This window comes from Sphaeramia orbicularis, chromosome 24, assembly GCF_902148855.1.
Source record: "Sphaeramia orbicularis chromosome 24, fSphaOr1.1, whole genome shotgun sequence".
Classification (NCBI taxonomy): domain Eukaryota; kingdom Metazoa; phylum Chordata; class Actinopteri; order Kurtiformes; family Apogonidae; genus Sphaeramia; species Sphaeramia orbicularis.
Window position 1 is genome coordinate 13,283,385 of NC_043979.1, and position 72,089 is coordinate 13,355,473.

At 35.3% G+C, this 72,089-nt stretch overlaps 1 protein-coding gene and 2 long non-coding RNA genes across 4 annotated transcripts; 2 read left to right on the forward strand and 1 right to left on the reverse strand.

Moving 5' to 3' along the window:
• Positions 1-8,768: 8,768 nt before the first annotated feature.
• On the forward strand, positions 8,769-24,947 carry LOC115415672 (uncharacterized). Its single transcript, XR_003934850.1, has 4 exons — positions 8,769-8,781; positions 17,202-17,208; positions 22,551-22,554; positions 24,811-24,947. It is a non-coding gene; the product is annotated as an uncharacterized LOC115415672 (long non-coding RNA).
• Positions 24,948-25,748: 801 nt separating this feature from the next.
• LOC115415626 (uncharacterized) lies at positions 25,749-38,425 on the reverse strand. The gene is made up of 3 exons (XR_003934845.1): positions 38,414-38,425; positions 30,242-30,244; positions 25,749-25,876 (listed from the first exon to the last, which is right to left on the reverse strand). It is a non-coding gene; the product is annotated as an uncharacterized LOC115415626 (long non-coding RNA).
• An 8,053-nt stretch (positions 38,426-46,478) lies between these two features.
• LOC115415625 (protein FAM177A1-like) lies at positions 46,479-54,223 on the forward strand. 2 transcript variants are annotated; one of them, XM_030129268.1, is made up of 5 exons: positions 46,479-46,602; positions 46,910-47,137; positions 50,164-50,230; positions 51,114-51,211; positions 53,893-54,223. In XM_030129268.1, exons 1-5 carry the CDS (start codon positions 46,534-46,536, stop codon positions 54,106-54,108), a joined length of 678 nt encoding a protein of 225 aa, XP_029985128.1. In that variant the 5' UTR covers positions 46,479-46,533; the 3' UTR covers positions 54,109-54,223. The 2 variants fall into 2 exon arrangements, with proteins under 2 accessions (XP_029985128.1, XP_029985130.1); XM_030129270.1 differs by having other exon boundaries at positions 46,910-47,131.
• Positions 54,224-72,089: the final 17,866 nt, after the last annotated feature.

Below are 72,089 nucleotides of genomic sequence, written 5' to 3' on the forward strand. Positions count from 1 at the left end.
TAAACTGGCATTTTTGGTCTGTTTTTCGATTTCTGTCAGGTAGTATCTTTCTTTTTTGTTATTAGAAAGGGAAAATGAAAATCAATCATTTTTAAATTTGGTTTATCTGTTTTGACATTGAAAAAGAAAAACGCCTTGAAATTCAATTTTAATTCTTCTATTTTAAAACAAAAATCAATTAACCACTAGTTTTTCTTTTGTTTCCAAAAAGAAAATCCAATTACCAAAAGATACACTGACCCACAACTGTCTTAGACTTAGACAGATTTTATATTTGTCTTTCCAGATTTTACACCAAAAATAAAATTTCGATGCAGTTGGCTCAGCAGGCAGCAGCAATAATTACAGCAGGCACTATATATACAGGATAATTTATACATGATAGAATAAATATGCATATATAAACTATAGAAGATAGAATAAATATGCATATAAAAAACAAAAGAACAATGTGTGAGTATAAAAGACTATGGTTCTCTGATTAGAGGAAAAAAAAGACTTTGGTACTGAATATTGCACAGTTATATTGCACATTGGATCAGTTCTGTGTGTGTGTGTGTGTGTGTGTGTGTGTGTGTGTGTGTGTGTGTGTGTGTGTGTGTGTGTGTGTGTGTGTGTGGTGTGTGTGTGTGTGTGTGTGTGTGAGGGAGGGAGGAGGGGGGATATTATATTGAGTTCAGCAGTCTTATGGCATGTGGAAGAAAACTGTTTCTGACTACGGAACCTCCTTCCCGAGGCCAACAGTGAGAACAGTCCATGATGGGGGTGGGAGGGGTCTTTGATGGTGTTTTTAGCCCTGGTCAGACAGCGTTTCTCTGCAGTGTTCTGGATGGGAGGAAGCCTCCAGGATCAAGCAGATTGGAAAATGAATTAGTGAATGAATATTCAGTTTTATGTTAGTCTTTGCTGTTTCTGTAGCATAAACAGTATAAATACCCTCTTACGTAGTTAGTAGCAGCTGCATGAGAGACAGAAACAGTTCCATTTAGCTGTAGAAGGTCTTTGGCAGCACATTTCAAACATTCATTTCAGCATAAAACTTAGAGAAATCACAGTTGTTTTTCCACCCAGTAAGCTAAAAGCTAACATTATGAGCCAAACTAACACTAAAAATATTACTTAAACCAAATTATTATTTTAACTACTGAGAAATAAATATTATTTTAACTACTGAAAAATCATCATGTAAGGTTTTTTGAAAAAAGTGTAGCTCAATTTATTTCATATAGTTTGTATCATATATGTGACATTTAGAATTAAAAAAATAGCACTTGTTGATGTTTTACTCATGTTATTTTGTCAATAACATCACTAGATTGTAACATGTTTTGTGTCCTATTCAAACAGTTTAGTAAATTACCAAAAGTTGAGGGTTGTATTTAGAGTTTTTGTAAAAAAAAAAAAAAAAAAAAAAAAAAAAAAAGCTGCTTACAAATAAATGTCAGGAAACCGGATTCATGAAACTCATAGGTTGTCATATCTCTCTGTTTCTCTGCTCTTTTTTTCTCTCTCTGGCCCTTTAACTCTGACACACCTCCTCATCAGCCTCATTGCCCTCACCTGTGACCACAAGCTGCAGCTCATTAGGTGAGGGGTATGTAGTTGCTGCTTTGCTCTGTGTTCTCTGCCAGATTGTCTTCTACCTTGTGTGAAACATTCCAGTGTTGTTCCTGCTTGTCCCTGACCTGCTCTGCTTACCCGTTCCCTGATCCCCTGCCTGACCTGTCTGCCTGATTCCGTCCGTTCGTCTGATCCCCGGTAAACCGACCTGCCTTCATCCATGACCACGTCTCAGTCCGCCTCCTAGTACACTGACTTGCCTTCCGTCTCTGACCACGTCTTCTGCCTCTGTCCCTCTGGCTTCCACGGGCTTCTCTGGTACTCGACCCTCCGCCTGTCCCCAACGTTCCCTTTGCCTTTCCCTTGTCGGCTGCGAGCTCGACCGTGGAGGTCGAGCTCAGTCCCAGGAGGACTCCCCTTGGTGAGCGGTTGCCGCTCGGCTCCACAGAGACTCTGTCAGAGGCTGTTTATTGGACTGTTTTACACCTGTTGCTTGTTTGTAGTTTTAATAAAAACTACTCAAACTTTTACATCTGTGTTTGGTCTGCATTTGGGTCCCGATTGTATTCATTACATTAGTAAAGCTTTAGGGTCAATATATAATTGAGGGACTTTTTGAGTTATAGTGTAACATAGTTGACAGGTATAATTGACCTTTTTGCTCTTTTCAGGCCTAAAATCAACATGACCATAACACCACATGGGATTTTAACAAAGATTCTAAATATCATATATACAATTGAGTAAAATTGAAAGTTATTTATAAAGATATTGTAGTAACACTGTTAACATAAGAGTGTGATAAATACACACTTGAGACACACACACTACTTTATATTAACTAAATAACTAAGAGAGAGGAGAAAGACCATATCATGTAGTCTTGCCAATGTGTGTATTTTTTTTTAAATTTTATTTCATTTTTTTTTTTATATTTTTTAGAAGGAAATGACATCATGTGGAGCAGGTCATGTGATCTGGAATTAACACACTTCCTTGAGGTGTTTTTCTAATGGGTAACTAAGATGAAAGCGATTTCTCTGACAAATACAATGTTATTTTCATATAAAATGTTATATATTGGCAAAATATGTCATGATTATCTCAACTTAATAAAAAGAACACAATCAAAACATTTTTTTCAATAAGTTCATTTTATTATTGTTTAGCTAATTAGAAGGTGGTTTTTATTAAATTCGAACGGGTTTTAGTATTTCCGGTCAATTAATTATTTGTTAATCATTTATTAATTAGTGATTGTTTCCGTAATTAAATAATTATGGAATTTTTCAAGACATGATTATAATGAACGTAAAAAACATCAGTTTTGGATTGTTTTTTTTTTTTTTTTTTTTTTACTTTTAATAAACATGTATGGAAGATATATCCCACGGACTTCAAAAGTCCCTCAATAATATATTGACCCTTAAGGTATTAGTTTGCAGTATTAAATCCATCCATGTTCCTTCATGCCATTCAAATTTGACATGCCTTCTCTACAGCATCAGAGTTTTTAACCCATAAAGACCTAAACATCCACCGTTGACCAAAAGCATAAACTGTTTAATACCTGTTGATTCACTAATCCTATCAATATATGTAAATAACTGGTGTAAAATACAGTTTGTCGTCTTTTCATGGTCATCAGATATGACCTATTTGGACGTTCAGAGGCTCCATAGTGAAGGTGGATACACCGTTATCTTCTACAACATTGATTCACCAGTAAAACTCATGGAGTTGGATCAATGACAGTAGATGGAGACACTTTATTGCGTTTAGTCACTTTTCTTCAGTTTTCTCTGTTTTGATGTAATGACCTTTGAATTTACTCTGACTTTTCATGAGCATCTAGATAAAGTATAAGAAATGAAATACAGGAAAATGCATGATTTATAGCGGAAAATATAAAATACAGATGAAATTATTATAATAAATGATGATACATCACTTAAGTAAATAGAAAACAGAGAAAATAATTTATTTGGGAACTGCCACAAAAGTAGCACTGGGTCTTTGTGGGTTAATGTAAATGGATGTTTCTTGTTAGCAGTAGCAATGTGATGTATTTTTATATTATGTTGGAATGCAATATGCTCTCTAGGTAATGAGGGTGGGAAGCATAATTTAAACATTTTAATAAAGGAATTAATTTGATACATAAATATTAAGGGTTTTCATTTCACTTTACAGTCACTAGTAAATGATATATATGAGAAACACCACTTCGTACATCACTTTGTATTTGTCAATACATGCTTGAAACATTGAACAGCGTTGTTAAAATGACCAAAAAGATGAAATGGGAGGAATGTGAATCATTGATCGAGGCGGGTGCTGACTTACTACTGTAGAAAACACCTGCAAATAGAAGATGAAATCAACAATGAAGATAAATTGTGATTCAGGGCACAGTCTGGGAGCAAATTGATTGTCAGGTTGGTATTTTCATTCCCTACTGTTGTAATAAATTGTCCACTCTGGACTGGTATTGATGCCGCTCAGCAAAGGTACAGTATATGGGAAAATAAGAGAGAGAAATAGAAATAACCCAAAGAAGACAGTGAGTGATAGAAAGACGATACAGTGGCACAAGAGAAAGAATTTCACAAGGAGGAGGAATTACCTGGAGACACAAAGGCATAGAAAGAAGAAAAACGAAAAAGGAGAATGAGACGAAAGAGAAACTGTGCCTGCACCCTATAGAAAATCTGTATTGACTTCAGCAGCGTGAAAACTTAAACCCTTTAAAGGATTTTTTTCATCAATGCAACTAACACAAAATGCCTCGACTTATCAGAGCCCACTGAGCCCTTTGCCCTCACATTACAGATTTCCCACTGAGAGTAAATGGGAAAACTCGATCCTTTGTTTCAGCTCTCTCTGGGCCTACAAATCTTTTTCTGATTACTGGATGCGTGTGGGGACTCCAGCATTATTGGGATATTGTATTTCTCTTACCAGAATTGCTGCATTTGGTCAAATACAGACATGACTGAAAACACAAGAAATTCAGCAGATTAAGGGCTGAATGTAGACAGAAGGAAAAATAAAGAGGATGAAATACAATATTTTGTCACTGCAGAATCTACAGATTATTTGAAAATGAAAATCAGATTGACTGTTACATGGATTGATGAATAATCTGACCTATCAAAATGAAGACAGCAAAATGTTTGTGGTAAATTAGTACCATCTGTATGGAAGCTAAGGCGTTGCTAGCAACACAAAACATTTGGTTAACATGGCTTTAAATGCAGATTATGGTAACATATACAATCCTATAGCGTATTACTGGCCATGAATATGTAAATTATGAGACAGAATTCTGTTTGTACTTGAAATAATCTGAAATGTATGCTGTTGTTACACTGTGATAGCAATATTACAAATGTAAGCAAGGAAATAAACAGCTGTAATACAGGCCTTAAACCAAGCTAGTAGTGTGCTAATGCTAGCAAATGCCTCACCAATTTGGATAGATAGATAGATAGATAGATAGATAGATAGATAGATAGATAGATAGATAGATAGATAGATAGATAGATAGATAGATAGATAGATAGATAGATAGATAGATAGATACCCCTCATAATAGTCTTAAAAGTTTTTATTAGTTTTTATTTCTATTTTGTATTTTTGTTTGGTTTTAGATTGGAGTTCAGTTGAACAGGTGAACTGACTGGTTATGTCTTTTTTTTTTTTTTTTACACTGATTTTACATTTTTAGTGTTACATTTTCAGGTATTAGTTGAACTTTATAAATAGAAGCTGAGAAATGTAGGATGAAAGGGCAGGTGACATGAAATTTTAAAAAACAATAGTTTTGATCCCATTTAATGTAAAGCCAACTAAGATAAGTAAGATATTCCTTTATTGATCCCAAAATGGGGAAATTCACAGTGTTGTCAGCAGCATAAAACATACACATAGACATACACATACACGTAAAACAAACAGTCATATAAATTTGAATTAAAAAGTGTTTAAGAGGAGAGTGCAAATAAGGTTTATGAATGTAGTGCAAATGGTTATAAATATTAAAAAAATATATATATAGAAATACTAATTTGAATATATGCAACATAAATGGAATGGAAGGAGGGTTGTCATTACACCAGTTCCCATTGGCAATACCATGAAACTATATCACTTTGAAAAAATGGAAATGACTGAAATCTGTCTTGCTTATGTCATGTTGTATTTTTCATTGTAGTTATTACTTGGTTTCTGTTCTTCCTTAAGACTTATTGTTAGTTCCATTGACCATTCTATTTATCCACTACTGGTTTAAACTTTCATCCTAGTTTTAGTCAACTATAATAATCATGGTGTTGACTTAGTTCACATTTTTCTTAAAAACCATGTTTTTCAGTGTTGCTTTGCACTTACCTAACCCTCTTCTTTCAGGGTCCTTCTGTGCTTGGAAGGTACATGTTTCCTGTAAGAGGAGTTACCAAACAGAATTAATATTGCATTCTATAGGATACTTTCTCCAACAGCTTTTAAAACTTTGAAAAATCACCTGCTCTCCAAAAGCACCTATATTTAATTATATATCAGTCTATTTAGTTATCTGTAAATATTCAATTAGAGTATAAATGAAAAGTGCTGGGTAATGAGTCATGCTTCTGTGAGGATGAGGAGCGTCCAGACATACATTTCCCTGCTCTGCTCTCTCCACTCCACCTCTGTCCTTCTACCACTTCTACCCTTTCCTCCAACCTCCTCCTCACCTCCCACCTCCCCTGGCCTTATGTCTGCTTACCACCCAAAATGAAGGCTCTTCTCTCCATCTCATCTTCATGCAGCTCACATGGGGCTGTTCCTGAAGTCCACAGACTCACTGCCAGTCTGATTATGTCAGATTAGCAACTCCATCTCATTTGACTCTCTGTCTGTGCCTGTCTGTCTTTGCCTACCGCTCAGCCTTTTCTCTATTTGCTTTGATAAAAGAGTGGAAAGTCTGTAAGAGAGAAGGAATCAAGGGGATAAGGGAAGAAGAGAATCGGCCCTTTGTGAAGGGCTGACATGACGGCCATTATTGTTGCCTGATGGCCAATTATAACCTCCTTTTTCACCATCTGTGTTTGCGCAGTAGACAGGATTTCAAAGTGTAAGTGAAGTGCTGCCTCTTTAATGACAGTTTACAGTGAGTGTTTCTCTTCATCACAAAATCGTCCGCCACACAAAGCCAAAAGTGTCAATTTAGAACAGCAGCTTTCAGCCCCAGGCAGTTGGCCAGTAGATGCTATAAATGAGTTTCGTTGTCATGGTAAAGCCGGCTTCGATGACAGTTTAAAGAGAAAGTTGGGGGGGATAAAAAAAAAAAAAAAAAAAAAAGGAAGCAGAATTTGAGAAGTCGTTTGACATCGCTGTAACAACTGCTCAACAGTAGAGTTTAGGAGTTCCACGAGGATGCTGTCTGATTGATTTCCTTTCTGACATTCTGAGTTTATTTTTAGGATAAAACGCAAAACGAAATTGCTTCTCAGACTGGAAACCAATCTACTGTTAAATTCACAGGGCTTCACAGTGACGAGCACGAATAAAACCCCTGCTCCATCTTTATGGACTCAAGTTACATTAGTGAACCTGCACCATGTCAGGCCCACATATTCTAGGGTATGGTGACCCTGAATCTTTCCACAGGGATATCTTGACATTTAAATACAAAATGTAATCAAGGGACAGAATCCGTGCAACCTCCTACTGGTAACCCACTTTTACCTTGTGCACAGTGTGTTCGTCTCTTCCCAGAGTCGCAGAGGGAGCTGCAGGCTGATAGTCTTAATGGTACATTCACATTTTGTTATAACCAACTACTTATTAGAAGAGAGTAGTGTGCTTGTGTGTATGTGTGGGTTATGCATGTGTATCTGTATGTGTGTATGAAGCGGAATGTAGGACAAGACATGCTGAGACACTCAAATGGAGTCAGTTTCTATTAAACTGTTGAGTGCACTTTAATGAGTTGAGACAGTGAAGATGGAAAATTGGAGTCTATTACACCTTTTCCAGCAACTTGAACCTTGTGCTAGTTTCAGGCCAGTGCTAGAGTTGGTTCAACATGCAGACCTTGTAGGAATTAGTTTTCTTTTCATGGCTTAAGAGCCAACACCAAGCCATGATATGATGTTTCTGCAAACACCCGTATACGCTCATAGTTAGAGTTAGCAATTGTTAACAAGCTTTTTTCATATAAGTTTGACACGGTGGCCGACAAGGGCCAAATGCATTGCAACGGCCCAATGCGTCTCGGGTAAGAGAAAACAACTGCAAGTACAGAAATGATGCAAAAAAACAAACACAAGCGGTACAAAAAGAGGAACGTGGTGCAAATGAAAAAATGCACCACAAAACACAAAAACACATTAATGATCATCAAATGCTCTGCAAATAAAGAATAAAATGATAAAAAATAATATGGAATGAGGAATGATAAAAATGCCACCATTACACAGGTCTGTTTTGCTTTGCTTGCAAATCTGAATTCTGCTCACTCTGACTTTAGACAGTTTGATCCTCAACTGACCATGGTGTAGTTTTGTGGGCTGTCATCATGTGGATAAACCTACCGCTACATTTACTGTAAACTTCTGAATGGGTTTTTTGTAAAATGGGGGGTCACAGAGACGACTGTCTGACCAATCAGTGGTCTGCAGTGTTTACACGTCACATTTTAGTATCTGTACCCCACTCTTGGAACCCCGGCAGAGGTGATACCCAAAAACTAGTACCGGGTACCAGATTCCAGGTCCTTTTCATAATGGGAATGCAAAAAGGCTGAGTCGAGTCGAGTTGAGTCAAGTCGAGCTGGTACCACGTAGAGACATAAGTCAATTTTAAAAGGATGTTACGCAAGTGTATCTCAACTTTTTTTTTTTTTTTTTTTACCAAATTTGTATCAACACTGTTGTAGGCAAAACCAACAGAAAAACACTTACAGAATTTTGTAATACAAACCCTCCTTCTGTAGCTGTCTCCTTTAAGTCCAAATCAAAAGACTACTCATAAATATGACCTTATGCTATGTTATACTGATGTGGAAAAGTGAAGCCACTCTGACTGGTCATAGGTAAATACAACTGTCAATCATGTATGTATGGCCTGAAGTCCACAGAATCGTGTATAATTATTTTCCCTGTGAAACCACTCTAAATACAATATGCTGAAAGGTATTTATGGCATTTTTTCCCCTACAATGCACAAATCAACTCAGTGTAGAATTTCATACAGTAATGTACTGCCCACTGTTACGATTATTGAGATGACAGACTTGAGGGGTATTTTTTCACAGACCTGATGCTGGCTTTAGCTTTTGCCCCCTAAACCAAACCGGTCTCGATCGTAATAATGTTGTCAAAGCTTTTGCCTGACCTTTGGTCCTGCAGCTCTTTATTCATAGATGGTGGTGTTCACAAATAAGAAAAACAACAACAGCTGAATTGAAATACAGTTAGTATGATGTCGGCGCAAACCCCTGCTGCTTCAATTTCACATCTATACTGACGTGCTTTATTCTTTTCTATATGAAGCAACATGTATATGTAAAATGACAGCCATTAAGCTTTGGTGAATCGCGTTGGTCATGACAGTCACACCTCCATCCATGATATGAGCTGTTCTTGCTTGTAGATCAGCAAAGTGTTTCGTACTGCTGTCATGCAAGCTTTCCAGACCATGATCTTGTCCAGGGGTGGGCTATTCATTTTCTTATGGGGCCACATAAGAAACTTTGACATTTGTTAAGGGCTGGGCAAATACACTTGCAGTTCTGCTCAATATATATCTCCATAAAAATATAATACAATGAAAATGTGGAGCACAGCTTTGCTTGTTTACATATCTCAGTTTTTTGTTTTTCTTTTTACATCTGACTTCAGTGAACAAATACTTAGAAGTTCATATCTTGTTAAAAACTCTGTATTCTGAATCAGTCTTTCTTTTTTTGCTGTTAGCTGGCATCCTCATGTATGGTGCCCGACAAGGGCCAAACACATTGCAACGGCCCAATGTGTCTCAGTTAGAGAAAACAGCTGTAAGTACAGGAACGATGCAAATTCACAAACTCAAACACAAGTCTAAACGAGGTACAAAAAGAGGAACGTGGTGCAAATGAAAAAAATGCGCTGCAAGAAACAAAAACAAATGCATAATCATCAGATGCCCTGCAAATAAAGAAACAATGCAAACGAAAAACACTGCATAACCAGCGGAAGTGCTCCAAACCTGCAGGGGGCAGTGTTTGTAGACAACAGACTAGTGTCAAATATAATCAAATAAAAGTCACATGACTGCACTACACCATAACTTCAATTTGTTCCCACTGTAGTTTGAAACACTGTCAGCTGTTCTCCATCTGTCTCTCCATCCTGTGTGTCCCTGCATTGAGCTGTTCTGCTGACAGCGCCCCCTACAGGTTTGGAGCACTTCCATTGTACTGACTGGTTATGCAGCGTTTTTCATTTGCAGATGTTTTCTTTGTTTGAATCATTTTTTTATTTGCAGAGCATTTGATGATTATGGATGTGTTTTTGTGTCTTGCGGCACATTTTTTCATTTGCACCACGTTCTTCTTTTTGTACCTCATTTAGACTGTGTTTGAGTTTGTGAATTTGCATCATTTCTGTACTTACAGCTGTTTTCTCTAACTGAGATACATTGGGCTGTTGCAATGTGTTTGGCCCTTGTCAGCCACCGTACTCATGGTCTGAGAATGACCAACAAAGCAATCAGTGCATAAGCCTTATGGTGAGTATGTGAAGTACACATGAAAAAACCTTAATTTAGGAGATCCTTCAAAATAAAAGCAGTTCCATTGTATTGGCTGTATCTATTACAGTGATATATATTTGCATTGACTTTTAACCCTTTCATGCATAGTGGTCACTACAGTGGACAGTTATTCTCCAGCTGTTCGCTTGTATATTCATGGGTTTTGTTTTAGTTCCATATCAGCCAACACAGTGGACGCTTATGCACCATCCCATACACTGACATTCATACCATTACTGTAACTTTACTGTTCTATATAATCCTGATCTGCAGTAACATGTTTGAGTGCAAAAAAATGCAAATTGTTATTAGATTGTAATTAACAGGAATGTATGTATTTATTTATTTTTTAAATTTTATTTCATTTTATTTATTTATTTTTGCATTTTTAAACTTTTTTTTTTTTGCATATTATTTCAATGAAGTAAGTAATAACTAGTATTAGAGTATGATAAAATGTGAGAAATCATCAAATTAGCAGCATTAAAATGTTTTTATTTAATAGTTTTCACACAGTATATCAGTAAATGCGTGTTTCTTTGCCTTTAAAATTTAACATATGGTGTCCAGCTGAGTGGACATTTGTGTAAGTCCATGAAAAATAGGTTGATGAAAAAAAATTAAATCGCATTGTTTTCTGTTTTTTTTTTGTTTGTTTGTTTGTTTGTTTGTTTGTTTTTTCATGCCTAAAGAGAAATAAAAATGCTCAGGAAAAAAAAATCTTGATTAAGTTTCTCATAAATCATGCATGAAAGGGTTAATTTGCCACTGACCTCATGAGGGCCAGCCAGGGTACATTGCTCAGGTCTGATCTTGTCGAATGTAGAAACACACATTTAACCAGGTCTAGATTTGGCACCAGCTTATAACCAGGTTAAAACTGCTGGTACATGATACTTTTCTACAGCTAACATAAATCCTCTTAATATCATGACTCAAACATTACCTCTAACCATGAGCGCTCTGTCTGTCTAATTGTGATTGCATAAGTGGCATCATATAAAATCACAATTGGCTTTTCTGATTAATTGCCCTCCAGATGTGTACTGCATATAGCCCAGCACTCAACTCAAGGACAGCCACCTGGCGTCTGCAGTGTACTGTGAAGAGAGCTGCCTGCTCATCACTGTTTGATCCTGCAAGCGCCAGCAAACCGGTGTTTTATCAGGACAGCTAATTATAGGCAGAGAGAGATGTGGAAACGGCATCCAGCCTTCAGAGGAACGCAGCGTGCCCACACATTCATTTGTACACACATGTGCTGAAAGGCATCCACGGGCCGACGCGGGCGTTTGTTGATGGGCGTGTGCATGTGCGTACACACCCATAAACACATACAAACACAGTCAGAATTTCCTGTGAGGTTCACCGCTGTATCCATCTATCACCAGAAGGACGGGACAACAAAATGACACGGCTAACTGCCCTGCTGTGGTTGGTCAGTGACACAAACATTTCTCTGGCCTCAATTTGGGGCCCTTGAACCCTGTGGTCTTTGTTCGTATCCTCCCATAACCCCAGGTTTCTTCATTGTAAGGAGATTTGTCAAAGCTGACTCCGGTTCAGGGAAGTAAACATCTCACTGAGCTGTAGTAGGAGTTCAGCTAGAGGTGAGTTTTCTTGCTGTTATTTTTTGACCTGAAAAACAAAAAAAAAAAAGAACAGTCAAAAGAAATGTGCCTGTAGCTAAGACAGTGATTGTTTTGGTCTAATTTATAATAATAAAGTTTTGGGAAGAAAAGCTTTTTACATAAATTACAAACCATACATTGCATAGAGATACAAAAGCAAATATTTCATAATAACCTAATTAACTATTAATTTTAATCCAGGTTTTATCTATAATGGCAGCAAAAAAAAAATTAAAGTAAATATATTTATTCTAGGGTGACACGGCGGTGCAGTGGATAGCACTCGTGCCTCACATCAAGAAGGTCCTGGGTACGATTCCAACACCAGTTCATGGGGGTGGGACCTTTCTGTGTGGAGTTTGCATGTTCTCCCCGTGTCTGCGTGGGTTCTCTCTGGGTACTCTGGCTTCCTCCCACCATCCAAACACATGCACTGATAGGTTAACTGGTTAATCTAAATTGCCCACAGCTGTAAATATGAAGAGTTATTGGTTGTTCGTCTCTATATGTCAGCCCTCCGATGAACTGACGACATGTCCAGGGTGTACCCCGCCTTCGCCCATAAGTAGCTGGGATAGGCTCCAACGACCCCTGTGACCCTAGTGAGGATAAAGCGAGTTCAGAAAATGAATGAATGAACAATTATTCTAATTTTAGGGCAAAACAAACTCAAACAATTTAAACAAATCATCACAACTCAAAGTACACATTTCTGAGTCTCCAGACACAAAGACACTGTTGCTGCCTATCTATCTATCTATCTATCTATCTATCTATCTATCTATCTATCTATCTATCTATCTATCTATCTATCTTTTCACTGAACAGATGCCACTCTACTCTGTGTATCTTTTACTTTTACATCGTGAAGCTAACACCCCATATCATCTGTATTTATATTTAATCTTTTAATTTGTGCTCGGGGGAGGTGATGCTGCAGATGTAAGGTATGTATTCAGGTGTCAAATTCTGGCATTTCTTCCTCTATGTTTCCAGCTCCTGCAGCTTTAAATACCTCTGAATAACATGGGGCTTTCACCTTGTCCATCTTTACTAAATACTATCTAGATAAAGTGTAACTGGGACTCAGTATGTAATCATTGCATATGGAAAGGTGATTACTGATTTGTATAAATAGAAATAAAAAAAGGAATGTGTCAAAAATAATCCAACTTTATGGGAAACAGCGCATTAGGAAAAGTGATGCTATGTTCTCATCACAATCCTCAACATACTTATAGAGCTTTATCAGCTGAGTAAGTAGGCCTGATATCCAGAATTCATCCAAATAGAAAAGACATTACACTTGTCTGCCTTTTAAAGTAATTTTTTATGACAGTCACCTGGTGTTGGTTTATGGGTAATAAGGCCTGTGTGAACTTGGACTGAAAATACTCCTCTTTGTATGTGTGTGTGTGTGTGTGTGTAGGTGTGTGTGCGTGTGTGTGTGTCTGTGAGTCGGGCTCTGTTTTTTGTTCGGAAACACTCTCATCGTCGACAGGATGTCAGTATACAGCGCTCCAGTCTTGGATGTCTACTTTGCGGCACTGCTCATAAAACCGCCGTTTCTTAGGAGAAGCTCCTTTCAGCTGCCTCCAGTTTCCTTTTTCCCATGCCCCCCCCACCCCCCCAACCCTCAATTCACATTTTCCAACATGTTGCAGAACTCCTCCTCTAAGTCAAGTCGTATAAATTATTTTCAGTAATTTTCATGGTCATGACAGAGCAGCACAGGGATAACTGCGCTCCCCTTTGCAGCAGAGGCCCCTCCGTCGGGCCCCGTAGTGTGCAGAAGATGGAAACATTGATGTGTGTCGTTCATCTTTATGTCAAAGTTGTGTGTGTCTGCATACACGTGTCTGTCTGTGTTTGTGTGCATACAGTATATATGTGAGTGTGTACAAGTGTTTTATTGATAGATGTTCTGACAGCAGAGTCATCCTCCAAGAAGAAGAGGAAGACGAAGAAGCAGCCTGTTCTGATTTGTGAAGAGCTCAGAGGCTGCAGATGTCAAAACCAGAACTGTGAGTACCCAGAGTTTATGAATTTCTCTCCCTCTTTCTGTTTTCTGTCTCTTGTCTCTTTCTTTTCCTTTGCCTCTTTGTCTCTCTGACTCCATCTCTTTTCTGTTTTATACATGAGCATACAGATGCAGCTCGCTGTTGCCCATTATACTGACATAGTGGAAAAGAAATACACCTCTACAAATTTTGTATTTACAGACCATAAAAAATATAGTTGCTTATGCTCATGTTGGTGTTGGAGCAGCTGCACAGGGTTGAGGCCACTGCCTGAAGACTAGGAGACTGGAGTTTAATGGGACCTGCATGCTGCTCAGGAAATAGGGATGGTAAAATAAGCTAAGTGAAGCTAGGGAATTGGACACAATGCATGGGGGTTTTTTGTTTCTTGCAACCTTTGCAAAAATATGTTTTCCTTGAGAAGAAAATGCTCTGCAATACAATGGCTGTGCTGCTTTCAATTAAAACATCCATAAAAGCAAAAAGACAGCAGAAGTCCCATCCCAAGGAACATAGTCTTAGGAAAAATATGAAGAGTGATGAAACAATGTGTTGATCCTGTTTGAATTGTGCCACCATTTATACAAATGAAAAGATAATGTCACAAGTCAAGAAATTCGCAATTTGTGGTAAAGACAGTAAAGACACGGCTGAGTGGACTGCATGTCACTAACAAGTAAACGGCCGCTGCCATGACACATTTTACCTCAACCCATAAAGACCCAAACAGCAAAAGCATTTACTGATCTAAACTGTTTAACCCAGTAATAAGTGGGGTCAGGACCTCATGTGGAGTCACCTGGAATTTAAATCGGGTTGCCTGAAAATTCTAGTAATTGATTAAAAAAAACTACAAAAAATGTACTAATAAAAAATATATGGTGAGTTCAGAGAGACAATCCAAATCCATAAAAGACAAACTGTGAAGCTGAAACTGAAGCACCGTGGTACTGTTTATCTTTCAAATGTTCATTGTGGTCAGTTTCAGATGCTGCAGCTCTTTCATAATTCATAGTTTGAGTTCTTGTTTGTTCAGTATTATTTGTCAGCCTTGTAAATCCAAGCTGGACTGACTGTACATATCCTGACCAAGGAAAGTAAAATTCTCACTTTGTGCAGTAATCTACACCTGGCTTTTCTATCTCTGTCCATAATAATTTACATTATATAGTCTAAATGATGTCTATAATTAACATTTATTTGCAACATAGTATAGCAAACATGATCAAAAATAAATTAATTTTAGCCAAAAAATATGTCTCAGTTTTGGATATTAAAATGGGGTCATGAGCCAAAAAAGGTTGGAAACCACCGGTTTAATACCTGTTGATCCACTAATCCTATCAAAACATGTAAATAATTGGTTTGTCATCTTTTCATGGTCATCAGATATGACACGTTTGGACGTTCAAAGGCTCTGTAGTGAATGTGGAAACACCGTCACCTTTTACCACATTGATTCACCAGTAAAACCCATGGAGTTGGATCAATAACAGTGGACGGAAACATTTGTTTTTACATTCAGTTATTGATATCTTTTTCTTCACTTTTTCTTTTTCTGATATAATAACCTTAGAATTTAATCTAAGTTTTTATTAACATGTACATGATCAGTGAATGAAATATAGAAAAATACATGATTTACACTGAAAAATGCTCAATTCTGAGGATAATATTATCATAAACGGTGATAAATCTCTTTAAAAAGGTTAGATGTGAAGAAAAATTCATGTGGGAACTGCCACAAAAGAAGCACTGGGTCTTTATGGGTTAATATTACATGTGATAAAATATTAAAAGGGGAGAAAATCACTACAGTGGGGTCATGGGCTTTTGAATTTACTTTGCTATAGCAGCTTGAAAGATGCTTGAATCACTATCTCATTGTTACTTATGCAATGACAAGTATGAAGTTGCAGACACACCTTCAGCCACTGAACAGATCACGAAGAGAGACGAGCAAGAAGTTACGGCGACATCACAACTTCACAACTCAAGTGCGTAGTAATTCTATTTACGTATCCTCTCAGACTTGTAAAATTATCTTTTGTATCAACATCATATGTGTAAATAATGGCATAAATCACACAAGATAATAAATAAATAAATTACTCCCACCATTGACTGTTATACAATTTTTTTTTTCAAATAAAGCTTTGCTGTATCAGCAGCAGGTGGCGTGGTAGGTTTTGGTAATCCTGCCTCTAATAAACAATTAAGAACAGTTCCGTCTAACCTGACTGTTATGTCATTTTCACTGATGAGACAGACGAATGAGCCCCCTCATCAGTCCACACGACAGTGACAGACATGTTTTCATACTTTGTCAGTACAGTACCAGGAAGATGCAATGAGATGATCAGTCAGCTGATGAATCATGTGAGTTAAATGTTCACTACTTCAGAATTTATTCAAAAGCAGGTCTTTAAAAAAAACAAAACTCAAGTGGGTTGCTGTTTCCAAAAAAAACCGAATAAAAATGTTTATTCATAGAAATACTCCTGTGTATAGCGTTCCAGTTTTGGCCAATTACACACTCAAAGTTAATACTTAGACCAAAGCATCACACCCATAATTATTCTAGCCATACACTTTCTGCTTAATACGATATCTGAAGCATCCCTATTTGCAAAACACTACGCACTGTTTATTACATTTGACACTTTGATCAAAAATTAAATCTTACAATCACTCGGAACACATCTATTAACCCTTTCATGCATGAACCTTAATCAAGATTTTTTCCTGAGTATTTGTATTCCTCTTTAGGCATGAAAAAAAAAAAAAAAAAAAATGCAATTAAAAATTTTTATGACCTTATTTTTCATGGAGTTACAAAAAATGTCCACTCAGCTGGACACTATGCATTTAATTTTTGAAGCAAAGAAACATGTATTTACTGATATACTGTGTGAAAACTATGAAATACATTTTTTTTGATGCTGCTAATCTGATGTTTTGTCACATTTTAACATACTCTAATATCAGTTATTACTCACTTTATGGAGATAAGATGCAAACAAAACCCTTTTTATTTAAGAAAAACTGTTAATTACGGTCTAATATCAATAAAAAGCAATTGATTTACACTCAAACATGTTACTGCAGATCAGGTTTAAAGTGTATGGGATGATGCATAGGCGTCCACTGTGTTGGCTGATATGGAACTAAAAACAATAAAATCCATGAATATACAAGAGAACAGCTGTAGAATAACTGTCCACTGTAGTGACCAGTATGCATGAAAGGGTTAAAAATGCAAAACACGTCCAAATCTTGCAACACACTAACACTTCAAGCCAACCAACCACTCTGACCCCCAGCATTAAAAATAAACCTCATGTAAGTTTGCATCGTTTTGGGGATTTCTGAAACAAGAGGAGGATGAGGACAATGAGGAAGAAGAAGACCAGGCAAAAGATAAACACAAACACACTTCAGACGACATCAGGGAGATGTTTTCGCTGTTGACTGGCAGGGATTACATTGGTCTTAATGTGGATGAGGCAGAATCCAAAACCCAAATATATTTCTGTACAGTCAGATGTGAGTACTGAATATTTTTTTCATTTTCTCGTACAGGCTTTTACACCCATAAAGACCCAAACATCCACCGTCGACCACAAGCATCTACTGATCTGAACGGTTTAATATCTGTTGATCCACTAATCTTATCAATATGTGTAAATAACTGGTGCAAAATACAGCTTGTCATCTTTTCATGGTCATACACTATTTTATATTTTTTAAACAGCCACAGGTGAGTGAAACCATCTACTGATCTATAATGTTTAATACCTACTGATACACTAATCCTATCAATACGTGTAAAATATTGGTTTAAATTGCAGTTTGTCATCTTTTCATGGTCATCAGATATGACCCATTTGGACGTTCAAAGGCTCCATAGTGAACGTGGAAACACCGTCATGTTCTATTACATTGATTCACAGGTAAAACATGGAGTTGGATCAATGACAGTGGACGGACACGCTTAGTTTATATGTATTGAATAAAATGAACAAAAATGAATTTTAAAACAATGTATAGAATTATAAATGACATGAAAAAAAAATTATTTGAAAAGTGTAAAATAAGCAACAAAATGAACAAAAACAGCCAAACTGATCAATAAAATTAACAAAAATGAATAAAAAATCAACAAAATAATAAGTTATGTGGACAAAATAAGTTACAAACAAAACAAAACTGAAGAAAATAATAATAAAAGAGGCATCAGAGTGAACAGAAAGAAATAAAATAATGAATAAGATGAATAAAAATGAAGAAAATGAATACAACATTTCCACATAAGGTACCCATCTGGACGTTCAGGGGCTCCATAGTTACTGTGGAATCACTGTTATCTTCTACAAGACTGATTCACCAGTAAAACCCATGGAGTTGGATCACTGACAATGGACGGACATACTTGGTTTATATGTATTGAATAAAATTAACAAACATGAATTTAAAAAATTTATAGAACTATAAATGATGTGAAAAAAATTAAATTGAAAAGTGTATAATAAGCAACAAAATGAATAAAAACAGCCAAAATGCTCAATAAAATTAACAAAAATGAATAATAAATCAACAAAATAATAAGTTATGTGGACAAAATTAGCCACAAACTGAACAAAACTGAAGCAAAAATCACAAAAGAGGCAACAAAGTGAACAGAAAGAAATAAAATAATGAATAAGATGAAGAAAAATGAAGAAAACGAATACATTTCCAAATAAGTGACCCATTTGGAAGTTCAGAGGCTCCATAGTTACTGTGGAATCACTGTTATCTTCTACAACATCGATTCACCAGTAAAACCCATGGAGTTGGATCAATGACAATGGACGGACATACTTGGTTTATATGTATTGAATAAAATTAACAAACATGAATTAAAAAAATTTATAGAACTATAAATGACGTGAAAAAAATTAAATTGAAAAGTGTAAAATAAGCAACAAAATGAATAAAAACAGCCAAAATGCTCAATAAAATTAACAAAAATGAATAATAAATCAACAAAATAATAAGTTATGTGGACAAAATAAGTTACAAACAAAACAAAACTGAAGAAAAAAATAATAAAAGAGGCATCAAAGTGAACAGAAAGAAATAAAATAATGAATAAGATGAAGAAAAATGAAGAAAATGAATACAACATTTCCACATAAGTGACCCATTTGGACATTCAGGGGCTCCATAGTTACTGTGGAATCACTGTTATCTTCTACAACATTGATTCACCAGTAAAACCCATGGAGTTGGATCAATGACAATGGATGGAGACGATTAGTTTATATGTATTGAATAAAATTAACAAAAATGAATTTAAAAAAATTGATAGAATTATAAATGACGTGAAAAAAATTTAATTGAAAAGTGTCAAATAAGCAACAAAATGAATAAAAACAGCCAAAATGATCAATAAAATTAATAAAAATGAATAATAAATCAACAAAATAATAAGTTATGTGGACAAAATAAGCCACAAACTGAACAAAACTGAAGCAAAAATCATAAAAGAGGCAACAAAGTGAACAGAAAGAAATAAAATAATGAATAAGATGAATAAAAATGAAGAAAATGAATACAACATTTCCACATAAGTGACCCATTTGGACATTCAGGGGCTCCATAGTTACTGTGGAATCACTGTTATCTTCTACAACATTGATTCACCAGTAAAACCCATGGAGTTGGATCAATGACAGTGGATGGAGACGATTAGTTTATATGTATTGAATAAAATTAACAAAAATGAATTTTTTTAAAAAAAGCCCTGCGATGAACTGGCGACTTGTCCAGGGTGTACCCCACCTTCTCCCCTATGTAGCTGGGATAGGCTCCAAGGGACCCCCATGACCCTAGTGAGGATAAAGCGGGTTCAGATAATGAATGAATGAATGAATGAATTTTAAAAATTTATAGAATTATAAATGACGTGGAAAAAAAAAAATTAAATTGAAAAGTGTCAAATAAGCAACAAAATGAATAAAAACAGCCAAAATAATCAATAAAATTAACAAAAATGAATAATAAATCAACAAAATAATAAGTTATGTGGACAAAAGAAACCACAAACAAAACCAAACTGAAGAAAAAAATAATAAAAGAGGCAACAAAGTGAACAGAAAGAAATAAAATAATGACCAAGATGAATAAAAATGAAGAAAATGAATACATTTCCACATAAGTGACCCATCTGGACGTTCAGAGTCTCCATAGTTACTGTGGAATCACTGTTATCTTCTACAACATTGATTCACCAGTAAAACCCATGGAGTTGGATCAATGACAGTGGATGAAGATGCTTGCTTTTATGTTCAGTTATTGATATCTTTGCAAAAAAAAATCACTTTTTCTTCAGTTTTCTCTGTTTCTGATCAAATAACCCACAACGTTGGTATGAGTTTTTTATGAACATCTACCTGATCAGTGAATTAAATATAGGAAAATAGCAGATTTTCACTGAAAAAATGGAAAATACAGAGGATAATATTATAATAGATGGTGTTAAATCACTTAAGAAAGGTTAAATAGAGAGAAAAATTAATTTGGGAAGTGCCCCAAAAGTAGCACCAGGTCTTTATAGGTTAAAGGTGTGCGGTGTATTACAAACAGCAGCCTATAAAGTAATCCAAAGTTTGAGTAAAGGGCATCAGAGTGTTTTTGCCTCGTCATCGATGAAGGGCTGATGGGGTTTGATTGCAAAGCTTCATTTTGACATAAAAGTGATATGTTTAGATGTAAGTGCTGTGGATTATTGGGATTCTGTCTAGAGATTTTAAACAACAAGCCCAATTCTGCAGCAAGTGTGTAATCAATCAGAAAAAGAAAAAAGAAAAAAAAAACCTCTAGTACCAGACTGTAATTAACACTGATAAAGAAGCAACAATGATTCCATAAGCAGCTGTGGCATCTCTACAAAAACGGACAAAAACAAACCACCTGCTAGTCCGAACGACACAATAATCACTTTCATATTATTAAGGATTTTGCGACTGAACTCACCTCCAGTGGAACAATCCCCTTCCACAGGTGGTTAACGATTGAGCACCTGTAATATTTTGCGAAAAAAGTAGTATCATTTTCTGCTTATCCTCCAACCATCAGAATCAAAGGTAATTTCTCTGATGAAAGTGGACAAAGTTTGCCACCTTCTGTCCAAAATCTGCACAAACAGTGATTAGGAAAAGAGGGAAAACCCAGGATTTTAGACTCATATTCATTTCATATTTCATAGATTATTTATCATTTGATCTGGTCACAGAAGTAAATCGCCTAAATCCTGGTCATGTAAGATTTGTATAAAGAAAAGGAAAGAAGCAGTTGGAAAAGGACCTCAGGTGTATGTGTTGATGTCACATTGGCTACCACTGCTCATTGCAGCGATCATTACCTCCGCCAAGGAGGTTATGTTTTTGCCAGGGTTTGTTTGTCTGTCTGTCTGTTTGTTTGTCTGTCCGTTAGTGTGCAACATAACTCAAAAAGTTATGGACAGATTTTGATGAAATTTTCAGGGTTTGTTGGGAATGGGATAAAGAAGAAATGATTAAATTTTGGTGGTGATCGGGGTTGGGGGGGCCCACGGGGGGGGCCACTGATCAGCCTTGGCGGAGGTCTGCGCTCTCCGAGTGCTTCTAGTTTTTGTTATTTTATCTGGAAAAAATCTCATAAATTTCTGCTTACTTTTACTTTTCTTAAATTTTACCCTTTCATACAGTATATCTCTAATTTCCACATATTTCAATCGTACACTATTTTATATTTAATATTTTTTAAACAGCCACTGGCGACTGAAACCATCTACTGATCTACAATGTTTAATACCTACTGATCCATTAATCCTATTAATACATGTAAATAATTGGTTTAAAATACAGTTTGTCATCTTTTCATAGTCATCAGATATGACCCATTTGGACGTTCAGAGGCTCCGTAGTGAACCTGGAAACACCATCATCTTCTACAACACTGATTCATCAGTAAAACCCAGTAGAGTTGGATCAGTGACAGTGAATGGAGACACTGGGTTTATATATATCAACTAAAATGAACAAAATAATAATAATAATAATAATAATAATAATAATAATAATAATAATAATAATAATAATAATAATTAAGAAAACACATAAAATTATATATGACATGAAAAAAAAGTAAGCAAAAAATTTACTATAATAAAGTTAAATCGTATAAAGTAAGCAACAAAAATAAAAACAGCCAAAATGATCAATAAAATGTATAATAAATCAACAAAATAGCAAGTTACGTGGACAAAATAAGCCACAAACTGAATGAAACTGAAGAAAAAAGAAAAAAATAATGAATATAAATGAATAAAACATTTCCAAAGTGATCCCTTTGGATGTTCAGTCATCTTCTACAACATTGATTCACCAGTAAAACCCATGGAGTTGGATCACTGACAGTTGATGGACACACTGGGTTTATGTTCAGTTAATGATAGATTTTGAAGAATAAGTCATTTTTTTCTTCAGTTTTCTCTGTTTCTGATATTATCCTCCTGAGACCCGGGAAATGTCAGCAAAGTACAAGCTTTTTTTGTTTTTTATTAAATAAGTGCCAATATTGGAAACATCATGATGCACGAGTTTTTTCAGAAGCAGTTTTTAAAATTTTTATGGAATGTCCTTTGTGGTGGACAATTTTCTTTTTTTTTTTTTTTTATATATGAAGTTGTGAAAGTCTTGTCCACAAATGTGGGCAGAAAACCCACAGCTGGGTCTTAGGAGGTTAAAACAATCAACTTTAATCAGAATTTTTATGAACATCTACATCATCTGTGAATTAAATCCAGGAAAATACATGATTTTCACTGAAAAAAGGTAAAATACAGACAATAATATTATAATAACTTGTGATAAATCACTTAAGAAAGATTAAATGGAGAGAAAAATTCATTTGGGAACTACCACAAAAGTAGCACTGGGTCTTTATGGGTTAATATAAGTATTTTATTTTGTCATTATTTAGATGTAAGTGCACTGTCGCTGGTAGAGACCACAGCAATTCACAACCAGTGTAATGGTATTAAAGCCTGTTCTATTCTATTCTATTCTATTCTATTCTTAGCTTAGGTAACATAGAGTGAGTACAAAAAATATTTTTATTTAGTCTTTCAGTTTAGTTTTGATTAGTTTTTATTTAGTTATAGAGTTTTATCTTTCAGTTTTATGACAAAGAAGCAAAAAACAAAAGTGTGAAATGATACAGAGATATGATTCACAAAATCATGGTGTATAAAAGTGTGAAAAACCATCATATTTTGTACTCCATGAGCCATGTAATTTCTGTCAAACACTTATTATTTTGTATTACCTGTCTGTGTTCATGCTTACTGGTATTTTTTGTCAGTATTTGGCATTTTCTTTGCATGGGGCCTGTCATACTCTTTGTAAAATAGTGAATTATATTAATTTTACTTGATTGTTTTTTACCTGATGCGTGTCTGATTACTTTAAATAAAACTGTGAACGTTGTTTTGCTTTGCATGCTGCTTCTAGAATTTTAATAGGTTCTGTCAGCTTTGTTTGTGCGAACTTTAAGACTGTTTGCTGTTTTTATTTGCAGCTAATTTACCATTTGGCTAGCACTGGCACATTTACAGTATTACTAATTAGCGTGCACCATCCCTGAATAAATGAGCAAATAAACAAATTAACAAACACATTAGTGCTGCGGGGAAAAAAAAAAAAGTTTTTTTTTTTTTTCCAGCTTTTGTGTTGATCTTATGTCCTATCCATTTTATGGTGTTGCCACAAAAAGTATCTTATTTTTTGATTGTGTATGTATTAGTGTGTATGAGCATGTATGAGATGAATTGGTGGTAAATGAAGATCAGTATTGGTAAGTTTTAGTTTAGTTTTTCTTTTCTTAAAGCTTGGTATTCTTTTTCCAGTGCTAGTTTTAGTCTTATTTTTCATTACCTACAATAACTCTACCTTTTACAACATTCACTACAACCATGAATATAAATTAGTCAAAATATTAAGTTCAGCAGTGTCCATCTTACTTTCTGCTTTTATATTCCAGCCTGCAGTTAAAAATAAAATATAAACAATCGATATTTTTCTCATGAATTCCACATTTACAAACTTAATCCTCATTTTGACAATAGTGTACAAGCAAATCACCCAGGAGGCCAATGCATCCAGACACAAACCACCCCAGAAGTACTGACGCATTTGTTCATAAATTGAAGGTTTCTGTGCAAGCGCCCCCAATCCATTTGATTAAAACAGCCAGGATTTGATGTAATTAGCTTCCTTATATCCTTTACACTGCATTTGTAAAATCACTGAGGCGCTCTCGCATACTGTTTATGCAAATCTAAATCAATGTAATTGATTTTGATGTTTAATTACTTTGTTTTATCAACAGCGGTGAGGGCAGCTGAGTGGAAGTGGCCGACAACGAAACTAAAAACAGAGGTGCACACGTGTTAAATAAAACCAAGACGTTGAATTTATATCCACAGATCGATCGACGCTAAATGAACCTGTGAATAATTTCAGTCGACGTCTGGTGTCTCTTTTTAAAAGTACGGCACCCTGCAGATATATCAATAAACGTCAAACTGGAACATGTTGAATTCCTTTAAAACCCATGCATCATTCAGGAGGAAACAGACGGAAAGGATTTGAGTCTGACGTCAAGAATTGAGCCAAGACGCTCGAATGAGGTTTAAAAAAAAAAATTCATATTGCACAGTAATGAGTGCCAGTCAGTGGTTAAATCAGTGGTTCTCAACTGGTCTGGCTTCAGGATCCCCTATCGCCCCTCAGTGACAAGCCAAGACCCAAATTAATAACAGTTAAACTTTTCAAATGTATTGAATAAAACAATGGTGTGTTTTGAACCTGAGACAATACAGAATATCACAGTAAGAAAACAGAGAAGACAAGTTTAATGAAAAACCTAACTAAATTATGCTAAATATGGAAATATTCTCATTAACACTAAACTGGGTGCATTTGAACCAAAACCTTCAAAGTGCATTCAGTCACTTCTTCAATCATTAAACCATTTAAACCCCAAAAAAAAACAAAAATATCTAATGATCTAAAATGTTGAATCACTGTTTTTCAATTAATCCTATCAATACATGTAAATAATTGGTGTAAAATGTAGTTTGTCATCTTTTCACGGTCATCAGATATGACCCATTTTGGACGTTCAGAGGCTCTGTAGTTACCATGGAAACACCGTCATCTTCTACAACATTGATTCACCAATAGAACCCATGGAGTTGGATCAATGACAGTGGATGGACACACTGGGTTTATGTTCAGTTATTGATTTCTTTGCTGAAAACGTCACTTTTTTTTCAGTTTTCTGTTTTTAATATAATAGATCTCAACTATGTGTAATCGTTACAATAGGATATTTATAATATGATTCATGAGCAAACTTTAATAAATTTTTGCGTGGTGGCTGCCTTCGTTTCCATTTCAAGGCAAGGCAAAGTTTATTTGTATTGCACATTTCAGCAACAAGGCAATTCAAGATGCTTCACACAGGATATTGGAATACAACGACAAGGGAAAAAGAAACACATTTAAAACATTATAAAAAGAAACATGTAAAAGGTGATTAAAAACAGCAAGTGTGCACCATGTTTGTGTGCACTGTGTGTTTTTGCTTGTTTTTCTTTGTGTATGTCTTACTTCAGTTATGGTATTATATTATCTGCAAGCTGTTTGTTTTTTTTGTTTTTTGTTTTCTTTTACTTGCCAATGGGACTCGAGATGGAAATTAGTTGTATGGCTATAATCTCTTGTATTTACCTGTAAATGTTCATTAATATGAACTGTCCCATTTTAAAAATAAATAAATCATTCATTCATTCAACTTTTTATGAGTTTTTATGAACATCTACATAATCAGTAACTTAAATATAGAAAAATACCTGATTTTCACTGAAACTGCAAAATACAGATGACAATATCATAATCAATGGTGATAAATCACTCAAGAGAGATTAAACATAGAGAAAAATGTATTTAGGAACTGCCCCAGAAGTAGCGCTGGGTCTTTATGGGTTAAACACGCTGAGGTTTTTGTCCTTGATGTAGGTAAAAACCATATCTGAAGTAGTCATTGTCGTACCTGTGTTTCCCCCCAACCCTTTCATGCACAGTGGTCACTCCAGTGGACAGTTATTCTACAGTTGTTCTCTTGTATTTTCATGGATTTGTAGTTTAGTTCTATATCAGCCAACACAGTGGATGCTTATGCACCATCCCATACACTGCAATTCATACCATTACTGTAACTTTCCTGTTCTTGATAAACCTGATCTGCAGTAACATATTTGAGTATAAATCAATTGCTAATTGTTATTTGACTGTAATTAACAGTTTTTTTAAAAAGTCTGATGCTCTACCGACTGAGCTATCCAGTTATTGTAGTTATTGTTGCCATTATAATTGTCTCCATGGTTGTTACTGTTTGTATTGTTGATACTTTCTTGTGAGGGTCTTCACCACCTTCTTTTCTCTTGTTCCCTCCCCTTCTTCTACCCCCCCACCCCCCATGTCAGGTCCGGCATCGAAATGTGGTTCAACAAAACTCATAATAAACACAGTAGAATATCAAAGGGCGCTTCATATACTTTATGAAGTTATCCTTGGCAAAGCAAATTTGTTCAGCACCAGAAGGAACCAGACTACCATTCTGCTGTTAGGACGCTGGACAAGACAAGTGGAAAAAAAAAAAAAAAAAAGTAGTGTGAGATACTCCCTGGTAAAATGTCCAAATAAAAGAGGATACACAAGCAAATGTGTCAGAAAAATGGGCAATGACGACTGGGAGTACAGTTGGTGTCGGCTGCTGCCTTATCAGTACAGACAGCTGCCTGTCAGCCAGCTGAGCCCATAAAAGAAAAAAAAAAAAAGAAGAAAGAAAGGGAAAAAAAGAAAAAGGAAAACAAAAAGAAGAGAAAAAAAACCAAAACAGTTAAAAAAAAAAAAAAAAAATGTTTTTTTTGCATATTATCTGAGTGTGTAATAGCTAGTATTATAGTATGTTAAAATGTGAGAAAATATCAGACTAGCAACATTAAAAATGTTTTTATTTCATAGTTTTCACACAGTATGTCACTTCAAAAATGAAACACATGGTGTCCAGCTGAGTGGACATTTTTGTAACTTCATGAAGAATAGGTTCATAAAAAAATTTCAATCACATTTTTTTTCATGCCTAAAGAGGAATAAAAATGCTCAGAAAAAAATAAAATATGAATAGAAACCTTTGGGTCTTTTATGCTGTGAAATGTCTGGTGTTTATTAGCATTACAGCACATTACCGTGTGTGAATGGAAGGTGCTCAGCTACATAGAAATTTGTTTTTTAACATTTTTTGCCCAGACAAAGGCCTGTGACCCACTGAAAACAGGTTTGGGACCCACTTTTGGGTTGCGACCCCCCATTTGAGAGTCACTGGTCTAAAATAATGTTTTTACACCTGTGTTACATAGATTCCACTGCATGGAATGGAATATTATATCCTTGGCGTTTTTTGCTCTGTTGATTCAGTTGTAATGAGCTGCTTTAATATGCCCACACAAACACTGGAGCCCTGAGTTAACTAGAGGTTTTGATGTGTGGACTCGGAATGCAAACACTGGAAAATAACGTTTCTGTGATAGGCAGTTTGCTTCAGAGCGGGATTGATAAGAGCAGATAAACACCTTGAAGAGTGGGAGGCGGAGTGATTAGGATACACAGAGGAAGAGGCTGGAGGTTTTGTGTGTGTTTTTAATGCCTAAAACTAGGTGTTGATGAGCACAAACACACTTTCTTGTCTGTACATGTACACAGATCTTTCACATGCATGTGTTGTGTGGAAGTGTTTTGTGCTTTAATAACAATTAAAATGCATCTGCTGCAGCACACATGCCACCAGACTGTAAAAAAGGGACATATAAACCCCAGATACTGTTGTGCCCTTTTCCCAGCTTTCCATTCTGCCACACTTACATTGCTTGCAAAACCCACTCAAAAGCAGAGTAAGCAATGAAACTCTTTTATCAGCACAGCTTGTGTCCAAATATCCTGTGAAATGCTGTTTAATATTCCCTCCCTCTCCTCCGCTGAAGTGATGCCACCTCGTTTCCTTTGTGTCGCTGTAATGCACTAAGTCTGGCCCTCTTGTCCTCTATGTGTGGCGTGTCACAATCCGCTCAAACTTTTTATTTCACATTTGATTCCTCAATTTGGCACTTTGAAATGTTTTTATTCATAATCTTAAGTCTAGAAATGGGCACTATTCTATATATGGATTAGTCGGCCTGGTTCTTTCTGTCATTACCATTTCAGAGATAAGGCTGAATTATGTCTGAAATAAATTTAAAAAATAATTGTTGTATTTGTGTCAACTGTTTGACAAGTAGCAGTATAATTCATGAATTTAGTTTTGCAGTGAGGCTAACCTTGAGCATATACTCACAGAAACCATAATAAATGTCGGGTTGTTAGTGCCGAGACATTTATGAACGTGTCGCAGTGCGTGACGAGTTAACGCATATTGGACAATAGTCTGAGATTTATTCAGCGTCTGCCTGCCGTGGTGATTGAATGTAGGGTCAAATCTGAAAGAAATAAAGTATTAAAAGGTTATTTTTGTTGAAGCAGACGCACATCTGTTTCCTGCACTACTTTCCAGAGCATTACCATCTGTGACAACTGTGGAAAATTCACACATTATTTCAGATGTTTTTCTTGATTCACGTCCTCTCAAGGCCTGAGCACTCCCGTGTCTGTTGTGGTGTTTTGCAGGGCTGTTAGTAATAGTCCTGCATTCTCGGTGAAAAGCCTGCACGAGGCCATGCGAGCCTATAACTGTGCAGAAGTAATGGGCCGGGGAGAGGGATGAATCACGTCAACGGCAGAGTTAACGTCACCTGGAATTTAAAAGGACGCACTGCACGAAGGGAATGTGCTATAATACAGAGTGAATGTCATTATTAAAAGATGGGAGAGTTGTCATCTCAGCATAAAGCGGAGCTATACACGATGAACTGATGAAAGTGAACAGATCCCAACAAGCCAAATATGATATGACATGTATGTTAACCCTTTAACCCCTGAGACATTATTGCTGGTAAAGGTGCTGCTGCGAAATGTTGTCTGTTTCAGCGTCATAAAAGCTGCTGTGAGTATCAAGGTTATTATCGTTAACGAAAACTTACGAAATGATGAAAACTAGAATTGAAAAAACATTTTCGTTAACTGAAATAAATAAAAACTATAATTAACCCTTTCATGCATAGTGGTCACTACAGTGGGCAGCTATTCTCCCGAGTTTCTCTTGTATATTCATGGTTTTTATTGTTTTAGTTCGATATCAGCCAACACAGTGGACACTTATGCATCATCTCCATCCATCCATCCATTCTCTTCCGCTTATCCGGGGCCGGGTCGCGGGGGTAACAGTCTAAGCAGGGATGCCCAGACTTCCCTCTCCCCAGACCCCTCCTCCAGCTCTTCCGGGGGGATCCCGAGGCGTTCCCAGGCCAGCCGAGAGACATAGTCTCTCCAACGTGTCCTGCATCATCTCATAAACTGCAATTCATACCATTACTGTAACTTTGCTGTTCTTGATTGGTTCTTGAGTGGAAATCAATTGTTAATTGTTATTTTTTGCATATTATCTCCATGAAGTGAGTAATAACTAGTGTTAGAATAAGTTAAAATGTGAGAAAATATCACATTAGCAGCATTAAACATGTTTTTATGTCATTGTTTTCATATCATTTTCTGATATTGGGTTTTAAATACTTGTTTGTTTGCTTCAAAAATATAATGCATGGTGTAGCTGAGTGGACATTTTTGTAAATCCATGAAAAAAAAAAAAAAAAAACTCAATTGTATTGTTTTTTTCATGCCCAAGGAGGAATAAAAACACTCAGGAAAAAATCTTGATTAAGGTTCTTATAATTCATGCATGAAATGGTTAACAGATGTGTTCCGAGTGATTGTAAGTTTTAATTTTTGATCAAAGTGTCAAATGTAATAAAGAGTGTGTAGTATTTTACAAATAGGGATGCTTCAGATATCGTATTAAGCAGAAAGTGTATGGCTAGAATAATTATGGGTGTGATGCTTTGGTCTAAGTATTAACTTTGAGTGTGTAATTGGCCAAAATTGGAATGCTATACTCAGGAGTATTTCTATGAATAAACATTTTTATTTGTTTTTTTACGGAAGCAGCAACTCACTTGAGTTTGTTTTTTTTGAAGACCTGTTTTTGAATAAATTCTGAAGTAGTGAACATTGAACTCACATGATTCATCAGCTGACTGATCATCTCATTGCATCTTCCTAGATATACTGACAAAAAAACAAAAAAACAAAAACTCAAAGAAGGTTCTCATAATTCATGCATGAAAGGGTTAAAGAAAAACAATAACTAACTGAAACTGTATTGTGTGCTTATAAAACTAACTAAAACATATAAAAATTATGGATAAAATTCCCTTCATTTTCGTTTTTGTCAATGTTGGATTGATACAAAAGTGATTTATTTTGCCCTAGCAATTTTAGCTAGCGGTACCATATGACACTGACGGTCCATCACTTCTCGTCACTTGTGGTTTCCAGTCGTCTTCTGGTTCCCACTCTACCTGGAAACATGGAGACTGAAGCTGGGAGAAAGCAGCGGAGTCCTGTCTGGGATTTATTTGAATACGACGGAGAAGAAGAGAAAAGATACAACAAAACTAAAACTAAACTAAAACTAAGCATTTAGAAAATAACGAAAACGAATAAAAACTAGCAAACCTGCTCTAAAAATTAATTAAAACTAACTGAATTACAGACAAAAAAGTCAAAACTAAATAAAACTAAACTATAATGAAAAATCCAAAACTGTTCTAACCTTGGTGAGTATGTGCTTGTGTTCCTTCTCTTCAGTGGTTTTGTTTTACTGCTTGTTTTAGGGTCAGAACAGGTGAAATAACAGAAAAAGACAAAGAGAGGAATTCAGCTTTGACAGATTTTTACAAAATGTACATCAATAAGGGATTTAAGATGTCAAACATGAACTGTGAACTGGAACACACTGAACAACAACAAGTAAATTTGAATTTTGACCCAGTAGTTTTTGTTTTGTTGCTGTTTTTTTTTTTTTTTCTAAATCAGTCCAGCTGCTTTTTGCACCGGATTGAACTCCAAAAAACAGTTCCACGGTCAAAACTCTATAAAAATATAGAAAAAAAAATAAAGGAAAATCACCAAAACACTGCAAACAACGGTAAAAACAAAAAACCACAAAGAAAATGGCAAAAAAAAAATCAAAACAGCCCAAACCTTCTATTTTTATAATGAGTCGGCCTCAGTCACTGCTCTGTGTATTGGCCCCCATTACACAGGCAGCGGGGGGGTGCACTGAGCATGCTCAGATGTCTATGAAAAAGATAAGGTCTATTCTATCAGCATGTTTTGAAATTTCTGTTCTTGAGCAAATGGTTAAATTTTTATGAATATTTAAAATAAATCATATATTAAAAATGCTCACCACAGACACCAGGGGTTAAAGGGTTAATGTAGGAGGATTTTACGAGATGCTGATGCGTCTCAATCATTCTAGTATTTCTAAGCTTAGAAAATAAACACACAATAATCACTGATCAAAACCAGGTGTACATACGTGGAAAAAGGACAGTTGTTAAAAACAGTTTAAGTCAGGGGTCTCAAACATGTGGCCCAGGGGCCAAATGCAGCCCGCCAAAGGTTCCAATCCGGCCCATGGGATGTTTTTGCCAAGTGCAAAAAATCCACAGTCTTGAATTGAATTAAGCCAAAAAAAAATGCTTGAATTAAGGAAACAATCTTGAATTAAGCCAAAAAAAAAAAAAAAATCTTCAATTAAGTAAAAACAATCTTGAATTAAATAAAAAAAAAAATCTCAAATTTACCAAAAAATCTTGAATTAAGCAAAAAAAATCTTGAATTAACAATTTCAATTTTTTTTTTTCTTTGTTTTAGTGCAAAAACTAACATTAAATTATGAAAATATTTACATTTACAAACTATCCTGTAACAATTAAATGTGAATAACCTGAACAAATATGAACAACCTGAAATATCTAAAGAAAATTAAGCATGATTTTAACAATTTTCTAACTGTTACTAAGTGTTTAGTGTCTTTGTAGATATGATCCATAATACACATGTAGAAATGATAAGTTGAGGCAGAATATTTTTAAAATTGCACTTATTTTTCTTAAGAAATTTCTCTTTTTTTCAGGTTATTCACATAGTTTATAAAAGTAAGTATTTTTATAATTTAAGAGTGTGGTTTTTTTGCACTAAAACAAAGACAAAAAATTTGGAGTTGTCATTATTTATAGGTTATTATGTTATTATTTTACTGGTCCGGCCCACTGGAGATCAAATCAGGCTGAATGTGGCCCCTGAAAGAAAATGACTTTGATACTCATGGTTTAAGTTATAATGTTTATTTTCATCATAAGCTCCATTTAAGTCAATACACCTCTGCAAGCCATGATACCAGCCTTCATTTATTTATTTATTTACCTTTATTTAACCAGGAAAACCTCATTGACATTAAAAATGTCTTTTCCAAGAGTGTCCTGGCCAAGATGGGCAGCAGTACATTAACCCTTTCATGCATTAATTATGAGAACCTTAATCAAGACATTTTTCCTGAGTGATTTTATTCCTCTTTAGGCATGAAAAAAAAAGGAAAATTTTTATGAGCCTTTTTCTTATGGAGTTGCAAAAATGTCCCCTCAGCTGAAGAAGCAAAGAAACATATATTTACTGATATACTGCATGAAAACTATGAAATTAAAACCATTTTTAATGCTGCTAATCTGATGTTTTTTTCACATTTTAACATACCTGCATGGAGATAATTTGCAAAAAAAAAAAAAACTTTTTGTTTAAAAAACAAAATAATTAATCACAGTCTAATAACAATTAGCATTTTTTTTTTACACTCAAACATGTCTCTGCAGATCGGGTTTATCTAGATCAGCAAATTTACAGTAATGGTGTGAATTACAGTGTATGGGATGATGCAAAAGTGTATCCACTGTGTTGGCTGATATGGAACTAAAACCACAAAATCCATAAATATGATTATGAAATATGAAATATGAAATATGAAATGAGAACAGCTTTGAACAGCTCTCCACTGTAGTGACCACTATGCATGAAAGGGTTAAATAGTTACAGACACAAACTTTCATACATAAAAACAAAAAAAAGTTTTCAGTACATAAATAAGCACAAAATCAAGTTGAACCTTCCAAAGGCAGCTTTGCTAAAAGTGCCCACAAGATGAAGATAAAGTGCGTCAGACAAAACATCTGCAGCCAGATGTCTCCCTCTCTAAGTCATCCAACATCCTCTTGAAAGCATCCAGCGAAACCAGATCTTTAAGTTTCAGGTCTTTTTGTAGTTCGTTCCAGGTGAACGGGGCCACAAATCTGAAAGCCTTTTTCTGCTGTTCAGTTCTAACTTTAGGAACAGACGAAAAGAAAAGATCCTGAGAATGAAGATTATAAGTGTCTGTGGTTCTCTGACTGATGTAGGTCAGAAGGTAGGATGGGAGCAGACCTAGAATAGACTTATAGATTAAAATATGCCAGTGACAAAGTCTGCGAACTGACAAAGAACCTTGAAGTCTGTCTGTGTAAAACTGAGGGCCATGTGATCTAAACCATGTTCTTTTTCCACTAACTTTTTGAAGCCCACTCATATTGCCTCCTGAGATATGCAGAGCATGACTTGGTAAAACCACAAATGATAAAATGAAGAAACTAATCAACAAAATGAACAAAAATGAATAAAGCGGTCAATAAAATTTTTGATGAAATTGGATGAAAAGAAATAAATAATCAGCAAAATCAATACATTTTTTTTAACAAAAATTAGCAAACAACAACAAACATTAACAAAAAAAACCAAGTCAAAAAAGTGAACAAAACAGAAATCAATAAGATTAATTGCTACTGTAAGTTAACTGACATGTACACTTTATTTTTTCCTATTCTTATTCTATTTTACATCTTTTTGTAATGCACGGGATTTAACAACGTGAAAGAAAAACAGTATCTCACTTCTCAGTATTTCCTGTACTTTTAATGAATTGACAATAACGAATGTTTGAATCTTGAATCTTAACAAAACAAACAAAACAAAACTGAGCAAAATGATAACCTAAATCACAGGTGTCAAACTCCGGTCCTCGAGGGCCGGTATCCTGCATGTTTCAGATGTTTCCCTCTTCCAGCACACCTGACAGTCGTTATCAGGCTTCTGCAGAGTTGGATGATAGGCTTATCATTTGAATCAGGTGTGTTGGAAGAGGGAAACATCTAAAACATGCAGGATACCGGCCCTTGAGGATCTGAGTTTGACACCCCTGACCTAAATGAACTAACTTATAAAGAAAATGAACAAAAACCGAACAAACTATTCGGCAAAATGAACAAAACAGTCAGTGTAGTGAAGAATATTCATGTTACTCTGAAATGTCATGGAAACAAGTGTACTGTTTTTACACATTTTCTAAAAATTTCAGTCATATTTGACACATTTCAGAATAAATGTGACTTTAAAGCAGCGTGAGGCAAAATCAGGAGGGAAAAAAACGTTGTCCTTCACAACTCTTTCCTCTGGATCCAAATCAAAAGAGTGAACGTTGAACCTGATGTTGTATCATACTGTTACAGTGAAGTGAAAATATTTTCCAATCTTCCATGTTGAGACACACTCTTTTTCTCACTTCTTATGATGTGGCTCCTCAGGTCCTCACCTCCACTCCTCGCCTTGATTCTACTGCTGGAGATGCGAGAAACTGAGGAGAGAACGACCGAAGCAGCAGGCATTTAACAACGTGAAACATTCTCACAGAGTCCAGCAATAACTGAGTTAATTTCTTTGAGCGCTTTTAAGTTGAAGCGTTCGTGAGACCGACTGCATAACTTGCACTTGTTGTTCTTAATCTGCTTATAAATGTTATTTTTACTATTTATTGTTAAATGTGTTTTATGAATTTTAACTGTGTAATCATGTAACTGTGTGTTGTATTTGCTGCTGCCTATCTTGCTATATATGTGTGTGTGTGTGTGTGTGTGTGTGTGTGTGTGTGTGTGTGTGTGTGTGTATATATATATATATATATATATATATATATATATATATATATATATATATATATATATATATATACATACATATATATATATATATATATATATATATATATATATATATATATATATATATATATATATATCCCTTTCACGCATAGTGGTCACTACAGTGGACAGCTATTCTCCGGCTGTTCTCTTGTATCATCATTGATTTTGTTGTTTTAGTTCCATATCAGCCAACACACTTACGCATCATCCCATACACTGCAATTCATACCATTACTGTAACTTTGCTGTTACTGATAAACCTGATCTCCAGTAACATGTTTCAGTGTAAATCAAGTGTTGATTGTTATTAGACTGTAATTAACAGTTTATTTTTTAAGCAAAAAGTTTTGTGTTTTTTTGCATATTATCTCCATGAAATGAGTAATAACTAGTACTAGAGTATGTTAATATATGAGAAAAAATAAGATTAGCAGCATTAAAAATGTTTTTATTTCATAGTTTTCACACAGTATATCAGTAAATACATGTTTTTTGCTTCATAAATTAAATGCATGGTGTCCAGCTGAGTGGACATTTTTGCAACTCCATGAAAAATAGGTTCATAAAAAAATTTCGATCATGTTTTTTCTTTCATGCCTAAAGAATAATAGAAACACTCCGAAAAAATTATGATTAAGGTTCTCATAATTCATGCATGAAAGGGATATATACATACATATATATATATATATATATATATATATATATATATATATATATATATATATATATTCAGAGCTATATGTTTGCATAGTTATAGATAGATCGATATTTTTTTCTTCCTTTCTTTTTCAGCTGAATTGATCATTTCTTTCCTGCTACTTTTTTATTATACTTTAATCTAGTGACTGTAATACCCATTACTTTCCCCCTGGAATTAATAAAGGATTCTGATTGTGATTCAAGGTTCAAGGTTACTTTATTTATACTCGAGGGTTGATTTGTTTTGCAGACAGAGTGACTGCATTTGGCAGTACAACAAAACACACAGTGAACCTGTTAGGCAGATACTTGATCGAGTGTCAAGAAAAAAAGTGCTCAGTGTTCCACCATTTATTATTATAGCACACTGTAAAAAAAAAAATCTGTAATTTAACAGAATTTTCACTTTTTATTTTACAGATTTTTCCTGTATTTTTAAGATACAGGAAAATATCAATGAAATGACAAAAATAGACTGTGATTTTACATGTCAAATGTAAAATAATATGAAAAAATTGTGACTGTGTATAACAAGAAAATTTCCATTTTTTTTAAAGATTTTTTTTCTTTTATCACAGAAAAATACAGCTAAAATACATTTGCAAATGTATGATAATTTCACAAATATTTCTTTTCTATTGATGAGATTAAACTGTTAATTTAAAGTTTAATACTGTAAAAAGAATTATAAAACAAGATAAAATTACTGACAATTAACCGTAAAAGAAGTATTTGTTCTGTACGTTTAACAAGACTTGTTTGTTAATTGACAAATATCTTGTGTAATTATGGGAGGTTTCACAACAAATATGTTGAATAAATGTATTTTTGTGAATGTATAACATGTATAAGCCCTGATAAACTGTCCAAATACAGTTTTTATCAGTAGATTGTACAACTTAGTCTCATTGAAAATTATTTATATATATATTTATGGGTAATTTGGTTGTTTTAATACATGTAAATATTCTTTATTAAGCATTAAAAAGTATTTTAAAAAAATGCAAAATCTCATGTAAAGTTAGGGCAAAAAACTGTATTTTTATTATGAAAAATTACTGTATTTTTATGAGATGGTAATTTTCCATTATTTTACAATATTTTTTCGGCACCCCTGCTGCCGGAATATTACTGTTTTTTATTACGTTTTGTTGTTGTTATTGTTGTTTTTTTTTTACACCGCAGCATGGGTAAGTAAAAGGATCAAATAAATAAATAAAATCAAATAAATAAAAACAAGATGGAGTAAAACACAATAAAAACCTCAAAAAGATAAAAACAGTCTCTGGGTTAAAAACCAGGATAAGAACATAAAATTTAAAGATTAGAAGTCACAATAATAATAAATAGAGCAAAAAAAAAAAAAATAGAATAAATAACTAAATAAGTAAATAAAGTGCAATGTCACTATTTCTTATTGAGCTCAGTGACGGCGACAGGAACAAAGCTGTTTTTAAAACGCTGTGTCCTTCGGATCTGTGTGATTCTGATCATCTCAATGGGATTTTTCCTGGGTAAATAAAGGTTAAATTAAAAAAAATTAAAAAAATTGACTTTGATCTTGGTCGAATCAGAGAGAATCTGATCAGCAATTGGTAATTACAGCTGTCAATCATGTGTTCTATTCACCACTCTAACCTGTCTGATGTCACCTGTGATCTACAACCTGAACACACATGAGGAGTGGATGGATCAGACCACATGTCACCGCCTAAAAACACTACAACTCATGAGCTCATGTATGCTCTTCAGAATCAATATTCACTATATGGGTCTAAGTGGAGCCCTGTGATGAACTGGTGACATGTCCAGGGTGCACCCCGCCTTCGCCCATCAGGGACCAGGATATGCTGCGACCCTCACAGGGATTAAGCAGTTCAGAAAATGGATGGATGGGACAAAGGTTAGGACAAGGGATGAAGGTCCAATTCTACACAAAGTGGCACATATGAGTTAGTGCAGAACTCTGCTCTAATGTGGTTTTTTCCTGTCTTGTAAATTTGTAAATAGTATTTTTCATTTTTGACTACACTTTGTATATATTGCACTGCACTTTTGGGAGGCCAGTGGCAAATAAATTACCACCTTTTTTTTTGCACCTTCAACTACGCCTGTGGTGTTATTATTATTTTTTGGGGGGGAGGCGGTTTGGTAAAGAACCCCGCAACAGTCCCCTTACAACAGGGGTGTCAAACTCATTTTAGTTCAGGGGCCACATACAGCCTAATATGAAATGAAGTGGGCCGGACCAGTAAAATAATGTAAATGATAGGATAAGAACTTATAAATAATATCAACTCCAAAGTTTTCTCTATGTTTTTGAGTGAAAAAAGTAAAATTCCGTAATGAAAATGTTAACATCTACGAACCGTACTTGAACATAACATGAACAAATAAAAACAACCTGAAATTCTTAAGAAAAATAAGTGCAATTTTAACAATATTACACCTCGTTTTATCATTTATACATGTGCATTACAACTTTCAGATCACACTGGATCTTCAAATACACAAAACATTTAATAATAGGTAGAATATTGTTAAAATACTACATACTTCTCTTAAGACATTTCAGGTTGTTCATATTTTTTGTGAAAGGCTAGTCTGTAAATGTCAATATTTTTGTGTAATTTAACTTTTTTGACACAAAAACAAAAAGAAAAAACAGTTGTTTTTTTTTCATTATTTATAGGTTATTATGATAGTATTTTAATGGTTTATCACTTTGGGTCAAACAACCTTGATTGTTAATATCTTCTGTGTAATTTTTACATTTCACAAATTCATCCCAGGGGCCAGAGTAGACCTCTTGGCGGGCCGGATTTGGCCCCCGGGCCGCATGTTTGACACCTGTGCCTTACAAGTTACCCATGTACGTAGAAAACACACATTTCTCTATCCATCTCAACCCTAACCCTCCTGCATATAGACTCATTCCAGGAATTGCAGATCTTGCGCAGGACACCTGAATAAACTTTATTCAAGGTTTATGAAGAATAGCTCTGTGCACACCTAATATCTGTTCAAATACCTTCATCAGCCAGACCCATTATTATACTAGGTGCAAATACAACTTATTTTCTCAGTTTTATCCCGTCTGAGCAGTCAGATCACCAGGCTTTTATTCAAACACTGCTTTTTTTTTTCCTTCTTACACAAAACCATGAGAAGGTTAACATTTCCACAAATCTGTTCCCACTTAGACTGCCTTTAAAACCTTATTTGGTGCAGTTTAATCAAATCTTCGGCTTGTGTTTACCTTCGTTCTCTTCCTGGCTCGCCTTCCGGAACAGGGAGAATGTGCTCCAATCAAATCAGATCTGCATGAAACAACGGCTCCCCGGCCGACCTGACACAGGTGATTTCACGCCATTTTCATGTGAATCCTGGAGAGGACCGCTCGAGGTGAAGTTCGAAACCGAAAAGAAAACTCGCTACTCTCCTCCAAAACCTGTAATAAAGCAGATTTACTGCTTCTTTTGGCTGCTTTCCTTTTCCCACACCTGTCCAAATGCCTCCCAGACATCATTTTGTACTGAAATCACAGATAAATTAAACAATAACTGCCTAAAATGGACTGTTAAAGCTGGAAAAGAGAATATTTTTTAGTTGTTAGCCTCACAGCATAACAGCCTAAGTCATACTATATGGCCAAAAGTATTGGGACACGTTGAATTCAGGTGTTTCTTTTCTAACAGGGGTCTGGGATACAAAACAATAATGACAAATATCATTATACAGTTTTATATTGTCATAAATATTATTGCATTGGTTAGTTTGGTTTTAATTGATCTCTTTGCTTCCAAAATGCCTCAGAGATGGTTTTTACTTAATTTCTCTCAGCAGTGATTTTGTTTTTTGTTTTCTATCCATGACTATAGTTTTAAATGTTCTACCTCTAAATTTCTAAAATAGTTTTGGTGCTCTGACTGTAAATAATAACTTTTTAACTTTCTCCACATCTCACTTATGAAGAAAAATCTCCCACTAAACTTTAAGGAAATATTGCTGTTTATTAACTATATGGACAAAAATATTGGGACGCATCATGTCTACAGTTGTAAGATGTCCTGTTCATGCTGATTTGATATATGAACATCAATATTAGTAATCAATGTGATATTTATCACATTACAAAACTATATTATGACATTTGTCATAACTGTTTTGTAACCAAGACCCCTGTTAGAAAAGAAATACCTGAATTCAAGATGTCCCAATACTTTTGTCCATATAGTGTATGAGTTAGGGAGTTATGCTATAAGGCTAACAACTAAAAAATACCCTGCTTTTCAGCTATAACAGTCATAATATTATTTCATGTTGCAATAAATATCATATTGATTATTAATATTAATGTTTATATGTTAAATCAGCATGAACAGGACATGATTTGTCCCAATACTTTTGTCCATATAATTTATAAACATCAATATTTCCTTAAAGTTTAATGAGATATTTGTTTTTCACAAGAAACGAGAAAGAAAAAAGATACTCATTTACACTCAGAGCACCAAAAATATTTTAGAAATTTTGAGGTAGAACATTTAAAATCATAATCATGAATGAAAAATTCAACAAAAAAAAAAAAAAAAGCAGTATTGGGAGAAATTAAGTAAAAACCATCTTCCATTTTGGAAGCAAAGATAACAATTTAAACCAAACTAATCAATGCAATGATATTTATCACAATATGAAACTATATTATAATATTAGTCACTATTGTTTTGTATCCCAGACCCCTGTTAGAAAAGAAACACCAGAATTCAACATGTCCCAATACTTTTGTCCATATAGTGTATGACTTAGATAATTATGCTGTGAGGTAATGTAGGAATAATTGTGTACCATTAGAGATTCTGGGACTTGGAGTCTTTCAAAGTTTTAATGAGTTGCAACATCATAGTGGTAACCTTTGTAAGACACAAGAGATTCATCTAAGTGGTTGTGATTTTACCCTTTAAAAAATCCATAATTTGTGACAGCTGAAGATTAATAATGTTTTGTCCAATAAACAGCTGACCTGAGCAACTGGATGACTGATTACAAATAGCCTGCTTATGCTCTGTTGTCAGTAGTTAATGGGAAACAAGATTGAGCCAATGAACAACTGCGACGCAATTTTAGATTTGGAATAAACCAGGCAGAGTAAGGTGAGAGGAGGTGAAGCGAAGAGTCCTAAGAGAACGCAAATTTAATATCCACATAAATTGAGTGTGATGCTAAGAGAAGCCGTAAGCACAAGAGGAAGCAAGGATGTTTTGTGTGTTTTGGCTCAGAATTTATAAAACTGCTTAGAATGGTGCTGATTTCCTCATGCACCTCCAGCAAACATTTGTGTGTAGGCTCAAAATGAGGGCCAGCATGTATTTTTTATAGGATACACTCACTGCTTTTACATCTGACGTCACAGGGCCAAGAGTTTCTCGTCCCGGTTTGTGGCCTCCCACGAATGTATGTCATTGGAAGTGATTTTGCAGTTCTCAAGGGTAAAAGCGAGTGCCTACAACAAAGCAATTGATTAGAGTTTGTGTACAAGCTTTTGCTGGAGATTGGAAGCCTTTGTGGTCAGACCCGAATAATACACTACAGCCTACAGAGACACACAGCTGATATCAAGAGTGTATTTACTGTAGGCTTTGGATGGAGCTACACTGACATCTAGAGGTAAAGTTGGGTAACTTCACCATCTGGACAAAGCATGCACTCTTTTTTTTTTTTTTTTTTTCTGTTAATCCATAAGGACCCAGTGTGATTGTCGTGGCAGTTACTAAAAGGATTTTTCTCTCTATTAAACCTTTCCTAAGTAATTTATCACCATTTATTATCATATTTAACTCATTAATTTAGCATTTTTTCCAGCGGAAATAATCTATTTTCCTGTATTTAACTGATTGAATGAATTATGAGAACCTTTGTCAATATTTTTTCTTGAGTGATTTTATTCCTTTTTAGGCATGAAAAAACAATGCAGTTGATATTTTTTTAACCCTTTCATGCATAGTGGTCAGTACAGTGGACAGTTCTTCTCCAGCTGTTCTCTTGTATATTCATGGGTTTTGTTGTTTTAGTTTCATATCAGCCAACACAGTGGACACTTATGCACCATCCCATACACTTACATTCATACCATTACTGTAACTTTGCTGTTCTAGATAAACCTGATCTGCACTAACATGTTTAGTGTAAATCTTTGCTAATTGTTATGATACTATAATTAAGTTTTCTGAAACAAAAAGTTGTTGGTTTTTTTTATTTGTTTTTGCATATCCTCCTGAAACCCAGCAATGCATTGTGTCGTCTACAGGGGACAAAAGTTTGACAGTTTAACTTAAAAAATGCTGTCCATTACAAAGGACATTCCATTAAAAAATCAATCAATAAATAAAAATTATTTTAAAAAGGTATCTGAAAAAACTGTTGCATTATGCAGTTTCCAATCAAGACCATTTTTTTGTGTAAAAAAGCCAAAATTGTCAATTTCCTGGGTCTCAGAGGATATTATCTCCATGAAATGAGTAATAACTTGTATTAGAGTATGAAAAAAATGTGAGAAAACATCAGATTAGTGGCATTTAAAATGTTGTTATTTCATAGTTTTCACACTGTATATCACTTTCTGATGATGAGTTTTAAATACATGTTTCTTTGCTTCAAAAGTTAAATGCATGGTGTCCAGCTGAGTGGACATTTTTGTGACTCCACGAAAAATAAGTTCATAAAAAAATTTTTTTTTTTTTTAAATTCAATTGCATTGTTTTTTTCATGCCTAAAGAAGAATAAAAACACTCAAGAAAAAATATTGACTAAGGTTCTCATAATTCATGTATGAAAGGGTTAATGAAGATTTTTTTCATGGAGTTACAAAAATGTACACTCAGCTGGACATCATGTGTTTAACTTTTGAAGGGATGGAACATGTATTTAAAACCCATAATCAGAAAGTAAGATAAGATAAGATAAGATAAGATAAGATAAGATAAGATAAGATAAGATAAGATAAGATAAGATAAGATAAGATAAGATAAGATAAGATAAGATCCAACTTTATTTGTAAAGCACTTTAAAACAACTGCAGTGGACCAAAGTGCTGTACAGAAGAAAAATTAAAACCAAAATAGAAGTATAAAATACAGAATAGATTCAAAGACATAAAAATTGTACAAAAAAAAAAATGCAATATGCAACACACCAGTGCAAAAGAAAAGCAGGTAGAAATAAACGTTCTTAAAGTATGAAAATTTAAGTATAAAATTTAAAGATATTTACGTATTTACATTGTGATTGCACATGTACATGATGTGATATGGGAGCGGTGGAGGGTCACTGTGTAATGAAAAGACCATGAAAAGATGACACACCGCATTTTAATTATTTACATGTATTGATAGGATTGGTAGATCAACAGTTTAGATGAGTAGATGCTTTTGGTTGACAGTGGATGTTTGGGTCTTTATGGGTTAAATATAGGGAAAAAAATGAGGTTTTAATGATTTTCTTTTGCATTTCTTTCACTTAATGATCCAACCACAAATGCATTTATTTTACAGTGAGCCATTTGAATAGATATTATGTTAGTTCAACACATCAGTCTCAACAAGAAGTGCTGAAATAGTTGCACTCATACCCCCATTAAGTTATGCAGCAATTTGATCAACATGGATTTAGATTCATTTAAACCTTTTCATCATAGTAAAGATTTAACCCTTCCATGCATACTGGTCACTACAGTGGACAGCTATTCTACAGCTGTTTTCTTGTATATTCATGGATTTTTTTTTTTTTTTTTTTTTTAACACATATGTTTATCAAAGTTTTAAGACACTACATATCTTCTCTGACATGAATTGGTAACATTATGTAGATCTCTCCTGAGCATAAACCCCCAGAATCACAAGCGTTATCCATAGTTTTCACACAATTTATCAGTAAATACATGTTTCTGTGCATTAAAAATTAAACGCATGGTGTCCAGTTGAGAGGACATTTTTGCAACTTCATGAAAAATAGGTTCATAAGATTTTTTTTTTTTTTCATTATTATTTTTTTATGTATTTTTTAATTTTTTTAAAATTATTTTTATTTTATTATTATTTTTTACATTTATTTTTCAGAAGAAAGTTTTCAGTCACATTGTTTTTTTCATGCCTAAAGAGAAATAAAAACACTCAGGAAAAATTTTTGATTAAGGTTCTCATAATTCGTGCATGAAAGGGTTAAAATCCCACTTCCTAGAATGTACTACAGTATTTATTGTCATGTTCCGCAGTGGCAGAAAAGGCACCAACGAGGAAGTACTAAAACCTCATTGTGGCCTACTACGAAGATGTAGATCATTCAACTTTATGAATAATGTTGAGTTGAGAATTCTACACCTTACAGTATTATAAATCAGTATTGTCAACACATTGTGCTTAAAGTATAAAAAATAAATGTTATACTTTTGTAGAATGATTCTTGTCAATCTTTTACTGTTAAATAAGACATATTTGATTTATTTTTTCACTGCATTTATTTGTTTATTGGTTTATTTTGCAATTTCCTGCTGTACATGTTGAAGGTTGACCTCATCTGAACTAAAATATATAGTGCTGGTAGTTTAATCTACAGCAATGCATCAAACTCTATAAAATAATCCTGTGTTTTTGGCATCATTGTCCTGTGAGAACAACATATCAACATTAAGTGAGCTCAGAAAAATAGGTCTGCATTTTCCAGCGAATCATAAGGGGAATATAATTTAACAAAAAACAGAGAGGTTGGAATTCAGCCCATAAAGGAACATCATCCTCTAGTTTATCACAAGCATTTAAAAAATCAGTAGATTTTATGGTTTTCTCTGAACAAGAAGGGGATCAAAAACAGTGGTGTGAAAATTAACTAAAGCTGTCAGACAAAACTACGGTAGGGAATATGTAGGATTTGCCTTGGAGATGTAGTGAAATACTCTGGTAAAGTACCTAAACTTTGCAGGCTTCTTACTTGTACTATATAATACCAGAGTAAAAGTATTCACAACTGATGTTCTGAAACATTACGACAGACAAAGCCAAGGCTCATTAAGTAACCTAACATATTAATGGGTCACATACACTAAACCTTTTATCCATGTTCTTTGTGCAACAGTTGTGTGCAGCTCATACAGCATAAAACATCCACTGTATAAAAACTCAGCTTCCAAAACCTGTTATCAGCAAAATACATTCAAAGTATAAAAATTGGCAGCAGTCATTGTGCAGTAAAATGCTCTCTGTCAGGCGTGAATTAATAGCTATCACTGCTGCATTCATATGTATGTTACACTTTACTGCTGTTCGGTAGATGGTAAAGTAATTTTGAAGTCCTTAAATTACAAGACTATTGTTCTATCGAACTTACAAAACCTAGTTTTTAAATATTGTGGGAAATTCATTCATTCATTTTCTGAACCCGCTTTATCCTCACTAGGGTCACGGGGGTCGCTTGGAGCCTATCCCAGCTACATAGGGGCGAAGGCGGGGTACACCCTGGACAAGTCGCCAGTTCATCGTAGGGCTGAACATATAGAGACAAACAATCACTCTCACATTCACACCTATGGGCAATTTAGATTAACCAATTAACCTATTAGTGCATGTTTTTGGATGGTGGGAGGAAGCCGGAGTACCCGGAGAGAACCCACGCAGACACGGGGAGAACATGCAAACTCCACACAGAAAGGTCCCACCCCCCGTCGACTGGTGTTGGAATCGAACCCAGGACCTTCTTGCTGTGAGGCACGAGTGCTAACCACTGCACCACCGTGTCACCTATTGTGGGAAATCAAAAATAAAATTGAAAAGAAGCACATCATACATGATTTTAAATATTTCCTGAAATATGATGTGGTGTAGTGCATGATGTAATGTAAAGTGGTGACCTTTATTATTATTATTATTATTATTATTATTATTATTATTATTGTTGTTGTTGTTGTTGTTGTTGTTGTTGTTGTTGATAATAATAATAATAATAATAATAATAATAATAATAATAATAATAAAAACATGGGATCAAATGCAAATACTGTTTTTTTATTATTCTGATGATGATGATGATGGTTGCTATTAACACTATTAATTATATTATTATTGTTGTTGTTGTTGTTGTTGTTGTTGTTGTTGATGATGATGATGATGATGATAATAATAATAAAAATAATAATAATAATAATAATAATAATAATAATAATAATAATAATAATAATAATAATAGTAATAATAATAAATAGTGATAATAGCAACCATCATCATCATCAGAATAATAAAAACAGTATTTGCATTTGCTCCAATGGTTTTATTATTATTATTATTATTATTATTATTATTATTATTATTATTGTTATTATTATTATTATCATCATCATCATCGTCATCATCAATAAAAATACAAAAAAATAAAACAACAATATTAATAATTTCCGGGGAAAAAGTAATTCTAAAAAATGTCATACAATCATATATACCAAGAGTGTTTTAATTAATTTATTGATTTATGTTCAGTAATGTGACTGTGACGTTACGTACGGCGACGCACGGTACTTCCGGTTTGCGCCGTGCGGAGGAGAGGCGTCGTGGGCGCAGCATCCAGAGATACAAAGAAGACGGCGACAATGGCAGATATATCACTGTACCTCACTAACGTCAATGTGTCCATAGGACAGAACATGGACGTGGAAAAGGTCCGTAAACACAGCTGTGTCACTCTTTGTCCTTTAACTGTGTGTATTTTCTCCTCTCCGTGTTGTGATTTGTTTACTGGATGTGTGTATGTGTGTGTGTGTGTGTGTGTGTGTGTGTGTGTGTGTGTGTGTGTGTGTGTGTGTGTGTGTGTGTGTGTGTGTGATGTCGTTCATCCTAATGTGCACTTGTCAACAGTGTTACTATGGCCGGTCATTACTGCACTACGGAATTATTTCTCCATATTTTGATGATATCTGACAGACTCCCATAATGCAATAGTTCTTATAGTATTTGTGTTGTGGTCAGACTCTGAGTCCAAACCCAGGGAAGGACTTTGAGAGTGTGGAGCTGGGAGAATTTGACAAGAAACAGGAGGAGGAGCAGCAGCAGCAGAGGGAGAAGGTTCCACGGAGGATCATCCATTTCTCCAGTGGGGAGACCATGGAGGAGTACAGCACCGATGAAGAGGAGGAGGAGGAGGACAAGGAGCCTGAGAGGAAAGACCTGCTGTCTCCTCCGGTCGATGCGGTGAGGGTGAGGAGCGGTGCAGGGGAGGAGGGGTGGAGGGGTGGAGGGGTGGGTGCAGGGTTTATGTGAGGGCACGAAGGGTAGGAGGTCTGCAGGAGCTGTGATGGGTCAAACATATGGCCCGTGGGCCAAAACTGGCCCTCTTAAGGGTCCAATCTGGCCCCGTGGGATGAATTGGCAAAGAGACATTCCGTGCGTTTCCATGACAACTTTTATTCCTGGTTTAATCTGATTAAAGGTTAGATCCTATTTAAGATGCCCATGTAAACACCTTATTCCAGTTGAAAAAGAAAAGGTCAGATTAAATTTAAACCCGAATAAAGTCACTGGTTTAATCCACTTTTTATTCCGAACTAAATTATTCCTCGGACATGTAAACCCTTTATTCTGTTTGAACTTTATTCCTGCCATTCTGCACATGCTCGTTGTCTTGTCCTGTCGCGATGACGCACACATTCTGCACTGGCGGAAGAATATGCAATGCAACGTAGTCAACCCAAACCGTTCCAGTGGGCTATTCTGATGGGATCTACCAGCCTGGAAAACCCTGAAGGAAGACTTCACCACTTGTTTTTTATTCATTCATTTGTCATGCACTAATGAGTTCGATAAGTGGGTAAATCAGTTTGCACTGCAGTGCACTGATTTCCTTCTGTTAGCTTAGCCTAGTTTAGCATAATCACTTCATTCCTATGGTCAGACGTAGCCAGGCTTTTATAGGTGATTTGTAGTATTTTATGACTGATTTTGTGAAATTCAGTTCTCCCTAATCATTACTTTAGTCCGCTGGGGTCAATATGATCACAAATTGAGGCTCAACTCATGGCCATGTGACTTACCACAGTAATAAACTCTTGGGAAATAAAAACTAATGCAAAGCTAAAACGGCAAAGCAAAGCTAATTTAGCGCATGCATCCTTTCCAACAAAAAGATTTTCCAACTTCTGTCAACACAACAGTCCCAAGATTGTATGAGTGCAGTAAGTCGCAGATCTAAAGAAATAATTAGGGAGACTCGGATTTCGAAAATCACTTACGAAAGACAACAAATCATCTTTAATAAACTGGCTACGTGTGACCATGGGAATGCAGTGACTATGCTAAGCTAACAGAAGGGCTGCGAGAACAAGGCAACATGAGCACTGCAGCACAAACCCTTTTGCTCACTTATCTACCTCATTAATACCTCATGTAAACCTTTATTCGGGTTTAACATTTCCATGTAAACAGAGGAGAAAATACTTTAGTTCTGAATTAATTTCTTCTGGAAAAATAAATCGGATTTAAAAAACATCATGTAACCGTACCCATTGACAGTTAAGTTGTATTGATCATCAGTGTTGGAGTAACATGTCACAAAAGTAATGCAATACAGTAACAGATTACTTTTTTGCTCTAACCCAGTATTGTAAAGCATTACTAATGAATTTTCAGTAATATTTTGCTTGGCACATGTTCAATAGCACTTCCGTTACAACACACTTTTTGCCCATAATGTAATTGCTCAAATAAAAAAAAATAAATAAAAAACTCCAAGACCTCGAGACCTTAACGAATCAAAAATGCAGCAGGAAAGTTCCATTTCCTGTTGGTGGTCAACCAATGGGTGAAGATGGCAGAAGACAGTACATTGACAACATGGACACATGCTCGTTACTTCAAGGTCGTCAGAGATACAGACAAGAAAAACATAATAGTCAAATGCAACCTTTGTCCAAAAGAACTATTTATTTATTTGTTTGTTTATTTAGTAGGGACAGTACACATTAACGAGCATTTCTGTAAATGTACCAGTATCAGCAAAACAGCTATTTTTCAACTGTTGTCCCTGGGTAAGATGTAAAATACCAGCATTCATAAAAATTAGAAACATTTTTAAAAAATTAAGGCTACACCCTCACATTACATAGCATTAGTTCACATACATAGTATACACAGTTAACCTTTAAGTATTAGTAAAACACCTAGAGAGACATTGCTACATGGGCAGGTGGTCATGCAGCGCAAAACAGAGAAAACTTGATTCCAGTGATGATGAATATGAACATGAACAATTTACCTGGTTGCAAGCAGCTCTTGTTAGTGAAATGCAGTAGTGCAGATTATCTGGACACTCGGGAGAAAACATGCAACGTGCATCAGGAGACCTGCAGGGCCCTAGTATGTACAATGTTGATTTGATTTCAGCCAGTTTTTAAGTTCAGTCTTGAAGGTTATTGACATTGAGAAATAGCACTAGCAATTTAACATCAACATCAACATTGCCTTGAGTCTTCACTTTGTACCTGGATCGCCCTCAGTCATTATGCTACACCGTATCCTCCTCTACTGGATTTAAAATGCTTCGAAGTACATTTTCTCATTTTAGAATGTTAAGTTCTACCTCTGTAGTTATTTTGGCGAAAGTAACTCAAAAATACTACAGGAGTCATGTAATGCTTTACAATTCTGAGACAGTAATATTGTAAGGTAGGGAATTACTCTGAAATAGCAGTAACATGTAATCTGTAATGTATTACAGTTTGGAAGTGACTTGCACAACACTGTTGATCATAAAGTTAGATGCTATATTTTTCAGTTCCAGATGCCTGTTACTAGATATTTCGTGTCTTTGTAGATCTGCTATGATCTGTGAGTTGTAATGCACATGTGTAAGTGATAAATTGAGGCAGAAAATTGTTAAAATTCAGCTATTTTTCTTAAGAAATTTTAGGTTGTTCATGAATTTTCATGATATTCACATGTTTTGTGTAAGTATAGTTTGTAAAGGTAAAAATTTATACAGCCTGTCATTTTACCTACAAAGAAAAATTTGCAGTTGTCATTATTTATAAGATATTATGCTATTATTTTACTGGTCTGGCCCACTTCAGGTCAAATTAGGCTTAATGTGGCCGCTGAACTAAAATGAGTTTGACACCTATGATGTGGGAAGTACAAGTATTTTCATTGTCATCAATTTGAAAAGTCATTGTGTGTGTGTGTGTGTGTGTGTGTGTGTGTGTGTGTGGGTGTGTGGGTGTGTGTTGCAGTCGAAGATGACGTGGGGTCCATACTTTTGGTTCCACATGTGGAGAGCTGCAACATCCACCATCTCAGGTTTGATTAAATAATGCTTTAAAATCAAATAAACCATCATCTGTGACTATAATGAATTTTTTCAGCAATTATTGAACCACTAATCCACACATATGCTTTAAAAAGGTAATGTAAAGTAGAGTTCCTCAGTGTTTTTAGGAGCTCTTATTTGGACATTTAAAGGCTCCATAGTGAATATGTGTAGACCTGAACATTTTGCATCACAGTTCCTACATTGAGCCAGAGAGTGACTTAATTTACTTTGAAAAGATACCAATTAGGTCAGACAGCAGAAAAAAGCTATAGGTTTTTTCTGGGTTATAAAATTAAAAAAAAAAAAACAACTACATTTTGACACTATTATTAGTATTTGTGAAAACTGTGACATTAAATGAACTGGCTGAAATCGAGGTACTCCTGAATCAGATGATATTTGACACCTGATTCTGACTGATATTATTTATTTATTTATTTTTATTTACCTTTATTTAACCAGGAAGTCTCATTGAGGTTAGAAATCTCTTTTGCAAGAGACACCTGGCCCAGGTAGAATCCATACAAAGTCAAAATTCTATAAAACACATACATAATACACAGTGAACAATAACAGGATAACAATTATTCAACCATAATGGACTCTCAAATAAAACAGTGACATTCCTCCTTCGTTGCATTCTCCATGATAGTACAGGAACACTGAAGAAAAACTAAATAAACTAGAGCCAGTCCGGTACTACAAAAGCAGTTCTCTGTCTCTGAGGATTAATATTCACTGTTAACAAAAAGTAGAAATGCTAAATTTTGATCGAACTGAATTTTAATTTTGTAATGAGGATGAATGTTGAGGAAATGTTCCTTTTAGACAGAATGTAAATGTTCTGTTAATACTTTTACCATATTCCAGCCTGTGACTACCTGGGTGAGAGGATGGCCTCCCTCTTCGGCATCACCTCCGCCAAATATCAGTACGCCATCGACGAATACTACAGGATGAAGAAAGAGGTAGGTGGAGCTGGTGTGTGTGTGTGTGTGTGTGTGTGTGTGTGTGGGGAGGGGGTTAAGACACATGATCTCAGTGCAGAGATAGAATGTTATACTTAATGCTATTAATACTGTGGTACATCACAGAGACATACAGAACCTTTACAGTAAGCTTTTAGTCTACCCTGTGGGGGTAGTGTTATGATCTAGGGCAGTCTTTCTCAGATAGGGGTACGCATACGCCCAGGGGTATTTGGAAGAAGCCCAGGGGGTTCTTGGCCGGACTACTAAGACCCTGTCTATACAAAGATGGTTTCAGTCGAATCCGCAAAGGTTTTGTATCAGATAGGCCTTTTGTCCACACGAAACCGGTGTTTTCAGTCACTGAAACCGCAACTTTTTGAAACCAGGTCCCAGACTGAATAAATTTGAAAATGTCGGTTTCGCTTCTTCATCTGTGCGACCAAACCACAAATTTTCTAAAACGATGATGTCATAGCCCCACCTCTTTAACCTTTCACCCCGGAAGCAAGATGCCACTTCACAGCAACAACAACAATGGCGGACTACAGAGTAGTGCTGGTGCTACAACAGCTAGGCAAGGCAAGGCAAATTTATTTGTATGGCACAAATCATACACAGGGCAATTCACAGTGCTTTACAAAAATGGAAGAGACAAGTTAAAAATACACAATTACAATTAAAAATAATCAATAAAACATAACTAATAATCAATTAAAATAAAGTAAAAGAGAAGAGGTCAGATAGAACCCTTTCAGTTGTTCTATGCACAGTTGAACAGAGCTGTTTTCAGCCTGGGCTTAAACATTGTCACAGAGGCCTGAAGACTGTTTCAGAGTTTAGCTGCATGGAACTGAAACACAGCTTCACTGTGTTTAGTCCTGACGCTGGGCACCAGCAGAAGACCAGTCCCTGAGGTTCTCAGGGTCCGAGGGGATTCATATGGGACCAACATGTCAGAGATGTACATTGGTGCTAGACCATGGACAGACTTATACAGACTATTGAGCTTATTGGAAATATTGAAATCAAAATCTTCAGGTACACTTTAATTACAATGAACGACAAACAACCATAGCTAACAATATTCACTACATCCTCTTGGATCTACCGCGGAGAGTTGTTGTTCTTGTTCATCTGTAGTTTATGGTTTGTATACAGTATGCAAGCTTTATGCGCATGTTCCACGTCTTCTTCTCCATTTTTTGCGAGAGCATTACAATGCCACATACAGGCCTGGCATTTGTACTACAGCATTTTCAGTCATGTTCACTGGTTTCATGTGGAAGTAGATATTTCCTGAAATGACTCAGTGTTCACGGAGCACTCTTCTAAAAACGACAAAGCAGAAGATCGGATAGTGGAAGATGCGGTTTTGTGTGGACATGGCCTAAAATGACCGCAGCACTCTAACATAGCGGCAGAAGCTTACAAATTTAGTTTAGTTTAGTTTGAATATGCAACAAAACAAAGTAATCCTACTTAGTCTTTACAAATGAAACAGATTAAAAGAAAACAAAACAAATAAACAAAAATAAAAACCTGTACATGTACATGAAAACAAAGTATGACGTGATTGACACATTCAAAGTTATTATTGATAGAATATGCCAGTGAGATACAGGGACATTGGTCCTATTTATTGCATGTACATTTTTGGCTTGAAAGTCTCCGGATGCAAAAAGAGACAGTAGTAAATAATAGACCTGTGAAAGTTACTGATTTTAAATTAGCCCATAAAGCCCAAGTGCTACTTTTATGGAAGTTCCCAAATTAATTTTTCTCTCTATTGAACCTTTTCTTAAGTGATTTATCATCGTTTATTATAATATTACCCTCTGTATCTTGTATTTCTCACTACAAATCATGTATTCCTCTAAACTTAATTTAGATATACAATAAAACTCAGTGTAGATTCAAAGGTTATTATATCAAAACAGAGAAAACTAGAGAAAAAGTGACTTTTTCAGCAAAGATACTGTATCATAACTGAATGTAAAAACAGGCATTTCCATCTACTGTCATTGATCCAACTCCATGGGTTTTACTGGTGAATCAATGTTGTAGAAGATGACGGTGTTTTCATGTTCCCTACGGAGCCTCTGAACGTCCAAATGGGTCATATCTGATGACCATGAAAAGTCGACAAACTGCACTTTACACCAATTATTTACATGTATTGATAGGATTAATGGATCAACAGGTATTAAATAGTTTAGATCAGTAGATATTTGGGTCTTTATGGGTTAAATGAATATGTCAAAAAGGACACATTTTTGCAGTAATTCATGCCATAAGTTGTAACAGATGTAATGATCACCAAATCAAAAAAGAAAAATAATAAAAATGTCCAAAAAAATGCTATAAAATCCCTAATAGCTAGTATTGTTTGTTTGATTGATGTGACACATATGTAACCTTGTTCTATGGTAACTTATTAATTGGTCTTGTAATTAACGTACACCAAACTATCATTATTTATTTATTTTTAACCATGAACCTGTCCAGGGACTATAGATGTAAGTTGGCACTTATACTATAACCTGGCACCAAGCATCTTTCCTCTTAGTCTGTCTAGGTCATTGTATTGTTGTGCACTGCCCCTGTACAGATAAAGGCATACCATACCATTATTTATTTATCAGCTAAGCATAATTTTTCCCCTGGTGTCATTTTCCCAGAGGGAGGAGGAGAAGGAGGAAAACCGTCTGTCCGAAGAGGCTGAGCGATCCTTCGACAGGGCGGAGGAAGGGGAGGACGAGGCTATCACAATGACTGAACGGTCAGGGGAGATGCCCGCCGCCGCTGCCCGCCCCGATGCCACCTACCAGATTGAGAATGAAAATCACACACCCGCTAACACCATCAGAGTCCCCGCTATCATCACAGCAACTTAACCGGGACTTCAACACTTTAATGCCTTTTTGTTTGTTAAAGAAGGAACACTGTCTTGTTTCACCAAGCACCGTTCGGTTTGTGTCAGATACAGCTTTAAAGAAGGCCAGCGAAAAATAGCGGGACATCATACAGTGCGGTGCAACACTGCAGCAACTGGTAAACTCCAAAACTCCTGGATGATCTCTGCACCGTCAGAATTAACAAGAAATCTTATTTGTTATTGTGTTATTTCATTACCGTTCATTTACAGTCTCATCCAGCTTTCTCACATTTAGTTGAATTACTCTACTGACATCTGTGTCTACATTCAGACGTAGCTGAGTATTTTGGAAAAATTCAGAAAAATCTTCGTTTACATGGCCTCGTATATCTACACCGTCAAAAGCATGTCATGCCTGTAGATGGCAGTGTGGTGAGATGATCTAGTGCCATTAACCAATTAGAACCCAGAAAAGAAACACAATAAAACATTACTTCCGTTATGAACCTATGGGGATGGAATGCTGCGTTCCAGGCAACCCGTAACTCATGTTTTTCCAACTTTCTACTGGTGAAAAGGCACTGGAATGACAGTCAAACCTGTGACTTCCCACCCGTGAACTCGTACTACACTGAACAAAAATATAAATGCCCCACTTTTGTTTTTGCTCCCATTTTTCATGAGCTGAACTCAAAGATCTAAAACTTTTTCTATGTACACAAAAGGCCTATTTCTCTCAAATATTGTTCATAAATTTGTCTAAATCTGTGTTAGTGAGCACTTCTCCTTTGTCCTTTGCTGAGATAATCCATCCACCTCACAGGTGTGGCATATCAAGATGCTGATTAGACAGCAGGATTATTGCACAGGTGTGACTTAGGCTGGCCACAATAAAAGGCCACTCTAAAATGTGCAGTTTTACTGTATTGGGTGGTCCAGGGGGGTCAGAAAACCAGTCAGTATTTGGTGTGACCACCATTTTCCTCGCACAGTCTTCTTCATGAATTCTCTGAAACAGCTTTGGAGATGGCTTATGGTAGAGAAATGAACATTCAATTCACAGGGAAAAGCTCTGGTGGAGATTCCTGAAGTCAGCATGCCAATTGCATGTTCCCTCAAAACTTGTGACATCTGTGGTATTGTGCTGTGTGATAAAGCTGCACATTTTGGAGTGGCCTTTTATTGTGGCCAGCCTAAGGCACACCTGCGCAAAAATCATGCTGTCTAATCAGCATCTTGATATGCCACACCTGTGAGGTGGATGGATTATCTCAGCAAAGAAGAAGTGTTCACTAACACAAATTTAGACAGATTTGTGAACAATATTTGAGAGAAATAAACCTTGTGTGTACACAGAAAAAGTTTTAGATCTTTGAGTTCAGCTCATGAAAAATGGGAACAAAAACAAAAGTGGGGCATTTATATTTTTGTTCAGTGTAGATTGATGTACTCCCAGACCTGAGTCCTGACATCACGTAGCAATGGCAGCCCCCATGGATGTGATGTTTATGCAGATTGTTTATTAAAACAAGGTATTGCTCTGACATTATTTATCTGCAAATGTTCTGCATAATCAGCAGCTACTGTAGTGTTAGCTAGTTTTCAGTCCATTGAGTGCAAGAATAAATTAATACCAAATACGTATCCAAATATACAAATAACATAACATAAAAGGTATAACGGCTTCTCTTGCCTTATGCGCCGTTTTCACTCCTCTGTTTCCCTCAAATAAGCACAGAACAAGCACCTTTGGCGATAGAAATTATTATAAATGAACATAACGTACGGTCCACCATGCTGGTTTGTTTACATCTAACTACCACAGTTCCTTGCGCTCGGGCAGTTTGGTGTGACTTGCCTGGAATGTTACAAAGTCATGAGTCGTGGTTTGAAGTCGTGACTTACAGGCTCAAAAAACGGCCTGGAACGCAGCATTAGTGACGATGTAACGGTCACATGTTTTCCTGGTTCCGGGTCCAAGCAAATCCAAAACGTGCAATCAATACAATGCAAATGTATGAGCCGGTGACTTTTTTTACCATCACAAACTGCTTTTCTGATATGTCTAAGCAGATGTAAAAGGGTTTGAAGTCTCGAGTCAAACTGTGTTAGTTCTGTAGTCGTTAACAGCTGCGGTCTGTTTTTCAAGTCATGTTTAAGACCGCTGTGCAGGGACGTAGATTATTACTTAATTACTTTCCACGGAACTGGACAGAGCAGATAAAGGACTGATAAACAAAATATGAAGTATGAAGATGTGCAAACGCTTCATAAAAGCCTTATTTTATATCAAGTAAATACACAAAGATCCTGTTAAGCAGATACTAATTAGCTAAGATGCTAATATTCGCTACTTCCTTATTTTCTCATTTAATACTTGTACTTCACTTATCAGCTCCATCCTCTTCCTCTATACTTCATCATCACATATGAAGTGGTAGAATATTTTCACCGAAAATTGTGACATCTGTCTGAGAATCTGCGTTTCTCTCTGTTTACACACAAACACGAAAATGAAGATTTGCCAAAAGCTCCACTTTGGCCGGAGTTTTTAGAAACCATCGTTTTCGGTGTGCCTGCCCATCGTTATCGTGTCAGCGGTAGGCACAAATGAAGAAAGAAATGTTGGTTTTGCCAGATACCCGGTTACGTGTGGCCTTTATCAGTTGCTGCAGCAGCCTCCCAAATTCACACATTCGCTGTGGAGTGAAGGTTAAAAGTTGCTTCCCTGTGCCTCCGATGCACCAGACACTGTGCCTAAATCACCAACACAGCCAAGTCAGTGCCAGATCTGGACCAAAATAACATCCCATGATTCATCTCCTGACTGGTGCTTTACTTCAGTCTGCACTTGATGAACCGACTGTATGCACTTTTGATGCAGATACTTTGTGTCTAGATCTGGTCCAACTGGTGCATTCTTGATTCACTTCACTTCATCAAAAAAAATCTGGCCGGTTTAACACCCCACACATGTTTATTTGCTGCATATGTTAATTAATCACAGTGTGTGTGTGTGTGTGTGGATTAAATCATCTGTGGACCATGAGATTGACTGATATATGTTGAAAACCAATGAAAACGGGTTAGATGTTCTTGGTTACGTTATTATCTGCCTTATCTGCTACAGACGTTAAACTATGACCATGTGATGTGTAAGCCTTTGATAATGGCAGGGAATATATCACACTAAGTCTGTAGGAAGACATGCAAACTTACATTTTTAACTGTTTTACAATGATTTTTGATATTTATGTATTTATTTTAATGAACTGACTGAGCACTTACGTGTTTTTCTATTGTTTTAGTAACCCTGTATTGAATAAAATCATAATTATTGTCTTTATTTTTGATAAGCGTCTTTTCTGGATCTCAAAGACCTTCATATTTTCCTGCTTTTCCAGCAGGTTAAACTGGCTCAAATGGGGGAAAATGGAGTTGTGCTGTCTCGTCCGTCTTTTGAAAGACTCATAGTGGTGCTACAGTTTGAGTGATGTGAGGGATTGTCTTTGTGAGCGGCAACAAAGAGCCTGTGTCGAGCTGAACACAGACTCCTCTGAGGTCAGAGACCCCGGCCACTTGCAGCACAATGCCACCATTCTCAGGTCAGAGTGGGTTTCTGTGGTCCAGAACGACCTCGACCACAGTCACACCCTCGCCAGTAGAATGACTAACATACATAACATGTAACTACAAGCAACGCTTTTAACAGTCAAAAACAGGCAACGATAAATGAAAGGTTGTAAGTTAATGGACGCTGGTGCATCTAGGCAGAATACATACAGTATGAGGACAAGACAAGACATTAAATGGCTGCATTTTGGTTATGAATTCAGCTTCTGCCAAAGATATTCATTTTGTCAAATAGTTTCACTCTATAATGGAACCTTTGTTCTAGTACAGTATATGTTAGAGGTATTTGTAGATACTTTACTTGAATATTTCCATTTTATGCTGCTTCATTCCAATACTGCACTGTATACTGATTAGCCATGTGAGGCTAATCGGAGTCGTTTTAATTTTTTTATGAATTTTTGAAAATTGCTCAATGATAAGAGATAGGAAAATTTGAGATTTTGTGACCTTGCTGTGACCTTGAACATTGGCCTACTTGGCCCAAAATTTAATGGGTTGGTCCCAGGGCCTAGGTCTATCTGTGGGTAAAATTTGGTAAAAATGGTTGTAATAGTTTTCCCGTAAAGTTGCTAACAAACAAACAAACACACTAAGCAAAGTGATCACAATACCTTCTGGGGGAGGTAATTACTGTAGATTATGTCACTACAATGGGCTCTGTCAGTGGGTACGATACACTAGGCAGCAAGTGAACATGTAGACCTCGAAGCTGATGTGTTGGAAACAGTAAAATGGACAAGAGCAGGGACCTGAGCAACAAGCGAGGAACTGTGATGGTTAAATCACTGAGTCAGATCATCTCCACATCTTGCTGTTCATTCACTGTGGTTCCCCCTGGGGTTTGTCTTTTTCCCACTGGGTTTTTTAGAGTTTTTCCTTACTGAGAAGGAGGATCTAAGGACTGGAGCCCCGGGACATTGATCCATTTGCTTCACTGACTGTATACAACCTGATTACTTGACTGTTTGCTTATTTTCATTGTGTTTTTTTAATCAATTCAACAATTTTTGTAAAGCCCTACTAAAAGCATCTAAAGTGGTGGTTAACTATCGTTTACTGAGCTACAAGTTCTACCTCAATACACTGTCTGAATAAATTCATTTTACACATTCCCTCTAGTATAACATTTATAAATCTATTATGCAAATGTACACAAACTTATGTATACATCTACTAACACTTTCATATATCTTATTTGATTATGTGTTTATATATAATCCTTTTTTTCCAGTTCAACTTATTAAAGTTTGTGAAATTTTACACATTTTATCTCCTGAAGCCGATAATTAACAAAAAAAAACAAATAAACTGTAGACCAGTTGTCCCCCCCCAAAAAAGGGGAGCTATTAACATGCCTAATGAAGATGGTAATATTTATTAGTAGTGGTAGTAGTAGGAGTAGTAGTAGGAGTAGGAGTAGGAATAGGAGTAGTAGTAGTAGTAATAGTAGTAGGAGTAGTAGTTGTAGTAGTAGGAGTTGAGAAAACCTACTGTAAACTATGTAGTACAGCTATGATGGAGCTACATAACCAACACTGCCCTCTGGAGTTACATATCAGTATCTGGTTACCAGTATTATGATGTCACACTCTGAGATAGTATTCAGTAGCATGTTATCATAAAGTATTTGTGATCCCAGACATAACCACCAGGTCAAGGGTTCAAGGTGTGCCCATCATTACTATGTTGAAATGGACCATTTTAGGAAAAATCTTGTGGATGGGACAATGATGTTCTACAACCAGTCTATTAGTGCTGGGTGATGCCACACTTTTATGATTTGATACAATACCGATTACTTTTTTGGCATATATATTCGAGACCCAATACTGATACCGATACTTTCGCTGATTTTTTAAAACTGAAATCTTACGCTTAAAAGACATGTAACATGACAAATACTGTCCATTTAACAGCTTTAATTTGAATAGCCTTTGGTGGCCATTTTTTTTAACTCATAAAGACCCAGTGATATGTTTGCTCCAGTTACCAAGTGAATTTTTCTATCTATTTAACCTTTCATAAGTGATTATCACCATTTGTTATAATATTATCCTCTGTTTTTTGGCTTTTCTGTGTAAATCAGATATTTTCCAATATTTTATTCACTGAGCATGTAGATGTTCATAAAAACTCAGAGTAAAGTTGAGGGTTAATATATCAGAACCAGAGAAAACTGAAGAAAAAGTGACTTTTGCAACAAAGATATCATTAACTGAACATAAACCCAGCGTGTCCATTCTCTGTCATTGATCCAACTCCATGGGTTTTACTGGTGAATCAGTGTTGTAGAAGATGACAGTGTTTCCATGTTCACTATGGAGCCTCTAAATGTCCAAATGGGTCATATCTGACGACCATGAAAAGATGACAAACTGTATTTTACACCAACAACTGTTTAAGAATTAAAGTTATAGTTAATGTAATCACCAAAGATGCAGATTTTTGAAGTGAGCACTGATAAAAAATAAAAAATAAATAAATAAAAAAAACCTGGTGATTGGTCTGTCTGTGAGATGGTCTGTCTGCTCCTTAGTCCAGAGGTCACAATATCCATGGTTTACAAAGAGAATTTCAGATTTCTACTGGTCTGACTTCAGAACAGTTTCCCACTTTACCACTTTTACATGAGCTTTGGCCCAAAGACGACACCAGTGTTTCTGGACCATGTTAATGCATGGATTCTTCTTTGCATTACAAATTTTGAACCTGCATTTGTGGATGATGTGTCAATCTGTGTAATTTACAATGATTTCAATGTGGTTTCTATTACAGAAACCTTATTTTAATGCAGTGCCACCTGAGGGCCTGAAGATCACAGGCTTCTCCCGTCACTGTTTCATCTTAACACCACTTTCAATTCCAGGATTTTACACACTGTCCAAACTTTTTTTTTTTTTTTTTTTTTAGAACTGGGGTTGTAAATCATTTCTTCAAGTCTTTTCTTTAGCCACACCTCGGCCCATGTGAGGTCTAAGTTTATGGTTGAAACTTTTGGCTAATGCTAATAGGTAGGTTTTTAGCTCCCAAGAGTAAGCTTCAATATTTAACACATAAATAACTTGATCAAGAGTTGTTTTTTGTTTTTTTTGTTTTTTTTTTATGATGACTCATCACATTTATTTGAGGTTTTATTGTATTTATCCATAGAGTGTATTCATATAGCTTTGATATTTTCAACCTTACTGGTTGGGTAGTTACTGCTAAAATATGTCATCTACATCAAGAAGCAAAAACAAAAAGCTCTTAAAAAGGATGAATATTTGGTGAAAATACTCTTAATAGCTGCAAAAAAAAAAAAAAAAACCTGGGGGAGAGCAACCATTCCATCAAAGGACCAGTGGATATACACAACTGAAGGAATATTTGTAATGGAAAAATTAACACATGGACTGAGACTGCAAGAACCACAACTGGATAAAAAGTGGAATAAATGGACTATATTTACACAAAATCAGTAGACTGACTGTTGCTACCAGGGCTCATTGTTTTCTTTTGTACTTCTTTGCACTCTCGTTTGTTTGTTGTTGTTGTTTTTTTTTGGGGGGGTGGGTCTTTTTTGATTGTCTTTGTCTTCTTTTTTGGTTACTGTTACAATTCTACATGGAACTCAATTTAAGTAACAAAAAAAAACCAAAAAAAAAACTGTAAAAACCCCAATTGTCTCCATGGAGTTCCAGATATTTGTAACATTTTCCAAAACCATCTGCTTTAAAAGGCAGAATATAATACTTTAATCGTGGCCTATTTTAGGATGAAATGACAGAGTAAATGACTTGTGACGAAAATGTTTGGCTGTGAAGAAAAGTTTCCCCTTTTAGGATATAATAGCTGTTTCCTAGAAAACAAGAAACTCTGAAGGAAGCTCCACTGCTCATTTCGACTGGCTGGGCTGATGTATATTTAAAGACTGGTTCTGAACACAGAGGCATTTATCTGCACAAACTCACAAACAAGATATAATAGCACCGGCTGTTGGCAGATGATCAGCCATTTGGTCGCTGTTTGCATGTCGTGCCACGTCATTAAGGTGGTGCCACAATGAGACGGCTCATGTCTAACAGTCAGAATGTGAAGTCAGTTCTTACCACAATCAAGACGCACAAGGCGACCCTATACACAGCATCCAGACTGGCAGACAGTACCACCCACTGACAGGCTGGAACGCCACATCCAGACTCAGGCTGGGAAGTCATCATGACTGTAAAAATACAGCAGAACACAGAGGCAAAGCGGATTCTTTAGATTCTTGGGGTTAAATCTGAGGTATCATGGATGAGTGTTTTCTAAGTATCAGTGAGTCTTCTGGAGACGTCAAGTTAGTATTAAGAGACGCTGAATACTCAGAAACCTGTAAGCATTCATATTTAAATCAATCATCTATATATGTCAATGCTCAGATGAGCCAAGGTCAGAAGAAAGTTTTTTCAACAATTTTCAACATCAAACTCAATTTCAGTGTCTGAAAATGGAAATGCAAATGCCCCAATGAATGAGTTTTTGTATGAAACACCACAGCAGGTTCGAATCAGTAATATAGAGAAGTATCAGCAGGTAACACATAAAGACCCAGTGCTACGTTTATTTCCGAAATTTGTGCATTTAAAAGGATGTATAAATCCAGTAAATAACAAAATATAGAACATTAACGGAATGAGCGAATATCTAGCTATAAGAATGCACAAAAATATGGTATTATTGTGTATTGCCTATTTGTAATTAATTAATTAATACAGACTATCATGATAAGGAGATATTGTCACATTTATTAATGATTGTATTTGCAGTATATAGTTAAAGTGTATATAAATATTATAGTTTATATTAAAAAAAGGTTGATTATGCAAATCTGATTGTGTGTGAGGTGACTAAAAAAATGTATGTGAATGGTTTGTATGGTGGCCCAGAGGTGCAATAGCCCAAAAAATTATCCACTATAAGAAAAAAAAGAGAACAGCCCAAAAAATTATCCACTATAAGAAAAAAAAGAGAACAGCCCAAAAAATTATCCACTATAAGAAAAAAAAGAACAGCCCAAAAAATTATCCACTATAAGAAAAAAAAGAGAACAGCCCAAAAAATTATCCACTATAAGAAAAAAAAGAGAACAGCCCAAAAAATTATCCACTATAAGAAAAAAAAGAGAACAGCCCAAAAAATTATCCACTATAAGAAAAAAAAGAACAGCCCAAAAAATTATCCACTATAAGAAAAAAAAGAGAACAGCCCAAAAAATGATCAACGCTGGGGGCCCGCACAAAAATGTCCCAGTCAGCACTGTTGCTGGGGAGATCCACGAGAAGGGCCCAGCACACGTCCAGAGTCGCCGCTGTCGACTGCCATATCCGACCCCCTCCACCGGTCCACCACCATGCAATGGTAGACATCGGCCCACGAAAACCTGCAACCGCGACGTGTGAGGCCCCGTGGCCAAGGGCCCCGCGTATGGCAGGCCAACTCTGTGAATATTCGCTACTCCCAGAACACATCTGGTCTTAAAAACGTCGTAAAAAACGTTGTCCAATCCACCAAAACACAATAAAATGCGGTGTAAATTCCCACAAAATGCCGTTTTTTACAGCATAATGTAGTGGTTCAAGAGCATCATAAAAAAACGCCGTCTTCTGGTTCTTCAGAATGCCATATTTTACACCACTCTGTGTCACTTTTGACAGTGTAAAAAGTGGTGTTTTTTTTTTCTTATTTGAACAATGAACATAGTATACACCAAACAAGGGTAGAAAGTTTTATAATTCACAAAATATTTTACATTACAAATATATAGAAATACATGTAAGTAAAAACATTAGAAAAATAAATAAATAAATAATAAAAAATATATAATAAAAATAAAAATTGCTCGAGGTATAAATAGAAATTATACAAATTAAATAAGATTATACACTTGACATATTTTTTTTGTTTTATTTGCTTTAGAATTTATGCTGTTCCTCAAATTGTCTACAGAATTGGAAAAAAGGGCTTTAAAAACAGTAATGTTTGGACATTGATGTGCAAATTTGGAGCAATGAATGTGAAATTTGGCAAAAATAATCAAAAGGTTGATGTTATATTTTTTTCTGGAGTTCATTCATTCATTCATTTTCTGAACCTGCTTTATCCTCACTAGGGTCACGGGGGTCGCTTGGAGCCTATCCCAGCTACATAGGGGCGAAGGCGGGGTATACCCTGGACATTTTGCCAGTTCATCGCAGGGCTGATGGAGTTATTTTATCAATTTGTGATAGGCCAAATAAAAAGTGTTGAAAGTTCAATTTACATGAAGAGTCAATTTTTGTGTTTATAAAATTATTTAACTCAATCCAAAATATATGTGTGTAGGTGCAATCCCAAAATAAATGACATATTATTTTCTCTGCGTTGCTGCAAAAAGAACAAAGAGTATCAATTTTTTTTTAAATATTTTGTAAAAAGTGGCGTTTTCTAGTATAGACGGATGCCACATGACGTCACAGGTCACGTGATCTATGTTAATGCGGCCATATTGGAAGGCGACCCACAAGCCAGAAAGAGCAGTGCCAGGCTTGATAAAACAGATAATTGTACTTAATAATTGAAGTCATGGTTAACTTTTGTGCAGTAAAAGGCTGCTCAAACACAGCGGGACATGGTGAGAAGTCTTTCTACAGGATCCCCTCTATTTGAACCAGCCAGGGAGAAAAAGATAAGGAACTCAAAGTCCAGAGACATAGTACCGAGTATGGTAGTAGACCTGTGGTCACCTGTCGGCTGGATATTCTGTATAACCATTTAAAGTGGTGAACAACAGTTCTGCAGCAGTGCAGGTTATCCATGGTTTGGTACATACTGCGGTTCTAGGTTGCAGTTCAGGCATGAGGGCCAGCTGGGGCCAGATGCAGAGCCCTAGCTGTGCACCGTGCTTGGGGCTCAAATGGGGCTGGGTGTTGGGTACGGCTTCGGTGTCAGGTGTTCTGGCTAACCCTAACACCAACCATGAAAAATTAGAAGTAACTAAAGTCAGTAAAGGGCATTTGGAGGTGAAGGATTTTTACTTTGAATTTGTATCTGGGGTTCTAAAAACAAACTAAAAAGTTAATTTAGACGTTCAGAGGCTTTGTAGTTACCGTGGAAACACCGTCATCCTCTACAGCAGGGGTGTCAAACTCATTTTAGTTCAGGGGCCACATTCAGCTAAATTTGATCTGCAGTGGGCCGAAGCAGAAAAATAATTACATAAGAATATATAAAATGTCCACTACAAACTTTTCTCTATGTTTAAGAGCGAAAAAAGTTAATTTACTGTACATTATGAAAAGGTTTACATCTACAAACTATCCTTTCAAACAATGTGAGTGACATTAACAAACTGAAAAAATCAGTGTAGTTTTAACAATATTCTGCCTCAGTTTATCATTTACATATGTACATTATAACTTACAGATCACAGTGGATCTACAGATACACAAAACATTTAGTAACAGGTAGAATTTTGTTAAAATTGTACTTACTTCTCTTGAGACATTTCAGGTTGTTCATATTTGCTCAGGTTATTTTCATTTTTTGTGAAATTTTACTTTGTTTTAGTGTAAATACATGAAAATATTTACATTTACAAAGAGAAAAATTTGGAGTTGTCATTATTTATATGTTATTATGATAGTATTTTACTGGTCCTGCCCACTTGAGATTAAATTGGTCTGAATGTGGAACCTGAACTAAAAGGATTGTTAATATCTTCAGTGTAATTTTTGCACTTCACAAATTCATCCCAGGGGCCGGACTGGACCCTTTGGCAGGCTGGATTTGGCCCCCGGGCTGCATGTTTGACACCTGTGCTCTACAACATTGATTCACTAGTAAAACCCATGCAGCTGGATCCATAACAGTGGATGGTGATGCTTGATTTGTGTTCAGTCATTAATATATTTGGTGGAAAAAGTGACTTTTTCCTCCGTTTTCTCTGTTTCTGATATAATAACTATTAACTTTAATCTGAGCTTTCATGAGCATCTACATGATCCGTGAATTAAATACAGGAAAATACATGATTTGCATTGAAAAAATGCAAAATACAGAGGATAATATTACAATAAATGGTTATAAATAACTTAAGAAATGTTTAATAGAGAAATTTAGTTAGTTAAGTTTTATTTTGAGCACATAGAATCATCAGATAACAAAGAACCATACTACATGGTCAAACAAAATTTTTTGTCACATGAAAAAGAGCGGGAAGAAGTATAACTCATAAACTCCCACCCCCTTTTTACAAACTAATAATTGAATTAAATCTGCTTCCTTTGTTTTGTTGACACACTTTTTTTCTATATATTTTTACAGTAACACAAAACATCAACACAAACCTGCAGTGGCCCAGAGGTGCAATAACCCAAAAAATTATCCACTATGAAAAAAAGAAAACAGGCCAAAAAATTATCCACTATAAGAAAAAAAAGAGAACAGCCCAACAAATTATCGGCCTGTGCAGAAGGGTCCCAGCAGGGTTTAGGTTTGTTAGGTGTATATTTATGCTAAAAAGGGTGTCTAATTGTGTTAACTTACCTTCATGAAAAATTAGAAGTAACTAAAGTCAGTAAAGGGCATTTGGAGGTGAGGAATTTTTACTTTGAGTTTGTATCTGGGGTTCTAAAAACAAACTAAAAAGTTAATTTAGATGTTCAGAGGCTTTGTAGTTACCGTGGAAACACCATCATCCTCTACAACATTGATTCACTAGTAAAACCCATGCAGCTGGATCCATAACAGTGGATGGTGATGCTTGATTTGCGTTCAACTATTAATATATTTGGTGGAAAAAGTGACTTTTTCCTCCGTTTTCTCTGTTTCTGATATAATAACTTTAATCTGAGCTTTTATGAGCATCTATATGATCCATGAATTAAATACAGGAAAATACATGATTTACGTCGAAAAAATGCAAAATACAGAGGATAATATTACAATAAATGGTTCTAAATAACTTAAGAAATGTTTAATAGAGAAATTTAGTTAGTTAAGTTTTATTTTGAGCACATAGAATCATCAGATAACAAAGAACCATACTACATGGTCAAACAAAATTTTTCGTCACATGAAAAAGAGCGGGAAGACGTATAACTCACAAACTCCCACCCTCTTTTTACAAACTAATAATTAAGTTAAATCTGCTTCCTTTGCTTTGTTGACACACTTTTTTTCTATATATTTTTATAATAACACAAAACATCAGTACAAACCTGCGGTGGTCCAGAGGTGCAATAACCCAAAAAATTATCCACTAGCCCAAAAAATTATTCACTATAAGAAAAAAACGAGAACACCCCAAAAAATGATCGGCCCATGCAAAAGGGTCCCGGCAGGGTTTAGGTTTGTTAGGTGTATATTATGCTAAAAAGGGTGTCTAATTGAGTTAACTTACCTTCATGAAAAATTACAAGTAACTAAAGTCAGTACAGGGCATTTGGAGGTGAAGGATTTTTACTTTGAGTTTGTATCTGGGGTTATAAACAAAAAAACTAAAAATTAATTCTGAAAGATTATAGGATATTTTATTATCTTTTAATAGTTGCGATAAATTGATGTGATGATTTATTTTAGAAATAGCAAAACTGGACAAAAGTAGGATAATAGTGGATAAGTTATTTATTTATTTATTTATTGATTGATTTTGTTATAAATAATGAAACGGATGAAATGTTTTGATATATGTAGAAATCCAGCTAAAATAGGGATGGAAAAACAGTATCTGGATGCTTTTCAAGAATAGGTCTGGAGTTAGAGTTGTTGTTACCTAAAAAGACCACTAGGTGTCAGACTAAGACCATGTTATGTCCATGGGGGCTCCAGCTGTTTAGACTTACCTTGATGGAAAGATAAAGGATACCCCAAATCCATATATTAATTTAAAGTTAAGAGTTTAATATTAGAACATTAATGAAATTTGTTCAAATAAATATTTTTCACTAATCTAATTATGTACTTGGTTTTCTTGAATTGATTATGTTAATATCTTAACTGAAAAGATGTATTACTCATTAGTATCCTGATTATTGCTTGATGGATGATACATTTAAAAATCCTGAAGGGACAAAATCATTCTAATGAAATGTTTGTTTTGTTTTTTTTCTTTTTAATAATTTATACAAAAATGTGTAATATTAATTTTGTTGTGAGTCTAATAACTACTGTAGAAATCGCCATATTTATGAAGCTGATGAGAAACCGTAGTTAGAAAAGCTGTACTTGCATTAATCAAACACTAAGTGTCACTCTGAGACCATGTTATGTCCATAGGGGATCTAAGGGTTCAAATTTACCTGGAAACATGGAAGACACAATAAGGCAACTACAGACATTAAAGGTTAAAAATGAGACCCAGTGTATTAGAAAATGTATTTAAATATTAAATATCATGTATTTTTATTCTATATCAAATATTTTAAATCTAAAAGATTTTTTTAAAAATAAATAAATAAATACCTTCTAAATGTGATTCTATTTCCAATTTGTATAATAATACATAAAGTGAAATTAAGTAGTTAAAGCTCTGAAATGGGAGACGTGGTTTCATCCATCTACAAAGCTATTAAATCCATTGAGCATGAGGCTACAATTGTAATCCCTAACGTAGTGTGGTAGTTAATTATTCGTATTGTTGTTTATTTACTTAAGGACACATCATCAGACCCTGGAGTGTGTCATTTTAATATCAGCTGTGTTTTTGTTAGTTTGTAGAATATGTTTAATAACACAGTTGGTTTGTCTATTATATTAATATTTATTTATATGTGGAAAATGAATTTAATCATAGAATATTTATTTATTTAATTCTGTTTGTATATGTTAAATCATTTGTTAGCTTGAGTAAAGTCATAGTTTATTTATTTCTTATTTTTAATTAATTAAATAATAAAACATTATTGGAACCTCAAGTCTGGGTCTGTATTAATATAAATACATAAATATATATTTTTATATTATTATAGTCAGTCATCTTGTTTAAGATTTGCTAACATTTTAAGAGTATTTCTATTTTATATTATTCAAGATGAGTTAATTTGAGTAATTAAGTAATTATTTTTTGGTGACGAAAGGTTAATTTATTCATTAATGACCAATTTATTTATTGTTCTTATCAATGAAAGAGGGCACTTTTCAGTTAATATTTTTCACACAAAATTTGCTTGCAAAGATTTGTTATTTTTAATATATTAATCCTCCAGTATCCCGTCCAGCAAGGCCTTTACTAAGCACCAAGTGTGCCTTTTTGGCACGCTTGTGGAATAATGTCAAAAAAAACTTTACACAGTTTGTTTTTAATTCTTTTACACTATTTTTTATTTCATCAACTTGAGCCGTAAATAAAAATACCAAATACTCAATAACTGTCACATTTTTTAACCCTTTAAATGCTGTGTGTGTAATGTAAACAAACCATTTTTTTGGATGCAAAAAAACAAAAAAAAATTTTTTTTTTTCAATATACTACATAAAAAGTGGATCACATATTAGTTGATTTTTGCAGCCTGGCATATGTCAATGATTAACAGCAACATTGGTTAATTTGCATTATTATTTTTGGCACTACGTCAAATGTTCAAAATACTAGCATTTGTCACCAAGTGTGCCAAAAATGCACACCTATAAACCAAACTATTAAATATTATATATTGATTTATTTTTCTGCTCTAATTTGATTTTATTTTTGTAAATCAAGGTCAGCCCTAATCATACATATCACATGGAAGAAACAGTGCGTTTTAGGCACACTTGGGAGACGGATGCTAATCTTGTAATTTTCTTTTGTTTACAATGTGCAAATTTTAGTTGGTGGCCAGAATTTTAAAGATCATGCAAAAATGAACAACCTTTGAATTCTAACCTTATTTAAATTGTGAAAAATAAATGAAGTTTTTTAAAACAAAGTGCAAAGTGTGCCTAAAAGGTGCACCTGGATACCAGGGGGTTAAAGTTAAATATGTGTTTGTTTACAAAGTTTTGAAAATAAAAATAGACACTTTGAACACAGGAAAAAATGTCCTAATTTTTTTAAATCAACAATGCTGAAGTTGGGGGTACTTGGCTGAAAAATATATTTCAGGGGGTACTTTTAAAACCACTGTTCCAGAGTGTTGTCTAATGGACATTTGGCTCTGAGCTGCTTTTTACAATTGTATTTTTCTTATTTCAACAGTTTACATCATATCTCAGAGTTGTGTTACATTATTTAACACTGAGGTTAAGGTTAAATCACTGCCAAATAGAAGAAATGCGTAAATCATTAACGCTTTATCAGACTTAATAGATTTGATGAGGGCGTAGAGGCGCACAGGAACATTCGGTTTCACTCAGTAGCTTTTACTAAAACTGGCAGTGTTTCAGGGGAAGTTTGTTAGATGCCTTTTCAGAGGCAGATGCTGCAGGTTCTATCTGCTCTTATCCACAATGATGAATCAGTTTTATATTCCCTGTGTCAAAGCGTTGCTTCACAGGCTCGGACCCCACTAATGACTGCATACGTGGCTGTATTTATTATTAATGTCGTTGGGCATCCAGTAGCTTATGGGATCCATTTGCTCCATTTGGTCTTTAAATTTGGCTCTGCATCTCCGTTCACTGCTGCTTGATGTGTTGGCTTTTTAACTCACTGCTTTCAAGTATAAATATTTTATATGAGAGTTTAGGTAGATTTTGCTTCTGGCTGATCCTTACATCATTTAAGGTGCAGTAGAGGCATTGAGATTAAATGAAATTGCATGGGATTTCCATCATGTATGGTCAGTTAAGTGGAACGATGAGAGATGTCTGTCATTTTGTCGGTATTTATAGACTACTTTGAGCGTCCTGAAAAGATGGTTGGAACACAGAGAGCAATTATTGAAGCTTCAAGCAAATTTCCTGAAATGGAGCTCTCAAATTTTGTCAGTTTGACTCATCTCTGCTGGCGAATCACACTGATGAATAGAAAGAACCTCAACAAACAGCACAGAACAGGAAAGCTTCACTTACTCCTCTGATTATCAGAGCGCTGTTGATCAAATTTATGACTGTAATTTTGTCTGGACATGCTTGTGTTTTCCATTTACATATGGTTTATAGAGCTGTGATTTCATTTGCATAATAGGAGCTCAAAGTGATATGCTGATGAAAGCAGAAGGGAGGGCTCTCAGTAAACTTTTTATGGGCTGGTGTTAAAAGAGGAGAAAGCAAATACCACACTACACCGTGTATAATCGTGTGTGTCTTCCTTCCAACACAGACATACAACACAACAGAATGTGATGGTACAATATAAAAGGGGGAGCCTTGCATCTTTAGTCGCTTTCAGGCCCTGTGAACAAACAGAGGATGTCAATATCCTTCAAATGCCAAGAAAACAACTAAGAGTCAATAGACTGTCCATGTATACTGAAATACAAAACACACCAAGGACTGACGCTCATGTCTAGGAAAGTAAAAAAAAAAAAAAAGAAAGACTGGCAACACAAAAATATTCCTTCTACAATGCTTTATCAGGTTTATACCCTGTGCATTGCCTCACCACAACTGATTCTGTCACATTCCTTCAAACATTTCATAAAGAGGCAGCTTATAACTCAGTGTAAAGTAAAGTGTAAAGACGTGTCCTTTTACTGTTTGTCCATATGTGTAGGTACAGATAAACACTGATATTTTTTTTGCATCTGCAGACATTAAAAGTTTTGGATAATCATGCAATAGAGGTTTTATCTTTTTAAGAATGACCTGAAATGCTCCAATGGATGGATGCAACATGTTACAGATGTTTGTACGCACTAAAGTACATAATACAACACATGACTATTATTCATCATTCCTCCAAAAATTATTTATACAAGGTGGGGAAGCAAAATTTACAATGAACATTTAGTTGTTTTTTCTCAGCAGGCACTACATCAATTGTTTTGAAACCAAACATATATTGATGTCATAATCATACCTAACACTATTATCCATACCTTTTCAGAAACTTTTGCCCATATGAGTAATCAGGAAAGCAAACGTCAAAGAGTGTGTGATTTGCTGAATGCACTCGTCACTCCAAAGGAGATTTCAAAAATAGTTGGAGTGTCCATAAAGACTGTTTATAATGGAAAGAAGAGAATGACTATGAGCAAAACTATAACGAGAAAGTCTGGAAGATACTATTAAAGAAGAATGGGAGAAGTTGTCATCTGAATATTTGAGGAACACTTGCGCAAGTTTCAGGAAGTGTGTGAAGGCAGTTATTGAGAAAGAAGGAGGACACATAGAATAAAAACATTTTCTATTATGTCAGTTTTCTTGTGGCAAATAAATTCTCATGACTTTCAATAAACTAACTGGTCATACACTGTCTTTCAATCCCTGCCTCAAAATATTGTA

Bases quoted from the DNA above. Each gene is read 5' to 3' on its own strand.
- LOC115415625 (XM_030129268.1), top strand. From the start codon at position 46,534: ATGGCAGATATATCACTGTACCTCACTAACGTCAATGTGTCCATAGGA. The intron at 46,603-46,909 runs GTCCGTAAACAC...TGTTGTGGTCAG, and splicing joins AGAACATGGACGTGGAAAAG to ACTCTGAGTCCAAACCCAGG. The intron at 47,138-50,163 runs GTGAGGAGCGGT...TGTGTGTTGCAG, and splicing joins CTCCGGTCGATGCGGTGAGG to TCGAAGATGACGTGGGGTCC.